Below are 63,558 nucleotides of genomic sequence, written 5' to 3'. Positions count from 1 at the left end.
TACATTACACCACCCCTGTCTGGAAAATGCCCGCTATTTTAAAACTCCATACCCACAGTCTGTAATGCAGGCTTCCCATCAAATATTTGTATTCTCCAAGATCAAGCTGAGATAACCCCAATGACATCACAAGGGATTATTTTCTCAGACAAACTTCTCCAGAGCCACAGAAGACATAATACAACTCTTTTCACAGGCTGAGTACTACTCTCCATAATGAGTAACTGATTGATGTATACAATCATTGAGGTTTCTCTTTAACTGTTTACAAATCACTTATTATTTATTAAAGAATTTAATTAAAGCAATTAATATCTTTTGAGATCCCAGGTTGTAGAAAATCCATTTGGCTGGTGTAAATTCTCCTCCAGCATTGCTTTGTCTTTTTAGCTAGCACTTTAATTCATTAGGAGGAAACAGAGCATCCGCACATAACATTTACATCCGCAGACTTGACAGCTAATTAAAAGGTGAGAAACCCATTGCCCTTTATTAATGACTTGATAACATTTAGGCTTGATGGCGTATTAGAAAGTATGTCATTAATTAGGTATTAATAGAATGTAATATTGAGTAAGTTTGCAGATTTGTGGTTGCATATAATAAAGAGAATAAAACTATAATAAAGAGAATGACATAAATTCTTTGCTATTTACATATCAAACAGATTCTTTTTGTGGCCTTTGTTAAAAGGTTTCTTAATGCAAACGTGAACAACAGTGTACATAAGCAAGTATTAACATGTAATTAAGCACACACACGCGAACACACCATTAAAAACACACATATTCGCACTTGCACTACTGCAAACGCACACACACACACCGTAACTGTCACACATGGGGGGTTAATAGGCATTTAGCATCATGGACTGTTGCAGGTCCTGACTCCCCCTTCCCTAATAAGAGGCTTCTAACGGCCAATTACATCACACTTCAGCTGGAAGAGGCTGCTCCAGTCTAACCACTAATGTCGTGAAAAACTCATTGCAGACTACATAAGGAGATAGAGAAGTATAATAGGATATGATTCATGGCCTGTTCCTCTTCCATTCTGATGTCGTGGTCATCTATGAACTCTGAGATGCTTAATATATTCTTTCACCAGCACAGTTTCACAGGCAATCTATTTAGACATCTGATATCATACCTGTGTTCAGAACTGGGAGCACCACAAGTCAGCCATATCCTTTTATAGTCTTGACACCAGCTCATGACTATTGACATTTCTCAAAGATTTCCCCCGTCACTGCATATGCCAACATCTAATCCACTATAGAGTACATAACAGTAAATCTCAATGATTCCTTATCTTAACCTCATTGGTGAGTCAATATTGGCATCTGCTGGTGAAGATTATGTATTACACTTAGGGAGCACCTTCTGTGAACATCTATACAAGAACAATGATTCCTTCAATGAGTTTCACCACTTTTTTGCAATATAAAAAGGACTTTGCCACAAATCAAAATCATTAATACTTGGTGCCAGTATCAGGAAACTCATATATCTCAGATTTGTTGTTATCCTGACCAACAACAGATCAAGTGTTTTAATTAGATGTTTCTTTGGGAAATGAAACACAATCATAATCACATTTGTATCACATTTGAGCTTTCAGATACTCCCAGGTTTAATTCATTCAGGTGAACAAAAGGGGATTTCCAGTGACTGTTACACAGTGTTATTGTGTGCGTGTGCGTGAGTGTGTGTGCATGTGTATGTGTTGTGCCTGTTGCTCTTTCAGCACTATCAGTGCTGGCTTCCTCTTTGAAACTGTGTTGTCTCAATTTTCTGCAGCATAGTCTCTGATGTGGTTTGTGAGTCATACTGTGGTAAATATACACATTTGTGCATGCACATATGCATGCACACACACATAAAGACAGACTCACAGACACATGTATTCACATCTACACACACACTATTCATGGTCACTATAGTTAGTATTCCCTTTGCCTTCATGTTACACTTTGGTTGAGCAATACACAGTAAGCTCGCTGACATAAGCTGCTGGATTTTCTCAGATGAAAAACACACAGCTAAGCCTCAGCAACAGACTATTTGTTTTTGTTTTTTTTCACATCTTCACTTCACATCTTCACAGCCACACCAGACAGTAAAGTCAAAGCCCTCAAACTTTATTAAAAATATCACATTCTGCTGTATGGGGATATTCTGGGGGTCACCATGGCAACAGACGTTGCACAAACGTGCACACCTGCCTGCCAGTGTTTCCAACTTCTGCCTCTGAGTCAGTCGACAGTATCTAGGTGCTGTTTGCTAAATGTGGCAGGACGGAGAGGCGACGGTAGCAGTGCCTTTGTTCTCAGAGAGAGGAGCACACAGCTCTGTCAAGGTGTTAATTAGCCATTGTGAGACAAGAAAGTTGTTAGGATTGTGCTTGCTTCTGCTGTGAGATGCACAACCTTTTGTGTGAAACGGCTTTGTCTTGCCAGACTTTGTAAAGAATGCAACATAGTGAGTGACAGCTTCTTTGAAGGCACCAATACTTTATCAATACAACCGTCGCATTCAGTACTTACTGTTACAGTATATACCTGTTATGTCATTTAAACTTTCTGACAGCACCAAGCTCACTATACAATGCCATGTTGTGTTTCAGTTGTGTTTTGGCTTCCTCCTGATCTGGATATGTATAGTATGTTGTAATGATTACAACATTGAACAGTAATGTTTGATTGTGTTGTGCCACTCTACGGATGAGCTGTGAAAGTGTGCACTTGGAATCAGTTCTGGGTTAACATGATAGTTTGTGATGTCAGTTTTGCAAGTGTGTGCAGTGTTTCTCAGTGTCTAAATGAGATCTAGTGACTCATGTGGAGAAAACAGGCTGCTTGGACTGTGTGACTGACAGTATCGGTTTGACTCCTCATGCAGAGCCTTGCCACTGATATACAACAGTGAACTTAATATTTTCTTGTGGACATTAGTCATTGTCAGATAAAAAAAGCAAACCGCACAGTAAAATGGTTTGGGTGACCCTAAAGGCCAGCTACATTTTGTGTTTCCTGTCTGTGAAAATGTCAGATCATGTGTGTATGATATTATGCATTTTGTGAGTCAACACAGCAAAAACCACAGCATAGTCCATCGTAGGAAGGCGTTTACATTATACATATGTAACAAAACAGTGATTAAATCTGTGAATGCTACCGTAAAGCAATTTCATGAACATATTTGAATGTATTTATTGACATACTAATGAGAACTAATGAAAAGGTGCCAATATATCACACTTTTCAAATGGCTCTATTATATATGTCTCAGATTGTCTCCCTGGGGGTTGTGTGTACCATAGTTCATGTTTGGAAATAAAATAGCATTTGGATGTTTCTGTGTGCATGTGTGTGCGTGAATGTATGCATGAGTATGTGAGTCACGCACCACTATCCAGCCTCTTGGGCTTCGAGTTCTGATGCCCATCTTTCAGCTCCTCTACTGCACACTGAACCCAGTGAACCTTCTGCTGTTTACACTCTCCCCCTCCTCCTGCTCGCTGTCTCTATTTATCTCTCTCACACACTCTCATGCTCATCTATTCTCCCTCCATCTCGCTTACTTTTCTCTCTCCATGTCCCTCCAGCTCCCTACAGTACATCTCTCTTTCTCACGCACTCACGCTCTCTTGTGTTCTTAGTCTTTTCTCTCGCAATCCTTCCTCCGTCTCTCTTTATAACTGTGCCTCTGTGTATCTACCTCTGCAGATCAAGAGTTATTCAGACTCCAACAGTCTCTAAGTCTATAATATTCAGACAGACACTCAGGTTCTCTCTGTGTTAGGGTTGTCTCTTTTAGTGTGTAGATGTGCGGCCAGGTAAAGAGACAGACAGAAGGAGAGGAGGTGACAAAGGGAGGAGTGGATTGCAAATGGAAAGAAAAGGATGTTGGTGCTTTTCAGACATTCAAGCATTATACTTGAGATGAAGCTGAGGATGGAATCGCCATAGATATCATTCCTCATTCCCAACCTCCACCTCCTCCATATCCTCATCATCTCATCGCCATCACCATCACTGTCCTTCCAAACGCAAACACACTCATTCCATCAGGTTGCAGAAAGTCGAACAGCTGCTGCGTCTTCAGCCCTCTGCTGCCCACACCGAGCCCCTTCTGTCAGTTACAACTTTCTCCAACAGCAGACTGCGAACAATGTGGCTCTTTTATCTGTTTGTGTGCATGTCTGTGTCAGCAAATCTTTTTTTTCATGAATGAGGATATGTGTGTGTGGGCATAGTGTGCCTGGGATAGTAAGGGAGGAAGGTACAGGAGAGGGGGAGGGGGTGCCACTTGTATCAGCTCTTCCAGGAAGCACCATTTTGAGTCCCTGGTTGACGTAACTTAACCCCCACCCCCACCCCCACCCCCACCCCCAAAAAACAGCACGTCATCTTTGGCCCCTGAGCTTTAAATTGCTTTGCTTGCACTTCTCTGGTGCATTGTGGAACTGAAACACGCTATTAATAATCCTTGTTGAGTGTGAGTGAGTGTGCGTGTTGGACACAGCTTGAAAGTCCATTGAGCTGTGTAGAGGAGTTAAGTGGAATGTGCATTACATTGCATGCACCTCAGTGCGGCAGAGAGCAGTTCGTCTCTGTGCGTGTAAGTTTGCATGTGTATTTGAAAGTGTGTGAATGTGTGTGTGTGTGATGCTTACAGAGTGTGAGATTGCTATAATGGGAATTATGCACTCACCATAAGTCACAGGTTTCATTTCCATGCAACCACCCAACTATTTCACCACAAGCCTCACAAACTTCAATCATGTATGAAAACAACATGTTTGTCACTTTAAGAGCATGCCTGTTGCTTGGTCATAAACAATGCTTGTTTCTTGGTCTTAAATAATGCTAATCAACAGGATTGATTACATTTTTTTTTCACGCTGTCATGCCTTTTATCCTTGATGCAGAGCAGCCTTCCTGGCAGCGTTTCTTCACTTGGTGGCACACGTTGGGAACCCCAGGCCTGGTCATGGATAGCAAAGCTACACTGTAAACGGCTAATCGGGTATCAAACCAGCGGAGGAGAAAAAGCGCCTATACTCCGTGTCTCATTCATTATTCACAGCCAGCAAATGAAGTTGGTACAGTGGGAGCAATCAATTATAGATGAGAGAAGGTAGGAGGGAAAGAGAGAGAGAGAGAAGGGAATAGAGAGAGGTCTACCTTGCATGCAGCAGAGCTTTAGCATGTCGATGAACATCACAGTGACACTTGGCAGCCTGCATGCACAGAGCTATTCAGGTAATGGACTCTCGAGGTCCAGAATTCTGCGTAGAGAGCCTTAGGGAGAGAGAGTGTGTATGCACCTTTCACACCACACCAATAGCATTTATTTGATAATGACTCATTATGCTAACTTTGTAGTCCCATGGTTCACTTGTGTGTGCACTTGTGTTTTTCTATGGCTCACTGTGCTGACACAGTCATAGCGAAACTGCATTTGGTCTTTTCACAAATGTCGAGCAACAGTCATAACGTCCTCTCAGTAGGCTACAGCTTACTCCGAAACCAGGATATAAAATTGGTCCAGATGCAGCATTTTAGAATTAACACACACACAGTCTTCGATCTTTTCTGTGGTTGAGTCACATGGGCCTTTTGTCCAACCTGTTCACCTTTAGTAACTACAGTATATGTTACACGTAGGCCACACAGATTTTATGAGATAATTTAGTAGTGATTCTAGGAATTAATAATAACATAAGCATTTTTCATCGGCATTCTTGTTGCTGATTGTACATTTTTCAGTATATGCAATTATTATTGGTAGAAATTGTTCATTGTGCCATCTTATGTACTCTCTGATTGACTCTTTTGTTCCTTTCGATACCATAATCTTTCATATTCCGTGATTTTATCTTGTTGAAACAAAGAGTAAAGCAATAGTTTTGGTCACATATTCAATTTTTGGGACTTTCCTGGACAATCAAGCAGCCCGTTACCTCAAGTTGACGTTCGTCTTCTTCTGTGAGCCTTAGAGGGATTTTTTCAACTCCAACCTGTGGCACTTATACACCCATTTGCATTCATTGTGGGGCTGTCCCATACATGCACACACATGCACACACATACACACACACCACTGAAATTGACTTTCTGTGCTTTCTCTACAGCTGTCCACAGCTTTATATGCAGTGGTTTTCAATGAGCCTCTATTGTTATGATTGGAAAGCCTAACTGTGAATCTTTAAAGTGTTTGTTGGAATATTTGTATCAATCTCTCTGTCACCTCTCTGTTCGTTAAATGTCAGATATTGGCTTCTGGAAACTGCTCTATTTGTGCCGTCTGTATTTGGTGTTTGTGTGTTAGTGTGTGTGTGTGGGCAGAGAGGCTGTTTGATGTGAGTCAGATCCAAACCCAGGCTGGTTTCTCTCACATGTGTGTGGGACGCATCCAGATGGCTCCACAGGACTGCACAAATGTCACTCTGACAATGAGACTGTGCGTGCTTTTTACACACACACACGAACACACACATAGAGAGAGAAAAATATCATGTATAAATAAATTAATGGTCTGATTACGTTTGCAAACATGTTCATGTCCCATGTTCTTAAAGATCATTTGATCCATAGAGAAACGTCTTTATCTCCAAGGCAGATTATCAACTTCAGCAAGAAATGATGAATGCAATAATATTCATCTACTGACTGTGCTAAATGACATCTTCACCTCCGTCCCTCTCCAGTCCTCGGGGGTCATCGCAGGTCGTCACTGAGTTGCCATGGGAACAGGAGACACGAAGGAAAATTCTTCTGAGCACTAAACAGTGACACCTTATGCCGTCTTCGACAGACTTGGTTGAGTTGCACATACAAGTGTGAAAGCAGGAGTGAGAAGTTGTTGTTTATTTAATTTTCTTACGAGTCACAAGAGTGGCCTATCAACCCCAATCTTTCACACTCTCTCTTTCTGTCTTGCATTAAAAACCAATTTTCACACGTACCCTCATGGACATTTGCTCACACATATTTTCTTTGTCTGCATCATTCCACTCAGTAGTTCTCTCACACAATATATTCCTGTTATTTTGAACAGCAAGCACAGGTGCAACCTTGTCTGTGTGTGTTAGTAAGATAGTAGCTGTTATTCCAGCTCTCCAACTGTTGTGACCTAATGTAACTATTGCACCTACATTGTCAACCCTCCAACTGCTCAGTCAGCCTCATGAGGTTACTGCACCTGTTTGTCTAACATGCGCACAAACACACTTTATATATCAGCCCACAGTTGCAAATAATAATCCACTGACACCATTATGATCCAAGGCTCATGGCATGTGTGTGTTCAGTGTGTATGTGTGTATGTGTGTGTGGAGTGGGTGGCGTTGCTACTGTATCAAACATTGTCCACTTTGCTAGCAGCAAATTTCCTCTGTGGTGATCTGTTATAGTGACAGGGCAGCAAGTATTTTTAGCCAGAGAGAAAGGACAAATAATGAAGCAGGAAAGACAGAGGGAGACAACAAGGGGACGAGTAAGGGAGAGAGGGAGAGGAGGGGAGAGAGAGAAAGGAGAGAGAGAAATGGGGGGAGTGAAATCTGAGGGTAAACCAAAACCACCTGGATGTTGCTGACTTGCTGCTCTTCTGTTTAGAGCACAGTCTATATACATCACATTACACACACACTCACAGACCCACACATACCCCATGGTCATGCACACACACACACCTAGACACATGTATAAATACAGAGACACACTGATTTTGAGAGTTCAAATGCTGCCAAAAATGAAAGGATAATTCTGGTTTATTACAATTTGGATCATAATTTCTAATGGCTATGAGAACATTTTATTCACCAAAGTAATTGCCGAAATCTGTGAACATGGAAATATTGCTATGGCAAAGTATGATGTGACGAGAAAAACGAGTGGTCAGTCAATCAGTTAACAACTTCTTTTGGAGGTAAAACCGAAAGTGAACGTACCCAAAATGTAACAATCATACAATACACAGGAAAAGTGTGTCCAAGTATGGTAGGTCAAAGTTGAACCAGAAAGTTGGCCTGTAAACTGTGATAGATGCTTACAACTAGAGCTGAAATGATTAGTTGGTTAATCGATTAGTCGATCGCCAGAAGAATAATCAGCAACTATTTTAATAATCAATTAACTGTTTTAGTCATTTTTCAAGCAAAAGTAGTGAAAACATGCTACACATTCTCTGGCTGTGGGTTCTCCAGTGTGTGGACATACTGCTTTCTCTGTCATTAATGATAGTAAACTGAATATCTTTGAGTTTTGGACTGTTGGTCAGACAAAATGAGACATTTGGAGACATCCCTTTGGGCTTTGGGAAATTGTAATGGGTATTTTTCAGTATTTTTTGACATTTCATGAACTAAATGATTAATCAAAAAAATATTAAATTATAATGAAAATAATTGTTTCCTGCAGCCCAATTTAGAGACAGTTTGGGTAATAATTTCACCATTCATCTTCTTTTTCTCTTCCAAATAAGTTTGGCTAAATTGGGGGTTTGCTTAAAATCTGTTTGATCATCTGACTGCCCATGTCAGACTTCTTTTTAGCAATGTCGCTGCTTTCCCAGATCTCTGCAATTAACTTGGCGGGGACATTCAAGTTGTAGCTACTAAACTAGAATTATCCTTCAAGTTGGGAGTTAAGAACAGTGGAACAAGTGTCACAGCACTGACAAAGCATTTACTCAGAAGAACAAATGAGGAGTGAAATAATACAACTAAAAAGAAAAAGACTGAGATAGACTTCTTCTTTTTACTTCTCCTATTTCTCAATGGAAGTCTTACAAGAGTAAGACTTTGGTTTTTGGTTCCGTTGTCACAGCAGCGGGTAAAACAATATAAAGTGCTCAGAGTGGTGGTCGGGACATTGCAGTTTGCACACGCAAGTCGTGAGGCCTCTGTGTAGCACAATGTCCCCCCTCTCTCACTCTCTCTCTCTCTCTCTCTCTCTCTCTCTCTCTCTCTCTCTCTCTCTCTCTCTCTCTCTCTCTCTCTCTCTCTCTCTCTCTCACTCTTTTTCTCTCTCTCTCTCTCTCACTGGTTTGTTCCCTGAGTCAGCACTCTGCCTCAGCTCCAGTTTCTCTACCCCGGCCCGCCTCTGCCTGCCTGCCTGCAGGACACTATTAGGACATCAATGTGTGTGTGTGTGTGAGTGTCCATGTGAGCCCATGCTTGTGTGTGTGAGTGAGTGTGCGTGCCTTTGTGGGAGAGCTACTGTTGCATTTACATGGTCAGGTCCTTTCTCCATCTTATGCAATACGATATTTTTCACTTTGCGAGTAACCCTGGATATTTCTGTCTGCTCCACCGAATCAGCTATTGTACCAGTGCACCATAAAAGATGTACGTCTCCTCTCGCTCTTCCAAAACACTCCCATTGGGTTTTGCATGTTGTAGTGAGTGTGTGTGTGTATTCTGTGTGTGTGTGTGTGTGTGTGTGTGTGTGTGCGCGTGTGTGTGAGTGTGTGTGATCTGGTGGATACTACTAGTTCTGCTAACATGGCCCAAAAATAGCAAACTGGAGAGGTGTGAAGTAGAAAAGGAAAGGACATTTTAGTAGAGGAGTAACTGACACGGGCTGAGTCACTTTCACACACACATGGTGTACTCATCCAAACTCATACACATACATCCACACACATGTATGTACAGTGTATACAAAAGCACATAAACACACACACAGAGTTGTGAAATTGTCTCACATTGGCTTTGTCACTGCTGAGTGTGATTGGCTCTTTTTCTCACTTTGTGTGATTCCATTTGTCCACACAAATTACAGTCAAAGATTCCCCATCTTTGGCTTGAGGTACTGCCACTTACTCACTGTGCCTTCATAAACTCAGTTGCTTTTTTTTTCTCAATGGATTATAGTCTTCTATCAGCCTTTATAGTCTTGTAAGCTCTGTGGACCACCATAGAATCTGAAACTGTAATAAGGTGAGGTGCTGAATTTCCTCCAGGGTCAACAGGGTCAGGTTTCACCCAGAGAGACCCTGACACCCCTTCTGTGTATTATAAGCTTGTCAAGGTGTGTTTGACTGTGTGATGGCCTCTGATCAGTCTATTGGCATTTGTGCTCTGCCTGTTTACGCTCTTGAAAGTCCCTGATTGGTCACTTTGTTTTTCAAAACTCTACATCACACTATTCACATATGTACTCTTTGACTGTACATCATTGATTCTGACACACGTCATAAAATAATTGTTTTTGTTGATTTATTTAACATATAATGAATATTAAAAATTCTGATGGCATTGTGTATCAATTTCTTACGTTGGCAGCTACCAGATTTATGGGGCCTGCCTGTGGCCCTTTGCTGAATGTCATCCCTCCCTCTCTCTCCCACATTTCCTGTCTCTCTTCAGTTGTTCCTGTCAAATACAGGCAAAAAGCCCCCAAAAATTATCTTTAACTACCAGATTTGGTGGTCAGATTTTGTCCCGTCTAAATTTGTTGTGTATCTGTAAAGTGATTTGTCATTACTGCCTAGTGATGTTTTTTCCCACTTCTATTTACATCAGTGTTTATAGGATGTTGTAGTGTGAATACAGAAGTGAGAATGGGAGAGAGAGAAGGAGAGAGGAAATGATACTAAGATGTTCAGCCTGTGCAGTGCCTAATGATCACAAGAGCAAAAGATACATGCACGCATATGAACACACACACACACCATGTGATCTCTCGATAAGTGCTGTAGTCACACCCTCCCACTCTCTCTGGTTGTTTGATCACAATCTCCCTCCTTCTCCTGGGCTCTAGTCAAACAGAAACTTTCAAAAGATTATGCTTGCTCAACATGAAATCGGTGATGACCTTTTGTTGAAATAATTTTATAAGGTATTTTATTTAGATAATTTTTTTGGTACATTTAATGAAAATGTTCGGCTGACAGAACAAAAATGAATCTTCTTAAGAGTATACATATATCTTTACATCTGTTAAAATGTTTTGAAGTATCTATAGACATTTAAAGCTTATGACTCAAAATCTAAAGGTGGACGTAATAGCTTTCAGTAGCTCTGACTATTAATATGCTGAAAGAGAATATGATCTATGAAAGTTATAAGGCACTGATATAGCTGTAATCATGGCTCTGACACTTTTGTTTGGGGGATATGGATTATCTTTATTTTTAGAGTTACCCATCTGAGCCTGATGATGCCTGCCTAAACCCAAAAAATTATGAAATACAGTACAAATATGAGAAAATATAAGTGAACCATGTTACTTAGAGTTGGATTTAACTTTTTAGAGGCCCTTGGCAGAATTTTCTTTAGAGGCCCACTTTTACTAACTGATAGACTGCTCTTTCTTTCTTTGCCTTTTTCTATGTCATTTTTTCTGCTTGTGAGGGGCTGTTTTGGAAGGCTTCAGTATCCAGCTCTCCTGTGAATTGGTGATATTTATTTATGGTCAACAGCATGTAATACACCCAGAACTTAATTTATTATTTTTAACAAAAAATCGTTCTATGTACATATGAGTTTCTGGGCAACTGCTTCATGTGCCAAGCAATGTTTTATATACTTACTTACTTAATTTATTTATTCAATATTAGCCATGTCCAGAATTCCAAGGATACAATTGACACACAAACAGGACAATAAAACAAATGGAAGAATTATGCCAATTTTAATAGTAAAAAATGGATAATTGCTTGATCCACCAGGGAGGACTGTGATCACAGGCAAATAAAAAGTCTCGTTTCAATTTCAGCTCAGCAGGTGCAGGTCGTAGATTCCAACTCCCTTTGACGTTGTATTGTAGAGAGATCCCAGTCATGTAAGCTGCTCATGTGACCTGGCCTGGCCTGACACTCCCAGCTCTGGACCTGAGTCAAATGTTTTTCCCATGATGACAAAGGCAAAAAGATAGTGAAAGTACTCACCCAGGTCTAGTTTAAGGCATCAAAGTAAGAGTGCAGGTTAGTTCAGACAAGGTTGAATATGATTTAAGCCTAATAAACACTTTAATAATAATCTAATCTAATAGAAAACTTATCAAAAACGGCCAGTGTTTAACCTACATAGTTGTCTCAAAGAGATAAAGAAAACCTCACTTGAGGGTTTATGCCAGGTCATATGTGATGGGAACTGGGGCGTTCAGTACAGTAAAAAGAGCATATGACTTATTGTTACATTACACAGGACATTCCCATACCTCACAGTGGTTTCACAAAAAGATGTGTGAGTGGTCTTTTGTGGTTTCATGCTTGAAAGAAAGGCACATGATGCCACTGCACGCAGATCATGACCAAGTGATTAAGCTAAAAGAGAACATGACTTCTTATGACTGTGATGAAATCATCAATGTGTCACATTTGACCAGCTGGTATCACCTGCCGTAACATGTCAATACTTAGTGATTATGTTTAGCTCTCTGTGTGCTGTAGGTGAGAAACCTTTCTCATCATCCCTGTGGGCTGCGATTGGCTGATGGGCTAAGAGGCTGAGGTGTAGCAAATAGCACGAGCCGTGGGCTGGTCCATTCTGCAGCTCGAGGGAGGTTAATGAGTGAAGCCGCTGGGCTATCAGCCAAACATGAGCAGCAATTCTAAGGCTCCCACAATGAGCCTGACTGTATTACCACTGAGCTCTGTCTAATTATACACTCCCAGAGAGGGAGAGAGTCAGAGAGAGAGAGGGAGAGCATATTAGGCAGGGGAAAGAAAAAGTTATCAAGTGTCACTGTGTGTCAGAGAGACTTAGTAAGAGTGATGAGTGTAGATTGAAGTTGTAAGGGTGAGATAGGAGGTGTGTTTCAGTTAGAGCGAAGGGAAGCGAGAGGGAGGGGGTTGGAGAGATCAAGCAAGCTAGGGAGAGAGAAAGAGAGCGCACTCACAGGGAGAGAGAGAGAGAGAGAGCAAAGAGGCGTTTAGAGAGTGAGAAGGAGGAGAGGCAGGAATAGGATGAAGGGAGGGGAGGCTGAGCAGTAGAGAGGAGGAAGAGACTCCCAGTCTCAAAACTGGATATTCTTACGTGCCTGCTGCCGCCTGATCCAATGAGTAAACTCTCTGATACCTGCTACGCAAAGGCACCCGGCAAGGTATGTGACCACACCGCTTCCTCCTCTGACTGTGTGTGTGTGTGTGTGTGGGAGAGAGGGAGCGCAGGTGTGTTAGCAACTTTGAATGAAGGGATAAACAGACCGTGCTGTGTGTGTGTGTGTGTGTGTGTGTGTGTGTGTGTGTGTGTGTGTGTGTGTGTGTGTGTGTGTGTGTGTGTGAGGAAAAAGATTTAGGAGTTACTGTAGGTACATGTCATCCTGAGAGTGAGCTGGGTTAATTATAGGGAAAATATGTCTGTGTGAATGAGCGTGTGGTATACGCTCATGTAAGTCGGCACCTGTGTGTGGGGGTGTTTGTGCGCGTGGAAGAGAATAACAGAGAGAGTGTGAACAAGAGGGAGAGTGTGACTGATCCAGAGACAAGGAGCATGTGAGGAAGACAGAGACAGACAGAGAGAGAGAGAGAGAGGTGGAGGTTCATCACTCAGCCTGACCAGGACTTTCAGAATTAGAGCAGTGGGCTTAAATAGCCCTGGTCCAGAGATAGCCAGGGGCCCTGGAGGAGCCCGCTTAAACTGGGAGGGACGGATATGAGATTGGTGAGGGTGGGGTTAGTCAAGTCGGGGGAAAATTTGGAAAGAGATCGAATGAGGGAGGAGGAGAAGAGAGAAAATAGGTGGTGCAGATGTTGGGGGCAAGTCTGGGAAGGCTCTAATGCAATCAAAGGGAGGATGTGTAGGTGCAGGTGCATCAGGCCTCTGTAATCTAACTTCTTATTCAATCAGTGTACATGATACCTGAGAAAACAAGCACTGGAAGAACTTCAAATGTCATGTTTAATTTTTAATTACAACTTTATAACACTACTTGGTCAAGGACTTTAAATAAGTCTGTTTCTGCATCGTTGTGTTGGGAACACAGAGCTATGTTTGGGGTTCTGTTACTGACTCCACTCAAATCCTTCCTCATTTCTCGCCATTCTCGATGGGGAAATACTACGCCAGTGTGCATGATTATGATTTCTGTATGTCTATTTTTGCTACAGCAGGCGCTGTCCTTCTGCTGCAGTAATATCCCATATGCTGCATATAGGAGCATTTCACAGGTTCAAACAGTTCTCAGCTATAGATGTCTTTCAAGCGAGACGTACATCATTTGTCCCTGCTGACTTAATTCACTTATTTCAATTATGAGGACGATCCGCTGGCGTGTACAGGAAGTCTTATGTCACTGAAAAATTGCTTCTAGAAATGCTCGTTTTGAGGGGACAATTAAAAAGTGTGCCTCATAAGCTAAGAGCAATTTTTTCTTGTAGTTTCTAGTGTTGGATTTGTCGCTAACATGTTGAAGCAAGGACTCTGTGATGTATCAGTGAGAGTTTGTGCCACGGTGGGGCTCTAGCTGTTGTCAGGTGGCTTCAAAACCCAGATATCCTGTGTTTAATGTGTGTTTTATAGTAACTTACTAAGACAAAATCTGGAGCTTTATTTTATGATTATCTACGTACCAGAAAAGTGCCCTCATGAATGATGTAAAGATGACGAAGAGAAACTAAATGTAGGTATGTTTCGATATCTTTTGAGACACAGAATTACAACTTGTCTCTGTGGGCTTAATGAGAAATACAGCATGTTCACTCATCACATGTTTCTTGGAGTACTGTCACCCTGAAAAGCAGAAAAGGCCTCTTGTGGGAAAAGGTTGAGTGGCTGCTGGCCCTTTAAGAGGTCTATTTTTACAGGGGCACACTCATGCATGGAGCGAGGCACACAGAGGATGCAGTGGCACACGGAGACTCTATCTGCTCTGCCTCACTTCTGTGACTCCACACAACACATCCTTTAGGACCATAACCTTGTGACTGAGTGGCCGAGAGAGATTCATAGAACTTGTTCAGCCCATAGAGGAGCATGTGTTCTTTCAACGCAAGCTCAAACACGAAAATCATCCAAACTGGAAGTTACGAGGTTTGTGCCCGACAAGGAGAATCAGCCCTTTTCAAGTGGCTCTCTCTGAAGTCTAGAAGTGATAATGAGTGGGAGCTCGCAATAAAGACACCCTTATGCACACTGTACACAAATGTGCCAACATTCCCACATACTTGTTTTGATATGCAGATAGCTATGAAAGAAATCTGAAAACATTCATGCCCCCTTCTTACAAACACATAATACACTTTAGTTTACTAACACCCACACACTCCTCGAAAGAAACACAAAAATGAGCACATTTCGAAACATTTTTACACAAACACACATCTGTGCACTTAGAGGTGCACATAGTGCTATACACCCACGTAAAAAAAAAATTACTTATACATCCTCAATATCTGGACCTAAAATAATCTTCTCCTTATGCAATCTGCATGTTATATAATGCATGGCCTGTCATTATCACAGCGCTCCTTCACGCCCTGCTGTGCCTCTCCACCTACAGCACCACACAGACAGGCAGACACACACACGCACACCCTGCACCTTGTGTTGACAGTCATATACTCTACTCTAGCACTCTCACCCACGTTGAGTGTGTGCTCTCAAAGCCAGCCAGATGAGTGAGAGGGAAAGACAGAGAGGAAGGCCAAGAGTGGGTGAGGTGGGGGGACTGAAAGTGAAAGAGACAGAGAGGGAAAACTTAGAGAGTGAAGTGTACAATTATGCAGAGACTATATTTGCATGATTATATGCATCTGTGCATGTGTGTTGTGCATGTATGTGTGTTTTATGTTATATGTCTGCTCTGAGAAAATTCCCGTCTTTCACCCATTGAAACCCTTTGTGGACGCAGCAGTTTAGGGGGTATTTGAGGCTACATAACCCCACATAACCTTATTTATGTATTCATTTTCTTTACTAACCGAAGAGAGCAGGTTAACAGTCAGCAGTTCATTGCAGGATGTGTGATGGATGAACACTCTCACTGTCACTCACAGTCACGTCTATGGGAAAACACAGGCTTGCATATCATCCTCTCACAGAACGGAAAGGCAGTCAAATCCTGTCCTTCTTGCTGTTGGGCAACATTTCTAAAAACTGTGCTGCCCTAACATATGCTTGTACTGTACTTCATTTAATTAACAGTGCATATGAAACATCCATTTCAAATAATTCTAAAGTGAACTGACAAATCAAGCAATATGTGTATATCTGCTATGTGTCAACACAGGTATATAAGGCTCCATATCCATAATTAACTTGTCTCACTGCAAGTTATTTAGGAAACAGTTACAACTAAATGGTACTGCAAAAATTTTCCTGAGGTATATGCTGATTGTGAATTAGTTCTGTGTTTATGGCATTTTTGAATCAGTCAAGGGGACCTCCATGACCATTGTTCACAGATCAGCACTCTCACATTTGGAAGGGTATGAGAATTGGCTTGGGAGCTCAGCCGGGGAGCCAGGAGTGTGATGAAAAATCCCAAACAGAGGCAGGTGTTTGAATACAATTGACACCATGCCAGACTACTTTAAGGTGACAGACACACCTATCGGTCAGGGTGTGCCATGAGAGGAAGGTGCAGGAAGTGGTATTTCATAGGATGCATTTACATTCAGATCCACTTGCGTGTGAATTGTAGACATGTGTACAGTATGTGTGCATACGGTATGTTTTCTGATGCTTTTCTTCGCTTTGTGTTCGTACAGATCGTTTTCTTTGGCCCTGACTAACCCTTGTGTATGATCAAGCAGTATGTTCTCCTCCTCCTCCACACTTCATCTACAATAGGGGTCAATGACCTTTCAACCCTGCCACCCACCACTTACACCCACAGCCAGGCCTGCCTCTTTGCCTGCTGGAGCCCATACAAGTAAATCTGCTCCCTCGTACAGACAGACCCAATGTGCACAAACACAATATATTGTAGAATATCGGTTTGGTATCATTGTACAGAAAGTGTAACATCTGAGACATCCTGTAGCCTATAGCATCAATAGTGTCCTGAAAGCCTGTCCTGAAGTTGGATGTGTATTACCTTCCCTACCCTTGCAATGCTTCCCTATCCATTTGATTTCTGCCCAACATTAAAATCACTTGGCAAAATATCTTTCTCTAATTTAATTTGACGTCTTCTTTTGTAATTATTAGCAGAGATTGTCAAATAGCTGAGTGATTTGAGGTTCTCTCTCAAGTGGGACTGGGGCTCTCCCTATTTACATTTTGTAAATAATCATTAAACCCACTCAATCCTAATTCAATATAATTTGCAGCACCCTCTATAACAAACAGCAAAAGCCATGTGTTGAGTAAATGGCTGTGACCGTGTGTGGCTGGGCAGCAGATTTGGTGTGGGAGGGGTTGTAGAGCAATAGCAATAATGGCAGTGTATAGCAATGTTGCCTTGAATACTAGCAGTGATAAAGGTACTGCAGACAGTATCTATGAAGCCAGTCTAGACAGTCTCTCTGAAAATGAATGGCACTTGAGCTACCAATGGGAGACCTGGCCATGCTTTCTCCATGGAGATGCCATTGCTATGCTTACAGCTTGCTGACATTTTGCTGCTAAACTAAAAAACCAACAGTAACCCAGTTTGACTGGCAGTTGCCAGGGGACAGTGCCAAAGACAACAAATCTTTGGAATGAAAAGTAATCCCCCTCCTCTTTCACACACACACACACACTCTTGTCCTTGCTCTTTCAAGCTGTTTCTACCCCATCAGACTTTGTCTCGCTCGCTGAGTCTCTCTCTCTTTCTCCTCTCCTCCACCCTCAACCCCCCTTGTAAGCTACTGATCTCATAGCGTGAGAGTACTACTCGCATCAAGGGCTCTGAGTTGGGCTAATCATGTCACAAACTAGTGAGAGGGACAGCTACCTGTGAGTCAGTGAAGCTGAGCATGTAAAAAGTTGGAAAACTAATTTAGAAAAACAAACAAACAAGTGAGCTGCAAGAATGGAAATACAAAAGCATGACTGTGCATCAGTAGAATGTGACATCACTGCAGTTGCATAAGAATTGCTGTCACCTAACCAATAGTGGCACATTTGATGTTTGTTTCATGTTTTTTTATGTCTTTGTGATGAATATGATGCCTAAAATTGAAACCAAAGTCATATCTTTGTGGTTGAAAGTATAGCTGGTACAGATGCCTCATAAGAGGCATATTATCAGATTGAGGCAATGGAAAAGAGCAAAGATGAAACTCCCATCAGTAGACACTTAAATGTCAATGAATGACAACAACACCTGCCTTAGAAAATGTCAGCCACAAGGTTTGCAGAATACCTGTTAACAGTTCCACTTGTTCCCTGCTGACCTCTGCGTGCATACTTGTATGTGCAGTATATGTCTGTGTGTATTTGCATACAGAGAGAGAGACAAAGGAACACTGTGGGAGTCTGCCATGGTCAGAGGAAGAGGAAAATGAGTTGGAGGAATTTTTGCTTCTGCTGACTGGCTGACCTGCATGTAATTAGTCAAGTCATATTTTTAACTGATATTGCGTAAAAGCCAGCTTAAGGAGCCATAGCTGCCCTATTTATACCCTAGGGGCTAATGGCCTGTACCACTACACAGGGGGATTTCCTCTCAGAACTATACTAAGCCTGCCTTAGGCCGTACCTGTTAAGATTCACAGGGATTAACCCAGCAATACATTACAGGCACCACCCTCTACTCTGCATCATTCATAGTCTCTTCCTATCAGCTCTGTTCTTGCAATATTTACAACTCTTGCTTTTTAGAAGTTGGTATATCCTGTTTATTTTGCTGCACACACTGCTTATCTTATTCGTAATCAAAAATAGCAGATATTTCCATTCATTTTTGCCACAGGAAGGTGTCACGAGTGAGCACATTTGCATAAAGAATCAATCTTTGAATGACTCTTTGCGTGCATGTTTACCTTTCTGTGTACATGCAGCATACTCTGTGTGTTTGTGTGTGTGTGTGTGTGGGTGTTAATAGTAACTCCTGAGCCATAAGCCCATCCTCATTGTGGTTGAGCCTGCTGCGGGCAGGGCTGCTGGCTCATCCTGTTGAAGAATGGGTCAGGGCCCCAAAGCCTGACCTGGCCTCTTGCCCAATAAGCTATTGCCCGTATCACCCTGCCCTTTTATCAGCTTAGCCCGGCTCCACACAAGACTAGTAGTACTCCCCTTCCCTCACCCCTTCCCTCCATCACTCCAACTCTCTCTCTCTCTCTCTCTCTCTCTCTCTCTCTCTCTCTCTATCTATCTATCTATCTATCTATCTATCTGATGTGTCCTCTACCTCCCCTCCCCTTCTCCTCTACTCTCCCCTCTGTTCAGATCTGTTACATTCAGCAACAAATTTCTGCTGCATCAGACGTCCATCATAGATCCCCCGCTCTGCCTGAAACGTGATCAGACATCCCATACAAAGTTACGCATGGGGGGCAATGCAAAATGGCGTTTTGATTTAAAAAAAGGACCAGAAGCTAAGGTGAAACATGTTCTGTGTTCAGTAGAATGAATAGTGAATCCACTCTCTAAAGTCTCACTTGTGGGACCCCTTTTGCTACTTTATACTTCCACCACTATGATTTTTTGAGTGTAGTCTGACTAATCTGACCTTTCTTGTCTAGGCCTGACCCTGTGTTCAGTTTTTCTAATTCATTTTGGCTCAATTCTTGAATTATTTTTTTTAAAACAATAAGTTCAAATCTGTGAACAATTAGTTTGATTTGAATGTCTTATTCATTCAAGCAAATTGCACGTTTTGGCACGTACAGTTGTCTACAATTTGCACAATAACTGCTTGCACATGGCTTGCTGATCAAAACCGATGAGTTGATTCTCAGTGAAATTGTAATACTCTGCACAACTTCTAAACATTCTTTCATTGTTTGAGCATGCAAAATAATCCATTCAATTATCAAAATCTGTCAGACATACATATATATTCCATAAATATCTATGACATGGAATGTTTGTGATATCCGCTAAATTGGCAAATGACCTGCCAAGGGGACAGTATATGAATTTACATGAAAGATAAAAGGTGAATTTTCTGTTTACAGTATGTAACACATTACTACACAAATAAATGTACTGTACACATACAAATGTGCATATCCTTTTTCTGTGTACTACAGTATTGTACAGTATTGACTTTTTTCAATAAACTTTTACCTACTGCTGAAATCTGAATCTAAAAAGCTCAGTGCAATACACAATAGCATTCAGCTAGACAAAACTGACATTCTTGTATAGTACAGTAAGCAGTCAGTGTCAGCAAAAAGTAGAACAACAGATTTTTGTATATAAGAAACATTTCCAGGGTTGAAAAAAAACATTAATCTACTTTCATTTTGGTGGCATTGGCCAATTTACTGACACAATAACTGGGTTTTGAAGCTTGAATGTTTCATTAAATGTTTTGGGTGAGTTACTACCTTTTGCAGACATGCAATAGAGTTGTGATGTCCCATGAAACAGTTGTGACAATTACACTTACAGTTTAGAAAATGTTAAGACCGTTTCAAATAAGCAAATGAGCCAAAGCGATTGAGAGAACTCTATGTGTGTGTGTGTTTGTGATGGACAGATTAAATAGTTCAAAGCCAGAGAGAGAGACAGACAGAAGCAGCAAGCACGAGAGGGAGAAAGAGTGCGCCAAATGTCTCAGTGGTGCCATAAATGATTGACAGCACAGAATGACTGCACTGTGTGTTTGCTCATGTTGATGTTTGCCTGTGTGTGTGTGTGTGTGTGTGTGTTCAATATGTTAAATATCAATGTATGCATGCATAAGTAAAGCATAACAGTCATTTCTATGTCTCCATATTGTGGTAAACACCCTTTGATGAACCCGGTCCTTGCTCAATTTCCTCCTCTTTCACTATGACTGGACTATTATGTCTAAATTTATAACACAGACCAGTGTTATGATTTATGTAGAATTATATTTAAGATATATTGTACAATTATATCTATGAGTGCTAAATGCTGATTATGGGGCATAGGTGTCAATGATATTTTAAAAAAGTAATTATTTTATTTTGCATCACATTTTATTTATTTCCTTTTAATATTTGAATACACAATGTATGATTTCGCTTGCTTGCGACCTTGAGTTTTAATCATATTACTCAAAAATGTATTATTTATGTGGGAAGTTATCTTGTATAATCATTGTTGGACAGTTTAATTAAAATTACCAAGTCAACTCTCGACACCTTATGATCACAGAAACATGTTTATTATAGAAGCAACTTTATTTTTACATTTTGCCAATTGTACAATCAAATTAGTTAAAGTTTTTAAATCTTTAAAAAAAGAATTAAAGTAAAATGAGTTTCCTGTTAGTAAACTAGCTTTCATAAATGAGTAAGAAGCCTGCAATTATTGGCCTATTGATCCTTTTAATTGAATATGAATTAATGCAATTATGAACAGATGGATTTTTCTTCATTTCATATAATATTTATGATTGTTTTCTAATTTACTTAGCCTAACAGTTAGATATTGTTGTTACTTTTGTTTGCTGAGACTGAATATTTATTAAATTTACAATGTGACCCTACAATCCAAAACAAATCTCACATTATTGTATTGTTTAAACTTAATCCAAAATGTTCCAAAATTTAAAAATATGTATCTTTATCTTAATCTTCTATTAATTGTGACTTGTAATGAACCCACACAAGTACAACAAAAGCCAGAGGAGACAGCGCTCGTGCCCACACAACCTCAGTGCATATCATCTTCAAACAGCATTCTCTTTGAAAAATAAAAGTAATCTTCTCCTAAATGTCAGAGAAGACTTTCTTGGCAATTGTTGCTTCACTTTGAGAATGTTTCAATGTGGCCTTCAAGCTGATGTGTCTGTACACACCTACAAGTCTGATTAGCTTTCCATTCCATTGAGGTTGAGAAGTTAGACACAAGGTTAACCTCTAAATTACTGTTGGTGGATTCACAAGTCTACATTTTGCTCTGTGTTAGGAAGGTTGGATGAATTGCTCTCAGAAATATGAAAGAACATAAAGATTGCTTTTTACAGTTAACCACCAATAATGATTTGATTGCTTCATTAAATCCTATTTCCCTCCAATTTACGTTCTCGCTCCTGTATTGCATTTCTGCGCTGGTAATTAACATAACCTTGTTTGAATTGAGGTTTGGCCCTGTTTCTTTGACGAGGAGCAGACGGAGTTATTTGCATAGTGTTGCATTTTCAATCTTGGGCCTGTTTGTTATTTTGTAAAAGGTTTTTATACTGACAGGTTTCTGATTTCTTGCTGTGAATGAACTACACTGCTCTCACCAATTCAGTCCTAATAAGCCATACCAGCCATACCAACACACTTCACTTGCACTGACTGAATCACTGAAGCAAATCATTCAACGCTCTCCTGCAGTGCTCCTGTTAGCGTATGAGCCTGTGTGAGTGTGTGTGTGTGTGTGTGTGCATATGAAGTTAAATCAAATGTATTCATAAAAGCTCTTTTAACAACAGGTACGTCACAAAGTGCTTTGATGAGAACAAAGGACAAAATTCAGATGAAAACTACAGATAAACAAAAAGAACACGTATGGCGTGAGTGTGTGTGTGTACGTGTGTGTGTTTGTGTGTGTGTGTGCTTGATGGATGTGAGGTTTAGTTTTGAGTCAGAGGCAGCAGCAAAAGCCTAAGTTTGAGAGTGTGTGTAGGATGAGCCTCCTACCACCCTCCCTGTCTCTCATCAACTGTCTCTCTGCCTCCCGTCCATCCTTCCCTCTCTTTTATGTGCCAACAGGTCTTCTGAAAATCAGAAATATAGATTCATGATTTAGAACTAACTGACTGATTAATGACTTTTCATGTTAAAAATACATTTGACTGTTGAAACTTATGTGGAAAGGATCACATCAGACAGTACAAAGGCAGCATCTAGTCAGCATATACCGTCCAATATATAATCTGTGCTGCATCCTTGACTGTTTGTGTGTATACGTTTGTGTGCGCATATATGTGTGTGTATGCATGTTTGTATCCCTCACAGTGATTAAAGCAAGTGGGCGGCAGCAGCAACTGGTCTGCCTGTGTGGCTCTGCATAGCAGACATGTTTCTCACTGCTAGATATTACTCATTTCCTCAGCCCTTTGCACACACAAGCACACACACACTCTCTTGACACACACACACACACACACACACACACACACACACTCACATACACAACAGACACAGAGACAGATAGCAGGCTCTCAGTTCTTTCCCTCAGTTTGGTGGGCTCGCTGGTGTTATTTCATGCGTACAGAGATCAGAGGCAGTGTGTAGCTGGAGGCTGCTGTTATCTGCGGGTGTTGTAACTGGCAGTGGGGCTGTGGAGGAGCAGTGTAGCACAGTGAGGAGCTGAGGAGTGGGTTGACCCTCTGGGAGGACTGGAATATGAATGACTGCCGACACTGGGACGTCTACTCAGCCCGCACTAAGGTCAGTCTCACATCACAACACAACAACTACCAACTCCATCAACCTGTCTGCCTGCTCCCACATTCTCTAACTGCTCTTTTGGATTAAAAGAGCTGTTGTTGACTGCTTTTCTAGTGCAATTAGCACTACTGGATTATCAATCGATGTTTCATTGATAGCAAAATATGCAAAACTAGAGTGTAATATTCTTTAGTATTTTTTTGAGGTTTGCAGTCATTAGTATAGAGGTATGCTTGACAGAAATGCATGTAGAGAAAAGGCGGGATGAGGTGGAGCTGTGCAAATAGATATGTAAAATTTGACAATTACTTAAGAGCAAGTTGAAGAATGTAAGCACTTTGCATTTTAATAAACAAACCGTTTCAGACTGTTTTTTTTATTTTTATCAGTATTAAGGAAAAAATGAAATGAAGTTTTTAGATAAATTGCATTTATGCTTACATAGCAAGACAAAAGTCTTTCAAGTATTTCATTGGAAGGAATGTGTCATATCATTATGCCCATGATCTGTCGGTTTTGATGTATTTAAATGCTACGACCACAGTAGCTCCAGTTAAACTCGAGTTCTGTGTGCATGTCTGCACAGTGTAGGAGTATTCTGTTAGAAGACGTTTCTTTGCAAACTCCTCCACATGCACAATTGTGTTCTTTGTTTTCTTGTACTTTTTTGGCAAGTTTATATTAAGTCTTTTTTGACAACCTTTTTCATAAGAGCTGTCGAAATGACATGGGTTTCAGAGTCATTTGAGGACAAAAACTGAAACCAGATTTTTTTCAATTTAAGAAATCTGGATTCTACTTTAGCTTTTACATGTGGGATTTGTTCAAGTATTGTTGTTGCTTCTTTTCTTTTTTTAATTGTTAAAAAATATTTTTCATAATGGAAACATTTGTAGGTTTTTCTTTCTATTTAGTCATAAATTGCTTAACTGTACAAATACTGATGCTATGTTACTCTTATGATATTAACAGTTGTCACATTTAATAGATTGATAAGATAATCAATTTGAAAAAAATGTATCATTCTAGAAAAATTATTGATAGAAAACTATAAATAAAGACATGTATGGATTACATAATGAATGATTTCCAATTGTTGCTGCCGTCTGAAGGCCAAGAATATAAATTTTCATGAAGCCCATAGCTCAATGGGTTTTTTCAGCCCACAGAATGCCACAATATCTTTCAGCTGAACTGAAAATACATCACTTAAATTGTACAGCAGCATTTTTATTGACCTAATAGTTGTCCATCATGAACATTTCCCACGTTCTGCGCCATCACACCCGTCCTGTCAGTGTGTGGGACAATGAATCCCCCTCCTCTCACCGCCCAGTTTTCAGTTTTCCACTCAGATGCACAAACAGCTTGCTCCACTCTAACACTTATTCTGTTTTTGGACCAAGTCACTTGATGAGCAACAGTTTACCCGCCTCTCCATGGAGTATCCCCATCTAACCTCTATAACCGACTGGATGTGTGAGTTGCCATGGTGACAGTGGGGTGGATGGTGAGACGGCAGGGAGTTAGTAGGCTGTTGAGACAGACATGCGGGTGAGTGCGGAGCTGAGTGGCAGCATGGTGCTGTGGTGTTGTGGCGGCAGCGGGAGCAGCGATGGTGGTGGCGGTGGTGGTGGTGGAGGGAACAGCTGGGCTGGCGGCGCGGCAACCATCACTTCAAAAGAGCTCATTTAAAACGTTTGGAGAAGCATTAGTAGAGCTCCCCCGCACTTCTCACTGAATGAAACAAGGCTGCAAAATCTCTGACACATTCGAGGACTCAAACACAAACACAAACACACACGCACACAAAGACCTAAACAAATAAACACATTCACACATTGCTTCCAGAAAGAAAAGTTACACATGCACACAAACATGGCATATATGCATGCACACATACACAAACAGTCACACACATTTCCCCACAACCCTGCTGTGCCACATAATTAATATGCAAAGACACATATCCTGTATCCACAACAACTGGTGGTAATATCAACAGTGTTTCTGTCAGTGTTTGGGTGGGTGGTGACCAGCTTTGCTTATCACTGGGGGAGTAAGTACAGCCGCCTGAGGGAGTATTTGTGTGTCTGTTGCTGTCCGTGTGTATGTCTGAAAGAGAAGGGGTGGGGGGTGCTAGTAGTAAGCTTATAGAATATAGAGAACACCCGGGGGTGTCGTGGGGGTGGTTCATGAAAGTGGTACAAAAACACATCAACATATTCCAATCATCCCCTGAGAGTCAGAGATGAAAACTCTCCTGCTGTGAGTGCTCTATGTGTGTGTGTGTGTGTGTTTTACACACATACTGCACTGCCTCTAAACTTCATTGGCTGCAAAATGTATTTTTAGCCCACATGTGGGAGTAATGTGTTTGAATGAAACGAGTAAGTTGGGTAGTTTCAGTCCCACCGCAGTGCACATAGGTAATGACTAATTAGCGACAGCTATCAGAAAGCTAAGGGTTTCTAACCTTTTTAAAGTAGTTTATATGAGGGAGTCTCTGGCTGATTTCTCTCCATCTGTCTGATGCAGCTAAATGTTTGTTTGCATACCTAACCAGACAGACTGTCCTTTTTCTATGTTCACTCTTAATCTCCCTTACTTCTGTCTCTGTCCTCTCCCTCTTTTTTACCTACCATATCTCTTTTTCTGTCCTCTTTCATCCTCTCCCTAGGTGAGTGGTGCTTCAGTACAAAAGAATCAACAGTGATCTGACAGTGATGCTGTGTAGCAGCCTTCCCCTCTGTCTGCGCCCCTCGTTCTCCCGTGAGGCCCATGTGACCTAGCCTACACCCACACACAGGGGGCCCCCACTGCCGCTGGAGCCCACCCATGAATCCCAGCCCCGACCGCGGCAAAGAGTGCCTCCCTCCAAAGAAGAGGGAGTCTCGGCAAGGATCAACAGAACACCACGTCCCCCTGGATGAGTTTAAACCCCCTGTGCCGCTCCGGAGTCGGTCCAGTGCAGGGGGAGGGGAGGGAAGCAGGGAGGCCAGCGACAGGGACCGAGCTCAGATTAACCCAAACCTCCATCTCCTACATACTCCTCCACCCCTTCCTGCTCCAGCACCAGGCCTCCCCTTGCCCCTACCATGGCACCTGAGCTACTCTCCCTCTGTCTCTCTCCCCCTTTTCCCAGGTCAGGTCGGTGAGAGGAGGGGCTCAGGGTCTCCTGCCTGGAGAGATGATCCTCTCTCCACAGCCCTGCCCCACCACTCCAGGTGGCTTAGAGGGGAAGGGCCCCTCTCCTTGCCACCTTCCCCATCTTCCTCCTCCACTTCCTCCTTTAAGACTCCCTTCCCAGCCGATTCTAGAGAAATGTGGTCCTACATTAACAGCGGGCGGCGGGACAATAGCTCCTCTCTCTTCACCCCGTCGTACTTGTTTAGCCACCACTCTCTCTACACTCAAGATCCAAGCTTAGTTGAAGCCAGACACAGGTACCTGGGCAAGAGGCCGAACGGCCTGGATGGGCCAGGCAGCAGGACTGCCTCAACCTCCAGGCCTCTGCTCACAGGAGAATATGGGAACGATAGCAGCAGAATCAGGCTGGACGTCAACCCACACAGCTCCCATACCAACGGTGGACGGAGACATCAGGAGGATCTAACATCCCGTGTCCATTCTGGAGGGCCATTTTTGTCAGACTCTCAAGCTCAGGAGGGCCCTGAGCCACATTCCTCACTGCAGGACAGACATCCGCATGGGATAGTTAAGACCAGCTCCAATTTACTTTCTCCCAGTCCCCATCCCCTGGGACCAGTCCCCAGGGCAGGTAGAGGGGGACTATTGGACCCCCTAGGGGCCACACCAGCTGAAGCCCAGATCTACTACTCCTTGGGATCAGTGTGCCACCCCAGCCCTCAGGCCCAGGCCTGCCCATTCTACAGCCCCTCAGGAACACCTCTGTACAACCTACACAGGGAGCCAGGCCCCAGGCAGCACAATCTAAGGAACTCACCTCACTCACCCCTGGGTCTGCCTAACAGCCATGACAGGACACAAAGAGACCGGGAAAGAGACCGGGACAGAGACCAAGAAAGAGACAAAGTCCTACAAAGGGACAGGGAGCGAGGTAAAGACAAAGAGAGGCACCTACAACATGACAAAGACCAAGAAAGAGACAGTGAGCGCGAGAGGCGACGGGACAGAGAAAGAGACAGAGGGAGAGAGTTATCTCCTTCCCATCTTCACACCTCATCCCCGGGCCTTCACCCATCTCCCCCTGCGCTCCTACCTCACTTCACCAAGGGTTCTCTGATTGAGTTGGCCAGTGGGCGGTTAAAGCGGGTGGAGGAGCTGCGGACCGAGGACTTCATGAGGAGTGCAGATACCTCTCCAGAGTTCCACCTCAGCACCTGCACTGTGCTGCTGATTTCCCCCAGCAGTACACAAGGCTTCAGCCACCTGCAGGTCCACCTCACAGACCGCAACACTCAGGTCAGCTTTCTCTTTAGATATATGCTTCAGCTTACACTCTACACTACAGCATTATCAGAAATAATTTAAGGAATAACTGCATGACAAGATGAGTGTGGATGCAAATCAGTCACAGTTGAGGCTATAGTTGCCTTGATCTTCTCAGATGAAAACAGGCCAGATCAGTGTAATTCCTTACACATATTATTACACACCAAAGTGAGATTGTGGTGATAATAAGTGGCAGACATGAAAGACCTCTTGGTTGAGTGTATAACAATGTTGTGGTTTTGTGTAGGAGTTACTGAAGGTCTTGGTGGAGTATCCGTTCTTTGTGCAGGACCGAGGCTGGTCTTCTTGCTGTCCCCAGAGAACCACACAGCTGTATGGCCTACCCTGCCGCCAGCTCGTGGAGGGGGACGTCTGTCTGGCTCTCACCCCCACACCCACCCAAACCCACCGGACACACACGCGTACCGGCTCCAGGGCCCATCGCATGCAACTCCCCTCCAGGGCTGCAGGAGAGTCCAGCAGCTCGCACAGGGAGGAGATGCCACCTCCACCTCCTCCTCCCCCTCTTCCTCACCACCCACCTCCTACCACGCTGACCCCTCCACGTGCTTTGGCTGCAGTCCCTCCCACTCAGGAGCAGCCGCGTCCACGCAAACGGCGCTGGTCTGCCCCGGACACAATTCCCCCACCTGGAACTGATGAAAGCCTCCTGGATTTACCTCATGGCTCCAAGCTAATGAAGTGGCAGTAGAAACTTGGAAATGCATACGTAAACATGCATACTTACACACACACATAAGCACATACACACCCTCCTTGTCTCTGTTGCACCCACCAAGACAAACAATGGAGAGACCTCAAGGCAGGGTTGCAGGGAAGGAATAAAAAACAATAGAAAACACACTTTACGGGTGTCCACACTGCTGCCCAAAATATTAACCTAGTCCAACTTAGGCTAGCCCTTGTTGCACCCCTTCTTTCCTTTCCTTTCCTCAACCTTACTTAGTACAGCCCTGAAAGGAGCAGCAGCTGAGTATCTCTGGATGGCTCCTTACAGACACACTGAAGACATTTAGTAAGACAATCAAGCACTTGTCTGTGTTCACTCTGTTTTTGTAATGGTTGTCCCACACACCTACTTACTGACAGTGTTTTCTGCAGGGTATCAATTTTCAATCAGTGTTATGAAAGTAAACACTATTGAAGAAGTGCAGATATATATGAACAAAAGTTGACTATATATATTACATTACAGATGTTATATACAGTAAATATGCTAAACAGATTTAATGCAATCTCTCTGTCAATTTCGCAATGCATTTTTTTTTCTTGCTGAGCCGATGCCTACGTGTCGGCCTGGGCAGGCAAGGTGAATGTATGAGAAACTCTTCGCCTTTTTTATTCTCATCACTGGGAGTCATTTCAAACAATTGTTCGTCAAGGCATTACCCTCCAATATGTTCTTAACATTATCTCTGAGAAAGGGAGAACACTAATGAAAACTGCGTAACAGACAATCCCACCCACACAGACAGGTCTGTGCCACATCGCCTCGACACTCATGGTGTTTTTCCATTAAAAACTGAATGATGGAAAGAGTAAAAGTGCAGTATGGCTGAAGAGTAATGGTGCTAATAACACGTTGGAACATGATGCTTTGTGAATACTCTTGACCCCTGTGTACTGTACGCTTCTGTTCCCATCTCATTTTTTACGTACTGTATATGTTTTAAGGCAGGGAAAATGATGAAAGTATTTTAAACTCAGATACGGGTATCTCCTCTGATTCAGCACACTCTCTCACTTTAGTTTTTGTGTTTGTTTTTTTATTTTATTTTATTTTCAAAAAGAGAACCTTACCTGTTGATTTTTTCTTTTTAAATGTTATAGCTACAAAAATGTATATTTTTAAAAATTGTGAATCTGTTATATGATGTTCGCTAGAAATAAAGGAAAAAAAGCTTTATAGATTTAATGAAAGGTGTCAATTTATTCTCTACATGTGTTGTAAAGTACTATACTCTTAAATTATCATTTAATACATATGCTGAATATGGGGTTAACAAAAAATGCAGGCTTTTTTTTTACATTAACAGTATGTTATCAGCATGTTTTATTGGGTTAAACAAGATGTTTGCTTTAACAGCAGGTGATAGCTCTTGCCAGTCTAGCTGCATGGTGGACGTGAAAAAAATCAATATATGGTAAAAATAAAGGAAATTACTTTGACTTTTCCTTTATGCATTGCAAATACTAGGTCTACGATGCACCACCTCCATCATTTCTCCATCATATATACTTATCCAGTGATGACACTCTGTATTTTTCTGCTCTGCTCTTAGGATGTCTTTCATGATGATGACAGGGAAGGAATAAAGCTTCAATAATCCACTTGTATATTGTTCATGGCTACCCTGGTGCAGGGTAGCTTTTCCTGTCTTCCTACATCTTCTCACCCTCTGTGTTGGAGGTGAGAGTTGGACGTACCTCCTCAGTCTCTCCCAAGTTGAACCTCTGTAGAAGTTCCACTGCAAACAAGGGCACCACCTGGCCAGCAGGACACAGTGTAGTACACAATCAGCATGCTTATGAGGACCTCTACTGGTGGTTGAAAATACTACTGCAGGGAGCATTCACAGGAATTATCAGGTTCTGCTTGTATTGTTGATCAAAGAGTTTACATACTTTTCAACATGTCATAAAAAGTCCAATAATAATAAGTAATAAGTAAGTCCAAGCTGATGGTGTTTGGCATTTGAGAAATTTACATGGTGGATCAAACCTGTCAGTAAATTAATATAATCAGTAAATTATACTGACACCTGTTCACATCACTCTAGTCTGAGTGTAACTCTGCTTTCCCTCACTTAATAGAAACATTAAAAGAAAAGACACACATATAAATGACAAAAACCTGCAGATATGAGAGAGAGTGAAACATTCTTTTGGTTGCCTCATACGTGCATCCTTTTGTCCAGGTGCCAAGTCCAAAAAAACTGTAATTGTGATTTCATCCTCCCAAGAAGGACAGAGGAATATGTACCTGATGAAGAGCCAATTTGGGCTCAGAATGCTGTACATTTTCTAATATGATAAAATAGAAATTTTAAAGGGAGCGTTCAACAATGTTGAGACAACAGTGTTGTCCTTTATTTTCAGGGCATATATAAAATCAGAAACTGAAATATGACATTGTATCTACAACCACAATCTACACATATGCATCCAGGGTAAATGTGCCATAAAGAACACTGAATAAAAGTGTCATAAAAAATAGGTGAGCAATTCTTAGCACCTTTTCCACCCACCTGCGCCATGATCAGCTTCTTGGTTTTAGGTACGTTGGGGTCTGGATATTCCTCTCCGAAACAGAGCTCAATTTCATAAGAAGGTGTAGGTCCCTTCCCCTGTAAACACCTCTGGAGCCCTGCACGCAAACATTTTATATTGGAAAATGCAGATTTGACATATAAACATATTGCCTCTTTGCATAGAGCAATGATGTGACATTTGTCATTATTTTTTCTCCCAAGTATTCCAAACAATCTGTCTCTCTATGAAGTCTCATATTCTGTTCCAGCTAGATTAATGACTAACTGGTAGGTAATGAATTCAATCTGCTTTTTAGTCGCTGTTATTGTGTTTTTTTTATTTTGTTAAAGTATGCATGCACTGCCTTACCATTGAGAAATGTGGGTATATCAAGCAGTTTGAAGGTCTTTTCTCGCTCCAGTTTGTTGGGTCGGTCAGTGTGTTGGGCCATGGGGCCACTCCAGTATACCCTGCCTTGACAGAACCGCTTGATGAACACCCCATCTGGGGCCACCCATAATAGCACACCCCTCTCCAGATGACAAAGAAGTCGGTTCATTGCTTCAGCTATGCATGACGGCAGGGACACAGAGCCTGGGGAAGGCAAGGAGAGCTGCTGGGCAGTGCAGGGCCCGTAGATCCGTTCGTTTCCCAAGGGGACACAGCCCTGCAGGATGAAGCACCCATCTGGGCTCCTGGTGGTTACTTTCATCACCCTCTGGCCGTGGTACAACAATATCACCTGCATACGAAGGTCTGAACACACAAAATGCAACTTGTGTTCCAGGTCATACAGTGCAAAGGCCAGTGATGTGTTCACTTGGTTTTGTTCTTGTGCATAATCCCATAAGTGTTCTTACCTGATATAGTAAGTGTAGGGCTGAGGAAGGGTAAGGGAGCAGGGCTGTGATTTTGAGGTTTATTTCCTGTGAACTCACAATACATGTGCTCCCTCAGCAGATCCTCTAAAGCAGAATAGAGACATTATTCAATCACTACTTTCTCAATACTGTATGGATACTGGGACCCCACAGGGGGCTACAAGATTAGATTTTTGCTGTTGATTTAAAAAAAAATCAACAGCTTCTATTTGAGCAAATCAAATGGCGTCCATAAATATTTGTTCATTGGATCCATGTAAGCCCCAGGTATGTCTGCCCATGTGGACCAAAGATTGAGCAAAGATGGGATACAAGTGGCTCTTGAAAGCAAAAATTCCCAAGCCCCGCCCCACATGGTACACTTACAGGTACTTAAACTTATGATTGGGCCAAGGCCAACTACAAGTAGGGGTCCTTATTGGAAGAAACAGGGCCTACTTTGACTACAACAACTTTTTTATTTATTTCCTCTACAACGATATCCCATTCACACAGTAGGAGTTTCTATTAGGTGACAAGACATATGTTCCCTTGTCAAATTCTAACCCAAAAATACTCTGAAGCCAGAAGCACAGCAGCCAGGGATTTAACCCCCATAGAAGGCGAGTGGTAGGGGAGCACTTTTTCTCCACCACCTAGGCACCTACAACCAGCCTAAGAACTAATCTGCCAGTATCCAAGCTAACCAAGAAATCCAACTAAGCTGAAAGGTTCAAACAAAAAACAACCAACAAACAAGACTGAGTCTACAGCATGCTCTGTGAGGCTGTCAATAGGCACAGCTGTGCTTTGAGCTAAATGCTAATGTCAGCATGCTAACATACGTATAGCTTCATGTCATTAGTTTTGCAGGTATTCTGTCATAAACCAAAGTACTGGAAAAATAAAATTTTTTATGAAAAATCAGGGTGTCACCAAAGTTATTACAATTAATCCTGAGGGGGACATGAAAGAGTGCAGCAAATTTCACGGCATCCCATCCAGTACTTGTTGAGACATTTCACTCAAAACCAGAAATGTGAACCTCATGGTGGCGCTAGAGGAAAAGTCAGAGGATCACCAAAGCGATTAGGATTCGTCATCTGGACACCATGGGCATCTGTACAAAACTGAATGGCAATCCATCTAATTGTTGTTGAGGTATTTCAGTCTAGACCACAGTGGTGGACCGACAAACTGACACTGCAATTCCTAGAGACATGCCACTAGCATGGCTAAAAAAATATTTAAATTTTCACGCTAGCTAATGCTAACCCATAAAATATAGCCACACTCACATGGTAATCAACAATATTCCTCTTGGGATCCACTTTTTACCGATGCACACCCAAGTTACTGATGCTGACATTATTTTTCCTATAGCTGTCATTCCTATTATTACTAATTTATTAATATTAACACTACAATTACTATTCTACTATTTATTTAAAAAAATGTATTAATTAAAAAAAATTCTACGTGGTCTTATGGTGGGATTTGTTGGGTCTCTGTAATTAATATTATAAAGAGTACGGTCTAGACCTGCTCTATAGCAAAGTGCTATGAGATAACATCTGTTATGAATTGGCGCTATATAAATAAAATTGAATTGAATTGAATAGATATAGCCACACTCACATGGTAATCAACAATATTCCTCTTGGGATCCACTTTTTACCGATGCACACCCAAATTGGTGTCTGCATTTGCCCAATCATTATCTCACATACTGTGAGGGGACACAAAAAAGCGCCAACGTTGGGCTTAATGAGAATATCTTACACTTGTAGCTGACTTTATCCCATTTAGCAACCCATATGAGACTTACACATTTACTTAGGTAAATAGACAAATGTTATCATGCTGTGGCTTAGTGGTAGAGCAGGTTGTCCCCCACCCCGCATGTCAAAGTGTCCTTGGGCAAGATACTGAACCCTGAGGGCTGTGCCTTCGGGGTGTGAATGATTAATTTGTTTCTTTGTACTGATGAGCAGTTCTGCCATCTGTGTGTGAATGCGATATGTTAAGCGCTTTGAGTTGTCGGAAGACTAGAAAGGCGCTATACAAGTACAGTCCATTTACCATCTATTTGGATTGCACACATGGATATTTGGATTTGGATTTCTTTGACCATTTTTGATGACTTGATCATTTGAGTTTACTATTCTTTGCTTTGAGGGTTTCAGGTAGACTCTGCTTAAATATTGGTGGTGGTTGTAAAGCAGAATGGTTGAAGATTACTGCTGAATCCATAGAGGAGGATTGCCTTTCTGACATCTATGGGGATGATCCTCCATAACCATTCTATAGAACAGTACCAGTTTGTGTGTGTAGCCCTTACCAGTCAATGGTTTTTCTTCTTCTTCTTTACATGCTTGAAATGATTCATTTTGATAATGAAGCTACAGAAACAGAAACCAAAATTAGGTAAAGTTCAGTGATAGAGTTTCTCAATTTATAGCTTATTGGCTCTATGTTTTTTTAGAATACCTGTCTGTCCAGAAAACCGGGGCTCTTTGGAGACCTCTTAGCCTGGATGATCACTTGATCCTTTGTCTGGGGAGACTCTGAGGAGCAACAAGTGGGAACAAAAATGAGAACAAATGAAAGATTCAGATAGTATCAAGTTAGAAAGACACCCAAAAGAGTCCAGTTAATACAACAAATGAGTTTTTTATATTGTCGAAAAGCTGATGGAAGCTGATGAAAAGGTAAAAAACTTTAAAACCTTTGCTCATTATGTAAATACAGCATTTCATTCCTTGTTTGTTTGCTTTGATTGACCTTTTTCCTCTCCTATGGGGTGCAATTTTTTGAGGAGTATAAAGAGAACACCACTGCTCAAAGGCTCAGATATAATCAATAAGACGATGTGAAAGGAACATTTTCTTGATTTTCACCTGCTGGCCTGGCTGGCACGGCTGGCACATTGTCTTGCTGGATAAGGTAGACTTTATAGGGTTCAGTGATGTCCAGCTGGTTGCGTTCAGGGACCTCCTGGAAGTCTGTGCTCTTGTTGAGAGCACAGCGGAGACGGGTCTTCCACATGGTGGGGTCAGCTTTATCCCTCCCCTCCCTGTACTTGCCCTTGTACACAGCCCAGGCCTGAATGTGAAGATTGAAATATTAGATGCTTATACGTAAATAAATAAACATGATTTAATGAAAAACTGTTTGGTTAAACTACTGGTTAAACACATATACACCTATTTCAACAGGGAATTTATCACTGAAATATATGTTGTTCTGTTATTAATTAACTAAATCCATCCAAAGCATTGACAAAGCAGAAAACTAAATGCACACAGAAGAAGAAAATAATTTCATTTAAAATTTAAAATGTCACCAATCTGTCTTGAAATTGTGAGTTTATTGAACTATTATTGAATAATTTCTTCAGATTGTTCATTACATGCACTAACATACAAAAAGCATGGGGGTTGAAATGGATACCTCTCTTCAGGTTAGCATTGTTCCACATCTGTTTCATAAGTTCTGAAATGGTTCTGATTGTGATGACTTGAAATTTAGGATATATTGAAACTAACAACCTTATCATTTACGTTACTTAATGATAAAATACCTATACTAAATACCTTTAAGTGAATGAAACCAGCAGAGCTTGAATAAACAGAATAATATTTTGATTCACTGATACATTCATTCACTCAAGCTTGCCTGCCTCCTAGTGACTGTTAAGAAGCACTGAAGTATCAACACTCTAAACTCTAGAAATACTAAATATAAACAGAAAAGTGATACTTTATTATTTATTTCACTTTATTTTCTCAGTGAAATAAGTAAAGAAACGTTCTCTTGACAGTGTTCCCCACGGGTTATAAATGTATTATTCTTGGACCAGTATTCAACACTTAATGCAACACTGCCTTGCAACAGAGCATTGCAAGGACGAGGTAACGTCTTATTATAAAAGTGTTGGTTTTATTTTTTAAATCTATGACTGCACTTGAACGCATCATTCCAGAGACTTCTCAAAGTAAACCACAATTCAACTATATTTTCAGACTTTTGAATGAGGGTAAAATAACAATAATAATAATAATGATAATGAATACAAAATCAATATTTTTGGATGCAGGCAAATCTATTTTGTTTGGATACCCAATTAAATTGTATAAATACGTGGGAAACACTGTTGTCTCTTGGCTATTTGAAACCAATGACACCTTTGCAACGTGATAACTGATCAGGATTCAAAGGAATGTTTAGTAGCACAGAGCTTCGCAGTAGTAGCCTACAAAGCATTCTTTGTAAATATTTTAAAATAGTTAGGCAATTAATGTTGCATCTGTGTGCGAGATTAAAAGGAGAAAAATACTTCTGATTAGCAAGACAACGAACAGGCTGGACTATGCTATAGTTTACTTACTGGCCTAATTACAAACCGAAGTTAGTAGCTCAACATGGTACAATGTGCAAAGGTCTTATCTTTTATTTATGGACTTGTTATAAGCCTCAAATAAATAAATAGGGTTTTTATCCAACTGACTTCACAGTCTACACCTGGATTCATTTCTTCCTCATAATACATTCTAAACATGCTAAAATTACATTTGAGCATAACTTTCAACTGAATTCACAAGAATCCACATGATATGTTTTAGAGTATGAAACAGACTCAAAGTGTTGACCTTGAAGAGAGCTGCATCCGCCGTCTGTTTGTAGTCCTTCTTAGCTGCGTGCTTCCACGGGATCCTGAACATAGTTTTGTCCTCATCTTCCCAGCACAGTCCTTCATATTTCCCACTCTCTATCTGAGCTATCAGCCACTCTTTCATGTGCATCTTAGCTCCTTCTTCCATCTTCAACACAAACTGTGTCTTAACGAGAACAAAACTTGTCAGAGATAAGCTACATGTGAAAAGTGGCTCGAACAGTTTAATCACGTCCCCACCTTGCAAACGGAAAAACTATATATCAAAATTTTATTCTGATGCTGCTCAAGCTTCTAAAATGATTTTAATCACAATGCAGTAGCCAGATAATATAATGAAGTGTATAAAAGTTCTAGACAAAAACACCTCGCCGTAAACATAAATGCAGAAGTCCTTAACTAAAAATTAAGTGACCTCGTAGGAGCGAAAGCGAAAGTTTTGAGCTCATTTGATACTTTCGGTTTCCCCCTAGTTGCTGAGTTGCAGCGAAAGTTCAGGCATTTCCAAGTAAGGTGTATGAGGGAGGGTGGTAAACGAGCAAGTCACTTACAAATCATTAAAAGACTGTCTTTATGTGAAAAGAATTCCTAAATATATAGTTGTGCTGCAAATGCCATGCTTTTGTTTGCATTAAAGTAAATTTTTCGTGGTTAGAAGGCAAAATAAAGCAGGACTTACTAATCACAAAGACGAGACTAGATATTCCTTATAATGCTGGAGAAGACTAAATCAATAAAAGCAGAGAAAGGGAATGATTGTTTAAAGGCAGCAAACTTTTATAGTCCACACAACTGCTAAATGAAATGATGCTGTGTTTTCTTAAGTGGTGAATTCCCCTGTCATTTGCCCCCACTGGAATCAGCACGTGGGCAACTGGACAACACCAGCAAGCATTAATCACACATACCAGGATGAAGCACACGCATGCAAATATACGTATAAGAGTAATATCGAAAGGTTCATAAGAAAATGAAAGTAGTGGGTGTACGGGATTTTTTCTCATGGGCTCCTCCTCCTCTTCCTCACAGGGAGTATGATGCTGACTGAAGATAGCCATTTCTTCAGATCTGTCTGCCCCCTCATGATACTGAGGGGGCAGACAGTAAAAATTAAAAGTTTAGATCGATAAAAAAAAAGGGCTCACAGCGTGATATAACGACGTGAAACAAACACACTGCATAGTTTTCCCCAGCAGAGGGCAGTGCACATCTGTTTCACTGCCTATTCCCACACAAAGTGATCGTCGTTTATTTCATCAACTGTGTTATATGTTATAATATGTTATATAAAATGAACATGCTGTATGGAGAAGGATGCACATCCCCCGTGTTAGTAAAATCCAGCGCCCATTTGCATTCAAGTGGCATTAGTTGGTGTTAACTGCACCAAATGACCAAAAGAACAGTGGCCAGGCAAAATACATCCCTGATAAAATCCAATACAGCAGTCTTGTGATACATACTTTGAAACATGCAACTTTTAAAGGTTATATGCAATTTCTTTCAGTATGCCATATTTTTGCTCCTCTGTATAAGTGAATCAAGTGAGAAAAATCTTAAAAATATCTTTATTTTTTTATATTTTTTTAGCTTTATAATAGACAACAAATACAGAACCACCCTCACAAGCTACCAGTATTTTCCCACAATCCACTACAATCTATGCGCAGTATGCAGTTCTTACTATATATTGTTAATGTTAAATACTATGCAAGCCCTTATTTCTATAGCAAATTTCATTACACATAAACTCAATGTGCTTTACGCTGAAATGCATGTGCAAACATCCACCCACCCAAAGACAGACAAAAAACCCACATCCACCCCACAGACATAAACCACAGACAGACACACACACACACACACACACACAACTGATCGTAAGCCTGAGAAAACAGAAATGTTTTCAGTTTGCTTTTGAATGAGGAAAAACTTCTCAGACAGATCTCAGGTCAGCAGGTAAAGGATGTAGCTACAATCCAAGCAAATATTTGTGTGGGAACGTGCAAGAAAGTGCAATGCCAGCATGTGTCCTCCTTCAGTTTGGCAATTTAATTCTGCTTTTCATCCAGATTAAACAACACATCTCAAGGTGTTTTTGTTGCTTTTCTCCCAGTTTATTGTTGTACCAGTTCAGCAGTAAAACATGGTTGAAAACATCGGAGCACACTGTAGAACATCTTAGCCAGCTCTCAATAAATAGACCTTTTAAATATGACAGATTGTATTACAGCAGAGGAATATAAACCTGAAAATGTCTAGCACACAGAACACGATGCTTCGTACAAAGCTCCCTCTCTCTCTCTGACAGTTCAGCTGCTATAAAAATGTGCGTCAGGTATATGTAACAGCTTCGACTGATGAAATATGTAGACGTTTCCACAGGTCCAAGTTGTCATAAATTGCCTCTCACCATCAGTGTGTAGCACACGTGTACACAGGAGGCGCATCGAGTTTGAACTCAACACTCATGTCAAAGTAGTTTTCTGTCAACTTTGTTTTCATTTCCTCTGAGTCTGTGTGTACTATCGTGTGAAAGAAAACAGGCAGCATTACATACAGGAGAAAAAAAAAAACCCAAAGTGACATTCCAGGAAATAAATACACTTCTTGCTTTGTTTGAAAAAAATTATTTACACAGTATTGTACAAGAAATTCAGAACATCCATCCGGGTCTCTTGGTCATAAAAATATATAATATAATAAAATCTACAGTAAAAGAATGAACTACAATAACAATTATTGAAATAAACAAAAGATTGTTGACTGTGAATGAATATACAGTACAATCACTGCTTTTAATGTCTTGTATACACAGTAGAAAGCACAAACGTGTGTGTGTGTGTGTGTGTGTGTGTGTGTGTGTGTGTGTGTGTGTGTGCGTGCACTTTGATTGATATTCCTGTTCAGCCACTCAACATCGTGTTTACTTCAGGACAACCTTGAAAATGTAACGAGAGTTTCTTCCACACTTGAACTCTCAGAATGTTCATAAAATATGTGTGTGTGTGTGTGTACTATATTTAGTCATCCATTCTCAACGTTTCAATTGGTGCCCGACAGCAAGGAGAAACCCTCTCTGCTCATGTGTGTGTGCATATGTGTGTGTCTCTGTGTGAAGATGCTGACAGTCTAGTGGCAGCCACAAGCTCTGACCACCATGTTGCGGTATTTCTTGAGGATGACGTTGGAGCTGTCGTCAAAGTAGAGCACTGAGATGGCGTGGAGCTGCGTGGGGGCACAACAAGGCTTAGGAACCGTATCCGGGTTGATAAAATGAACCTGGGAAGAGTAGGGGGAATTCAAATGTTAAATTCATCATTACTTCATGAATGAATATTGCCAAAGGCTATAAAGGATGTATCACACAGGGTCATACACTAAGTCGAAGTACGGTGGGAAAAAAAAAATCTTTATCCTGTGTCAAATAATTGAGTTTACTCTAAAATACAATCCACAACTGTTTTTGATCATTAAATTCAGTAGTTCCAATAGCGGCTACACTGTCTTGACAGTTGATGAGATGATTAGACTCTTAACATGACTGCTGGGTTTTTGTTCCCTGCTTTCATGGTTACTCACAAGGGTTTGCACAATGGCATGGTTTGTGGCGTTCATGTAGGAGTTCAGTGGGAAGGCACACTCTCCCTCGCAATAGTACGCCGCATATCCTTCTGGAGCAATGATCCAGTCCTGAGAGTGGGGAGGCACACAGAGAGAAATTTAGGTTGGAGGATTGGGAAAATGGTATAGTGTGCTGAGAACGGAAACACGGGGAGAAAGTGTGAGAGTAGGTTGAAGGAGCAGAGAGGCCATGTAGCCAGTTGAGTCACGCTGAGTATGCCTCAGTATCAGCACACTCATGATGTGGAATTTGAGATAGATCTGGCCAAAGTTATAGCTACATATGTATAGATGTGGCTAGGATTTGCCGGTGCAGACTTGGGCCAACTTGGGCTAGGCAAGTTTGGTTTTAGAAATAGCTATTAGCAGTTAATGTTTTCAATGTACCCATGAACGTACAGACAACTATCATTGGATTACTTTGATACTGAAAACACTTAAAAATGTGATTCTCACATTTCTGGTGTGAGGTTCTGGAGTTATAAGGAGCACCTTTTTTTCCCCTATGATGTCTAAGCAGATGTATAGACGTTTATTTGTGATGGACATGGGAAATAATGATATGCTCAGAAAGTGTAAGTCACACTGAATCTAAAAAAATATTTGTATCATGTCTGAGACGACTCAGAGAAGTATGATTTTTGTTGCAAATTGTGGCAATCGGGCGATAAGGGTTTTATAGTACCATAATTGCCTCCATGAGCTGTGTGTCACAAACACTGCTGCTACTGTTGACCGTGTTGGTGAGTGGGCCAGATCGGCGGTTGGTTAATATGTTTTCTGTAATGTAATGGCAGTCTAACAAAACAATTACAAATGCTATGTAACAGCTTAATAATGCACTAATCCTACTTTCTTGATAGGGACCTGATACTAATGATAGATAATGTTGTATTTGCACCTTTACTAAAAAGCACAGCCCTATTACTGCCTTATCTTTGATTCTATTGAGTATTTTAGTGAATATTATAATTGCACATTGTCAGCTGTTAATCAAAATATAAATGTACAGCTGCAACTAAACTCAATTAATTGATTTATTGTTTGGTCTATTAAATGTCCGAAAATAGTGAAAAATTCCCATAACTATTTTTCAGCCCAAGTTGAAATATTTAAATTTGTCAGACCAAACAGTCCCAAACCCAAAATATATCCAATTTACAAAAAATATTCATAATATTATTTTATATTCAATATAATATTCAATATTCATTTGAGAAGCTGGAACCAGTGCCATTTTTACTTGAAAAATACTGAAATGATTAATAGATGAACAAAATTTTTGCTAATTAATTGTCTGTCATTAGACTAATCGATTGATTGACTGACTATATCAGTTTTATATAAATGTCATATTAATTTTTCCAAAAAACAGGCAGAATGGTTTGATGTATTCTATTCAGTCCTGAGTAATGTCTGCAGATCTTCCTCCCAGGTCCACATGGCCCGATCACGCTATATAGTCAGAGGGTTAGGGCAGCCTGTATGTAGCTTGAAAGGCAAAACCCAAGGCAAAAAAATCTTAAGCTTATTGCTCTGAGCATACAGTTACAAATGAAAATGAACCAAAGAGTGCATCTTGTGTGGCAGCTGGACAGTAAGAGGACACAGTTCAGAGAGATTTCAGTTAGTACATCAAGCAGAACCTATAAACGTGTGGTGGACTTGTCCCCTGTGGAAAATTACACCCTTGGGCTCAAGTATTATGTGGACTGATTCTAGTGTGTCACTTATCAGGATGCTGGGATTAAACCAGCAACCAGGAGTGTCCGAGTTAGGCTTCTGTTGGGCCAAGCAATTTTGGCTACCTGGGAGAGGAATGCTTTCCGTACCTGCCACCCCAAGTCTCTGAAACTGACGTAGAGCTCATGCTTCTTACACGCCTGCTTCTGATCAGTACTGCTATTTTCTGAGGAAGAATACAGACAGACAGACAGAGAAAGACAGATAGTTGATACTTCAATACATGTGCTATTATCCCATTCAGCTACAAGAGGAACTATTTACTGTAGTCAGACCCCAAATTAGGCAGAGATGATAAAGAACAGACCTAAACACAGCCAGTATCCTCATTCAAAACATTAACATTTAAACAATGGCTGAAGGAAATCACCTCCAGATACAGCGGCAGTTTGGTAATTGTTTCAAATGAATGGGCCACCCTGCTTAGAGGTCACTCTACTGGGCTTTGACTTTCCACTGGATGAAACAGATGTGTACACAGACTAGGCTCGCCCCTTTTTTCATAACTGAGGTCTTAATTTATTCTCTCTCTTTCCACTTCACTCATTTCAACATTTCTTTTCCCCTTTACCCAATATGTGTGCTGAAAAAAGAATAGTCTGTTTTCTATCTCATGGTATCTCTCTTCTTCTGGTGACCTCTGGGGCTCTGTGGTACATTAGTTCCTGAGAGTGGTTCACATTGGAAATGATCATGAGCGACTGGTTCTCATCATCCAGTTAAAGACCACTGCTATCCAAAGTTCCAAACAGGCCCATTTGGCCCATGTGTTGTGGCCCCGGTTGCCCCACAGCACACCACAGATGTGTTCTGCCATAAAAGCCTGTGCTGCCTTACCTCCATGCAGGGAACTTGGCCCCAACTGCTCTGTAATGCTTGTGTAAATAAACAAAGACAGCAGAGGGATATTTGAAGCTCAGGCATTACAGTCTAATGTTTCAGCGCTTCACATAAACACAGCCCTCTCACACCTCTAAAACAAAGGCCCTGAGTATGCATTGCATGTTTCGCCATGCAAGAATCACATCAATTCCAATGCCATGCTTTTGCTGGTTCCGAATATATTGTATATTTGTGGATGCTTGTGAGTGTTAGCATGTCAATACTGTAAGTGTTGGCCCTTACGTACTATAAAAATATAGAGGATTCTCATATGGACCAAACAGTCATCTGTGCCCAATTCCATGGATTCCTCACATAGCCAACAAAAGCGATTAAACCAGGGGTCGGCTCAACACAACAGCATAAATCAGTGCTGACTGTATATGCAACACGCACACTTTGCGCTTTTACCTGCAACATTGGCCACTCTGAGTGCCTCTTGGCTCTTTGCCCCTTTGGAGCGGTTGGGGTTACGCTGTTTGGCCCCCCCTGGCGCTGAGCGGATGCTTCGCAGGTGCACCTCAGTGGCTTTGAAGAAGGCCACCATGAAGGGCTGTTTATTCTGAGGCCCACTGCGCCCAATCAGCCCTGCCACACGAGGATTGATACTCTCTCCTGTAGGGGGAGACAGAGAGAACAGTACAACAGGTGCTGCCATCACAGAAATCTAGATTTTATTAATATAGGGTGACGTATAAGGAGAAAGGAAATGCTTTTGAAATCAAATAAATGTGTGCCCACTTGGTGTGCCTGTGTTTATTTTGTGTGTGTGTGGTCCTCTCTTTCTTCGCTGAAACCACTTTTGTCGTGTCTGTAATGCGGCATTCAGTTTTACAAATGAGAGATTTTCCTCAGTGAATTCCTTTCCCTTTTTCTCATCCCTTCTCAACCTCTGAAATGCCAAGAACAAACGTAGCACTGAACATCAAAGCCTCTCTACTTGTGTTTGTGTTCGTGTATGTGTGGGTGTGTTCGTGCATGTGCACTCCAGCAGTGTCTATCTAGTTCTCACTCAGAAGAATGTGTGTCGGATAACCTGTCTGATGGTAAATCAAGGCTTCTGGTCGCCGCTGGCGACGGGATGTCCCGTGAGCCTGTCTGTACATGCTCACCCATTACCCTTCATACCCAATCCAACACACAAACACACACTCATGGTTACAGGCTCTCCAGCACTCCCCTCCCATAACATGAAAGCAATACACTGTCTGTTTTCCTCAACTAACATGTAACATCCTGCCATCCTGTGAGAGATAATATTCTCAAACACACTCTCGTACTTCACACTGTTTGTTGATAAAGGTTTCCACTGACTAACATCCAAGCCCTGTGATGACAAACTCCTGCTGAGATGTTATCCTTAGGATAACGCAGTGTATTTTCTGTATGCCTTCTAATGATGCTGAGGGTATGACGGATGAAGATGGGGATGAATGACTGATGATGAATGATGAGGAGCAGGGTTTGATTTATCTCTGCTGTGTATACACAAAGAATGAATCAACTGATTCTTTGGCCTTTAAGAGAACAGCCATGATGTAGGCTTATGCATGTTATATTATAATGCAGACCTTCATGTTTGTTGGGCATCCAAAAATATTAACTTCACATTACAGTGATTCACTGTATATATAGCTAATTTCGTCTGTTTGAAGACTATGTTAATGTGATGGTTGTGAGGTTTTACACCACAGTGTTCCATGTTTTCTACATGGTTTATCTCAAGAATGGAGGCAACAAATTACATTTACTTCTGTTGCTGTTTTCATCAACGTAGTGTTGATAGCTACATTTTAAATCATGTATAAATGCTATCAGCTACACAAATCTACTATTACTTTTTACACTTTACACTTTTACACCTCACAATCTAGCTTGAACTCAATATACTTAGGAATATTTACTCTGAGAACATTTCAAGGTATACCTAGTGGTAACTGGTGGATAACTTGTAACTACTTAAACTGAATTTACTTACAATACTTTAATTCTAATTCAAATAGTTACCATTTACCACTATGTGTTGTATTGCACAACAACCCAATACAACAACCCTGAAATAAACCATATCTTTGTGAATCTTACAGTTCTTGTTTACAATGTCAGAGGATGGTTGATCTCTATGGTCATTTATCTGGTTTCTCATCACCTCATCTTTGTACCTTTGTTCTTGTTCTTTTCGAATGTATTTTCTTCATCTTCAGCTGTCTGTCTATCTCTGTGCAAAACACGTCACACCAGTAACATGGCCACCTGTGACTTCCTACGTGCCGAGTAATACACTGATCTGAGTGACACTCACCATTTGTGCTCTCCAGGGCCAGCTGTAAACCCAGGTTCCTGCCAGGGTTCAGGACCCAGTGGTTACTGGTGGCTGTCACGTCAAACACCAACCAGCCCTCCTCTGCTGCCCAGATCACCCGTGAGTCCAGCAGAAACAGGTCCGACTCCCTGGAGAGGATACAGAAGATATTAAAAGTTAACACTTAAAGTCAGAGATGAACATAAGTCAACAGGGGTTATAGACACAATTACGAAAGATAAGTTGAAACCGTGTGACAGAGTGTAAAGCTAAGTGATCGAAGCGCAAAGCAAAGTAATGGAGTGGAGAGAGGGAGTCAGAAGAGTGAAACAAAGAGAGAGAGAGATGGAGCAAGAAAGAGAGTGAGGGAGCGCGGTGGGGTGGGCTCCAGATGGTGAGGCCCAAGGGAACACTTCATTTTCTTAATTGACAATAATGGCTTTATAAACGACCGGTCCTTTCACACACTGCACACAGTCCATCACTGGCTGGAATTTTGTAGGAGAGCCAGAAAGCCAAAGAGAGAGAGAGGGAGAGAAAAAAACACAGCTGCGAAAGAGGAAAAAACTGTGTGAAAAGTAGCGAGTGAAATAGTGCATATCCAAGTCAGTCCTATTGTCCAACACTGAACTCTGGATGTTCTACTCTTTCACCATTGGAGACTAAAATCCCTTGTTCTTCATGTGGCCATTCATGTATCCCGACCTATTTCCTGACTGGGCAGATAATGTGTCACAGAGCTCTGGTTCATTCATGTACCCAGGCCCGTCTCTGGCAAAGGAATAAATGACTGTGTTGTTCCCTCTGGACAACAGAAACCTTTAGGAGGGTCGAGGAGAGCAGGACACGGGCCATTCCCGAGTTACATACACCTTCTGGATGCCCCAGATTAGCCACACGGAGAAGGTGGGGCTCAGATCTGCTCTGATTAGAGAAGCTTCCAGATAAGGACTGCAATTTATGCTTATTTTCATTAGTGATAAATATGTTGATTTTTTAAAAATGTAATAATTAATTAATTAATTAATTAATTAATTAATGGTCCAGTCTATAAACTAAAAGAAAATAATTTAAAAGGTCTATAACAAAGTCCCAGATCCCAAGGTGATGTCATTAATTACGAACATCAGTCCAAACCCCAAAGATAGATAATTAATAACTAACTTATAGAACTTTTTCACAAGGACATTTTGACATGTCACAGCAGGAAAAGCACAGGCGTAAATACTGAAATTAACGATGGATGTATTGCATTTAGCTGCTTTTGTTTCGGGGTCCTGGTATTGTGTATCCTGGCACACTGTCATGGCTTACTGGGAGGGACACTTGAATACAACAGAGCCATTGTTAATGTTATTAGTAACACCTGTGCTTTTCCTACTATGACAAGTCAACATGTCTGCTGTGAAAAATGTCTATGAAAACAGAGAAAAGCAGCATTTCCTCGCATTTAAGAAAATGGAACAAGCGAATGTCATTTCTTCCGTGCTAGCGGCTTTGTGAGGCTGAACTGGGGTATGGCAGTGCTTTAAGATAAATGTTAACATCAGCATGCTCACAATGACAATGCTTATGGTGATGTTTAGGTATAATGTTTACCATGTTCACCATCTTAGTTTAGCGTGTTAGCATGCTAACATTTGCTTAATAGCACTGAACAGAAAGTACAGCTGAGGCTGATGGGAATGTCATTAGTTTTGCAGGTATTTGGTTATAAACCAAGTATTGGACAAATTTAAATTCTGCCCTGATGACGGCACTAGATGAAACAGTTAAGGGATCACAATCACTTTGGTGACATTTTACTCAGTTGTTGACATTTTACTAAAAAACAAAAATGTCAATCTCATGGTGGAGCAAGAGGAAAAACCAGAGGATCACCAAAGTCATTAGGCTTTATCCTTTGGGAACCTGTACAAAATTTCATAGCAATCCATCCAATACTAACTGACATTGACAATGTCTAGAGCCACACTGCTAACATGGCTACGATCAACTAATCATTTCACCTCTATTCCAGACAGAGTCATTGCTCAGTAACATGAAAAAATTCTGCTATTTTTGACGCACAAACACATAACTATATACCTACACTCACCTATCAGAGTGTTCTTCCAACACCTGGTAGACGCTGATGCGGAAGGTCTCATTATCGTAACGTTCGTGGATGAAGTCTTTATATATCCGAAACTCAGCAGCAGTGACCGCTTCGCCCTCTGGGATCCGTGATAGGTCGAATCTGAACTCTCGGTGATGCCGCCGCACTGGTAGGAATTCTTTATCATGCTCCACTGCAAAAAAATTAAAATTAAACGTGAAAATTAAACAAAAAATGTATGATCAGACAGGTCGTATATTTGCAAAGAATGTTGCTTCTTTTCACATGAGCTCTTTTGTATCCCCCCTTTACCAGCAGGAATACAAAATGTGTGCAGGGAGACACAGAGGGATAATGTGGCTTCATATGAAACTAAACATTTTTTCGCGTGGTATTGAGTTGCATCTTACTGAGAAACAAAACGTACGAACAAATGACTTTTCCTCTCAGATTTTCTAGAATTTATTCTTCCTCCACAGGCCATCAACCTCAGTTGTTAGCAAGGGGCTGACATAGCTTGTCAGACTCTGGGTCAGTCCCAGATTAAAAACATCTATAGATATGAGGTACACATGTTGGCTTATGATTGAAACATTTATGAGGACTAGCAATAGGAGCAATGCATCTGACGCACACTGAGCCAATGATAGAGAGATGCAGGCAGACTCTGGCAGCTTTATGAGCCCCTTTCTTCTCCCTCTCTTCCTCTCATAGCCCCAGAGAGTCATCCAGTCTGCCCTTCATCTGGTTCTCATGAGTTGGAGCTCCATGTTTGGTGTACCCCATCCCCATCCCCTCCTCTCTCTCATCCCCACATCCTAGCTTTCCAACCCCCCCTGCACCCCCAAGACGTGGCCCCCTTACCCTGCTCCTCTCATGTCCCAGCAGGACATCCCAGGGGTCAGGGCCTTGTCTCTCATCATCTCCTGGCTCTCCTTCCACCTCCCTCTTCATCAACTGTCAGTCAGACCCCCCATATGTACACGCATCCATACATATACAAACAGATACATAATCACACACACAAACACACTAAATGATTTCTAACCTTGCAAAAACCATGAAAACAATCCATTATCTAACTAGACCCTGGTGACATTTCGACCTATGTAGTTTAATGCTAGCTGCTTAAACACTTGATTTATTTATTAATTAATAGATTGAAAATTAATAGACAACAATTTCAATTAATAATTTATTCATCTTAAAGTCATTTATATGCAAAAAATAAATTAAAAAGCCAAACCTCCTCTGGTTCTCAAACATAGAGATTCCCTCCCTCCCTTATTTATATAGAGCTTATAAAAACCAGAGATACAAAGTGCAAATTGTAAATTGAATATCTTTGGGTTTAGGGGTATTGGCCAGACAAAACAAGCAATTTAAAGATGTCCCCCTGGGCTTTATGGAAATTGTGATGGCCATGTTTTACAATTCCCTCCCGCAACATTTATATATCCAAAGGATTAACTGATTACATGAAAGAAGACTAAGCGTCTACAGCCACGCTAGTGGCTCTGTGAGGCTGTCCACAGTGGTGCTTTGAGCTAAATGCTATCATCAGCATGCTAGCATGCATAGAATTAAAATGCTAACATGTTGATGTTTATCAGGTATAATATTTGCCATGTTTACCATCATAGTTTAGCATGTGAGCTGCTAACATCTGCTAATTAGCGCTAAAAACAAAGTACAGCTGAGGCTAATGGGAATGGCATTAGTTTTCAAGGTATTTGGTCATAAACGAAAGCATTGGACAAACTGAAATTTTGGGATCACCAAAATCATTAGGATTTATCCACTGGAGACCATGCATGTCTGTACAAAATTTCAAGGCAATCCATCTGATAGTTGTTGACATACTTCAGTCTGGACCAAAGTGGTGGACTGACTGACAACAGACTGACAGAGCCATCCCAAGAGCCACGGCGCTAGTGTGGCTAAAAAATAATTAACAATCTATTAATCAATAATGAAAATTTTTTTTACAGTCCTAATACAGTTAGATATCAACCACATACCCAGTCATACCACATACCCATGTCAGTAATATAAGTGTGCAATGATGTAAATGTTATGCATGTTTCACTACACAGCAAGTGCGGTGTTATTTCTTTCACGGCACACCTGCCTCTTTGTCTACCCCAGTACTATTTCCCCTCTTCCCTCTTATGTAGTTTTCCCAGTGGACTCTCTCCCCTACATCCCCTTTCATTTATGTCTCTATTAAACCCAGTTGCTGAAGGACATTATACAAAGGCAGCACTGTGAGATGATTGGCCAGAGCAGGAGTAAAAGAAAGGATCTAATTACTCTTCAGTGAGGGACAGCTCTGCTCTCTGTTGGCCATTACATGGCCTAGCTTTAGGCTCCCATTGTCCTCCATCTGCTATGGGCACACACTGGACTGGTTTGAAAAGCTGTTCAATTCCTCCGGAAAAAAATGGAGTTCAAGGTTATGTGGACTTCACTGTAGACCATCATCAATTCAACATCACTTCCACCAACACCCCAACTTATTCATTACGTCTATTCATCTTACCAGTCCACTCTTTGTCCACACTTGCACCAATCCTGCACTTTGGACCACTCCATCAGTCAGGGCTTTCATCAAGCCCCCACACTCTAAATCAGCTTTTTACAACATTACACTGAGTGTTGACAATACATACATTTTACTGCTGAAAAGGTCTTGTCAACATTGTGATATAACCACATGATGTTATCGTTTTACAAAGTTCATTTGTACGAAATTATTGATTCAAACAAGTTATAGTTTAAACTAACAAAATTAGTTAGAATTGTTGAAAATTAGTTACTGAGTTAGAAAGTTGTTTTGTTAGAATAAAGAGTTTTCTCTGATGTAATGCATAATAGTACAATAGATAGGTTATTTTATATATGATTTTTCATATATTTCTAGTATTTTTCATATGTATCAATATTAGAAAACTGTTCTTAGGCATTTCATGATACTGATTTCAACTATATTGCCTAGCATTAATGCAAACACACGCCATCAAGAGGACATGTTCGCTATTTAAAAGAGGAATATAAAAAAGGGCTACCATTTTCATTTTATTATCCATCCAGGGAACAATTACTTCATATTTTTGGTACCCTCTCACATATTCTCATTTTGCCTTCATACTTCTCTGCTCCAGGGCCTGATATTCTTCTACCACACCAGGGACCTCTCCCTCCTCCTGTAGTCCAGTGCAGGTGCACTCCCTCTGGGGAGAAAGCCAGACCTGTTCTTTAGCCCCCGGAGCAGCCGCCCGCCCCTTCACTGTAAAAGCTCTTTATCTTTGGTTGTGAGAACAGCTGGATGCTGCTGTGTAACTCCCACACTAACAATTTATCTCGCATCACTTTCCATTTCCACTCCTCGATGCATGAATTTCATCTGTTTGAGAGAAAATGAGAGCAGCCTCCAGAGTGTAGCTTTAGCCTCTGTCATGATTCTGCCTTTGTCTCGCTCTGTTTCTTTCTCTTACAGGCCATTATAGCAGTATGGCAGTCATTAGATGAGGGGAAGAGGCACAGTCAAAGCCAAGCGGGTGCATTTATGACTTCCTCTGGGAGGAAGTGAGTAGCCATCGCCCCACCTGTGTTGCAAACACACACACACACCACAAACATGGCGAACACACCCTCTCATGCCATATGAGCCTTTTATTCTGAGTAGCCGGCGTCCGGACTGTTTGCTGCTCCTCACACACACACTCGCATGCACACAAACAACTATCACAAAGTATTTCCTGTGAAACGAACGGTCTTGTGCGTCACAGAACGGTAACACAATCATTATGGGTTTCTGTAATCCATAATTAGAGATGCAACACTGCACACATCCAAAGAGACAAACACACACAAGCACACGAACATATACACATTGAGCTGCTTTTATCATTTGGTCTGACATCTGATTTGCTTTTTATACAAACTGCTGATGATGCACAGTTATTCCACATCATTTGACTTATGCAGGCCACACATGTGATGATGGCTTCTCCATTCTCCAAACCTACCGTGCACCTGGCAACCAGAGGGTTACTACCGTATGAACACTGTGTTAGCATCTTTCAAGATTTATGCTTCCCCGCGGGGCATACAGCTTGCTTATCATGTTCTCCACTACTGAGACTCTGTGCCTGCTAACAGCCAAAACCTCAGATCTTTTTCCAGAACATAATCAACAGTGATTTGAGGTTCACTAATCTAGAGCCACGCAGTGATTTCTGACTTTAATTTAATTTAAATTTATTCTTATAATATAAATAGTATGTTCTTTCTAAAAAGTTTGAAATCTGTACCTTGTTTTGTCTATAGTAAACCTTTGACTGTCTTTAAAGGACAAGTCAAATTAAAAAGACCAATGAACTGATCCTACTAACAAGTATTGTCTGTGTAGCCAAAACCTGATCAAACGTATTCCTCTTGCCAAAAACCTTTAAAAAACATATCAGTGAGCCACACTGTTGCACTGGGTGACATGTTCCTTTATTACCATCAACATGGGAACTGTAGTTTAATGTGAGTTGATCCCACATACATCGTCCTGCTGTTGTAAATAATCGTTAGCGCACCAAATCCGCAGTAGAAAATAGTTCCCAACAAATACACTATTTACTCCTTTTTTGAGTAACATTTGCTAAAACCTATAGTTGCCAGTTGTTTTAGGATATTATTTTGCCTTTTTAAACTAATTTTACCCGTTTTTAAAGGTCTTCAATAGGAGCAAATGGGCTTGAGGCCACTGACAAGCTGGGGGAAACAGAAACTATTCAGAGATGAACTAATGCACTGTTGGTTTTGGTTTTCATCATGGGATTTGTTGACAATAACAAAAATATAGAATATCACCAGCCTAATCCTCTAACTCCTTTTTCTATCTTCTTGCATGTCCCTGTCTTTCTTCTCTTCCCTCTTCTCTCTCTTCTCCCTTCTCTCCCCCTTCCCTGCTGGGCCTGTAGACCTAAGACACTTCTCCGACACCTCAGGCTCCTGAGCAGCAGCGGACAAATCTGACGGCTCGCATTAGCCCAAGTGTCTGTTCAGCACCCTCACACCCCTCAGTCCCGCCTTGCACGCTTCCGCTGCTCTGCGGGGGGGGCGACTCACCCCTGGCACCACTCTCACTTCTTTCAACTTCCTCTCCTCTCATCCTACCTTCAATTCTCTAGAGATAACTGTGCCAACCATTATCTGCACCTCATTCTGCATCCCTGTAGAGCCCATTAACTCTAACAGCACACCTGATTTCCCAAACCAGAAACTAGAAACGCAATAAGTCAAATCAAGGTCAGATCATTTCATGATGAGAATCTGGAGGTCAATAAAGGGGACTGTAACACTAGTCATGCAAATGTGATTGATGCACCATAACGATGTGTCTCTTTCTTTCTCCAAGAATGTTTAAAGTACACTACTAGGAACAAGTAAGTCATAGTTTCCGTAAGCTAAAAGGAGAGAGAGGAAGAAAAACTAAGAGCAAGGAAGTGCAAGGAAGGGGCAGATTTCCTAAGATGTTTATCCTATAAAGAGTAAAGAGGGTTTGATCGCTTGGGTACCGGGTGACTACCCACAGTTGGGCGATTACCACGTTAGGAAACATCCTGCCCACTGGTGACTACTGATGACATCAGCCTGTGTGATGTATTTGTACTGCTGTAGGGCAGCAGTGGCTCCCTGGGAAAGGGTCAGCGGAGTTTCATGCTATAATTTACTCACACTTAATAATCATTAACTCACTGCAGCATATGTGTGCGCGCGTGCACGATCACGTACACATGCCTTTGAGCCTGTTTGCAAGTAGAAGCAGTAACCACAGGAAGAAGAGTCTTTACATTTAAGACTTGTGGTCAAACCAAACTTTTCTGCGCTCTCTAGCCTGAAGGCCACCGAGAGGTCCTGAGATTATACTCACAGCAGCTTTGCTGACCTCTGTCTCTCCCTCTCACTGCAGCCATCAAACATGTTTGCCCTCTGCACCCGTAAACTGTAGTACTGGGTTCCACATCATGCTTCGCTGGGCATCATGGACCAGAGATTTATACTGGATATGAAACAGCCTGGAACTCACAGGAACTGACTGTAAAGCCTCTCTTTGGCGCTCTACCTCTGTCCTTTACAAAGCACCCGTGCAGCAGCTGTGTTGAAAGTTCAGTTCATCCAAACTACAAAATCACATATTTTCTCATTTACCTCTACTGGTATCTTACCGTCAGAGTTTGGGGTCCGGAGGAGAGCCTTCATAAGGCTATATGAACTGCAATAAACTTGAGCTTCTGTGCTTTGATTACCCGCTATGAAACAACATTACGCTCTTCCATTTTATAATGCCTAGTCGTACTTTTAGTGAAAGTAGAAGCAGTGAATCGCTAACGCATTACTCTACACAGACAGTAATATTGTAAAGTAACCTATTACTTTGAAATTAAAGTAACTAGTAATATGTAATATATTACATTTGGAAAGTAACTTGTCCAACACTGCTTGCCATGCAGATAGTTTTGGTTTTAAGGAATAGTTTGACATTTCTGGAAATATGCTTACTCGCTTTCTGGCGGAGAGTTAGATGAGAAGATCGACATTATATCATCTAACGATGGGAAACAGCTAGCCTGGCTCTGTCCAAAGATAACAAAATCTGCCTACCAGCACCTCTAAAGCTCAGTAATTATCGTGTTATATCTCATTTGTTTAATCTGTACAAAAACCAAAGGGTAAAAACAACAATTCACAGGGGTTTATGTGCCGGACTAGTTCTTATCTGAGAGCTCATGTCCGACAACCAGCAGAGCCTCCAATAAGTTAGTGCTCCCAGCCAACCCCCCGTAACATAACCTCTCATAAAACCCCCAAAAGGTCGTTTTCACACTTCGTTTTTTTGTATGAATTAAACAAATGAGATATATCGTGTTAATTAGTGAACTTTAGAGGCTGGCAGGTGGATTTTGTTACCAGTCTTTGTGCTAAACTAAGTTAGCTGGCTGTAGTTTCATATTCCACAGACAGACATGAGAGTAATCAATCTTCTCGTTTAACTCTAGGCAAGAAAGCAAATAAGCATATTTCCCAAAATGGCAAACTATTCCTTTAATTTGCAATGGTTTTGAGAGATCCATCTCTGAGATTTCCTCGGCTACCCAATACAATAGAGGTGAATGGAATTTTGTTTGTGGTGCTCACAACACTGAAAAATTACATTTGAAAAAATTCAATATCTCTTTCCAGAATCAGTGTTTCTCGAGATAATACACACTGTCAGGTACAATTTCTTCTTACACCATTAGTGGTAAGTTAGAAAATATATAATTTTCTATTTTTTTATTTATAATTTGGATGAACTTCTCCTTTACTATAAGCCAAAGTGGTGATTCTGAAGAGCCCACACTACAGTGACTGAAGGGCCTGCAGGACAAATTGAGTCATCTCGGAAATTGGAACTTAGACATCATCATTATCCCTCAGAGGTCTGTCAAGAGAGATTGTACATTAGTGAAAGGCAACAGTGACAACAAAGAAACCACATCCTAAATCTTCAACCTTCATTGTTCTGTGGCATGATATGTTGAGAGACAGGGATGAAGGGGTGTGGAGAGTTCTGTGCCAAGCAGTGAGAGATCTCTCTGTGCTAATACCACTGTAACCATCTGCACTTCCTCTTAACTGCAGGATAAAACAACTCAGAGACATGGAACCACAGCCATTCAGTTTCCCCCACTCACTCTTCCCCTCATCCCCTTGCTTTTATGTTCTTTAATTTTGTGGCCGCAGGGGCCACACCCTCCTCGACCAGCCAAGCCGCCTCTTATTATAGACCTCAGGAAAATTCACATACAATACGCACATTGGCACAAAGAGACACACAGATGTGTCTACACGGTGTCTACATAAAACTTTATAATTTCCTCCTGCATCCCAGAGCGGCATCTTACGCACACATGACGGGCACATTGGTACCCTGATTTTAACAGCTCGTTGTTTATTTTGTTTAATTACAGCCCATTGTTTTTTAAAATAAACAAAATAGCTGTGGAGGAAACACAAGGGAAACACAGCTGCACGCTTGCCTAAATAAATAGAAACCTGACACATGCAGTTCATATTTTCAATGCTGCACAGGCGCAAAATTTCATCACTTGCGTACAGTTGTTGGTTGGTTTTTACAAGCTTTGATTTGGCTGTTGGATCCTGGTGAGGAATCTGGTCAGTATTATGGGCTTCCGCTAACGCAATCTTCCGCTAGGAGAACTAACACACATCACACAGTGCAGCTGGTGACTGGGCAGGGTAGGTGGCTCTAAAATAGTGTTTTACTATGCACAAACACACATAACTGCCCTAACACGAATGCTCTAAAGCACATTATGTTCCCACAAGGAAAAGGAATAAAGAAAGAAATGCACTCGGTTTAAAGAAATGCACGGCATCCATTCGTGATCCACCTTCCCCCTCTCCTCTTCACTTGGATTTTCTTTCCTTTCCTCTCCCCTTTCCTCTTCTCTCTTCTTCTTCTTCTCTCATCTCCTTCCCCCTCTCCCCTCCGCCCTCTCAGTGCCCCAGTACCGAGCAAAGACTGCTGTATTTGTTTTTGCAGCAGCGGAGCTATTGGTCCCAGGATCTCTGGTTGTGCTCTGGCCCACATCTGCTCTCACAGCTTCGCTGCTTGGTACCCGCCGTCATAGAAGTGCAGGGGAGTCTTATGTGCTGCCGGTCACTGATAAGGCAAGGCCAAAGTAACCCAGATAAAAGAGAAGTGGCTAAACGGGTGTAAATATAATTCCTTCTGTTATCCCTGCACTTTTTATAATCTCACTATCAATTATTCCTCTGTCTATATGCATTTTGCAAAGGTCACATAATATGTGTGTTTACCACAAAACTGAAGCAGCATTTGGAGAGATAGAAAAAAAAAAAAAGTCAGAGCAGGAGAGTGAAATTATTAGAAAAACTAAAATGAGCCCAACATTCCTGGCAATGAAAGAGCTCCGTCCATCATTGTAGCAGAGCTAGAACTCCTGCTGCTTAGTACATCTGGGCCTTTTGACCACTCGCCACATTGTCAAGTCCCACCCGCAGAGTGTTTCATCATCTCTCCCAGCAAGTGCCTTAACCTGGCCAAGAGCGCAGAGGTTCTGCTGTACATCCAAATGTCATGGACTCCTGGGTTCAACAGGTGAATCTGAGAGATAATAAACGAAAAAAAAAAACATGATTTTCCTGGATCTTTGCAGCTGTAGACTTTGTTAAGCTGCCTGAAGCTTTTAGAGAGGAGAGATTCTTTGTCTCCATTTGTGGTATTTATTTACACACCAGACCTCGACATAGTACATCAAATTGTGGAGAACATTAAGAGAAATTACCTGACAGGAAAGGCAGGGCTATCTGTACCAACTGCTACATTCCTCTGCTTCTGCTCACTCCCTCTCCAGCAGAAGGCAATAAAACATGCACTCAATAACACTAATTAGATCCAGAAAACATTCCTTTTGGGCAAAAAAAAAAGTGTATGTATTTCTCTCCACACATATGCATGCGTGTACATACACATGCATGTGCTTTAAGTCCACTGGGAGTGTATACAGAAGCGATTACATAAATCGAGGGAGAAAGGCGCACTAACATTGTTAAGGACAGGCTGGATGAACAGAGGAATGACTGGCCTTCAACACATACTTGTGTTTTAATTTTCTGGTCTTCATGTGATGAGAAGCCTCCTCAAACACATTTGGGGAAGCAGCTTCTGGTGTGAGATGGACAAATCCATCAAATTACAACAACTCAATGATGGACAAAAAGTACGAGTGTGTGTGTTTATGACAGAGAGAAGGAGTGAGAAATGAAGTAGAGAGAAAAGGAAAGCTGTGTTTTGGGTTCAGAGAAAGTGTGTGTGTATGTGTGTGTGTGTGTATGTGAGAGAGAGAGGTGGGGAGTGGAAAAACACACAAAAGAACTTGAGAAAGTGTTGAAATGTTTTATGTCTGGAAGCACGGGAGGTTTAAACCTCTGGAGGTGAGGGCCAGAGCAGGAGGTTGGAGACTAAACACCACACAACACCACTGGGGCCATATGATAACTAACTAATTCAAACTAGGAGGCCAGTGCTGATAATCAATACTGTTGGTTCAGGAGGGTAGGGAGCGATATTTGGTATCAGGTCCTGCGAGTGGGACATATTGGAGACAGGGCCAGGGACATGATGGCGGAGGTCGAGATGGGATGACTTGCTGGACTCAGAAAAGATAAAGTTTCTCTGCACAGCTGCTTTGGCCTGCAGACAAAGGGAAACATCTGTATTAACCTCAGCACCATGGGCAGCCCACTGTGGAGAGGAATGCAAGGAGCAATAGAGAGAAGGGTGGAGAGGGAATGAACGGGAGATAGGAATATGTTTTGTTTTTTTTAAAAGCGAGATATTGGAGCTATTCATTTGAAATAACAAGTGTGGACCCCTCTGCTTCTCTGCTAATAGTTATAAAACTAGATCTACGTGCCTCTAGCATGACTGTAGTGTGACACAACTGCTTCCGAGACCTGTGAGTATGTGAGCCAGTGACACAATGCTGTCTGAAAGCCAAAGCCTCTAATAAATCCAAACTAATTTACCAGTTAGACATTTCTTCCCCTCTCTGCTCTCCATTACCTTCCTATTAACATGTTCTATAAAGCAGAGGGAGCTGGCAGACAACTGTGTGGCAGCTCCTATGGGAGCAGACAGAGGGCCATGAATGGTGGAGGGCCAGGTGGTGCCCTGTCAGGTCACCAAGGTAACGCAGAGGATAATTACCTGCTAGTGCACTGACTCACTCAGCCAAGTCTGTATGATACCAGTGGAGCTTTGTTTGCTTACTACATTTCAACTCTGTTTAGTGAAATGTATTACATCTGGTGCAGATTAACAGCAGCAAAACACTGAGCAATTAAATGCACCCTGGTAGCGCATTTTTTTCAATGGCTTCAATATTTGTTCACTTTTTAGAAGCTTTTACTTTACAACAGCACCCCCTCTGAGTGTCCAGACATAGAGGCTGACTTACATCATCACTGTTACACAGGCAGGGACCTATCAGCCAGGGTTTAGTTACTGAAAAGGCTACAGAATGAACAAGCACCATTTAAAAGAACATCTACAAAGAACATCAATATCTACACAAACATATAAAAGGAAGTTCTTCACAGCAGACATATTGACTCAGTAGGAAAAGCACAGGTGTATAACATTGTGTTATACTGTGTTATATATAAAGTGTCCCAGTAAGCCATGACAGTGTGACAGTGGCCGTTATTATCATGATATTAATAACGATATTTTACGATACTCATATATATCATTGTATGGCAAATGTATGGATAATCACTTACAAAATAATTAAATATATGTTCAAAGCAATAAACTGTGTCACTGTTACGCATTACACAAGATAAAACTCCTTATATGTGTAAAAGATAAAAAATTCAACAACTAATTTTGTAAGTTTTGAATTAATGCTGACTGCTTTGAATTATTTAAGGATAAGTCTGGCGAAATTCTATATATTTCATTTTTGTCAACAAATCATTTGAAAAATGAAAACATTTTTTTTCAGGATCTAATCTCTTCATCCCTTTAATCCCTTTTAAGGATTTACCTCTTCAGTAAGAACAAATGGGCTTGAGACTGAATGCCAAAGACAGGGTAGGGAAGTTGTAAAGTATTAAGAGACGAACAATATAATAATATAAATACTATACATAATATGTATATTGATGGTTTTGGACATTTTGTGGGATTTGTTGACAATTAAAAAAAACACAGAATAACATCAGTCTTATCATTTAACTTAGCATAATAACATGATAAGACCAAATTATCACAATATGAATCCGCTGAACATAGATGAACCATAATATTAAATTATTGGCTAGCCTTAATGTACACACACACACGCACACACACACGCACTCACGCACGCACGCACGCGCGGATTATAGAGTTGCCTCTTTTCCACACGCTCACCTAAGGCTACGTTAATCCACACAAGATTGCATGAGAACAGAGAAAATAAGGAAACTATGACTAACATGCCTCATGATAACATTTTACAGTAAAACCCCTCCTCCCACACAAACACAGGTGATGATGTTGCTACTGTTTAAGGCATCCAGGGTGCAAATAGCAGACGTCCAAGTCACAGCCCTTTTCTGTGGTCTGGGAAGTGTAAATGGACATTTAAGGTTGGGTATTATGAGTATGTGTGCGTGTGTCTGGATGGCTGTGTATGACCAGCATGTGTTAGAGTTTAACATGAACTGAACTGAACTGTAGCTCAGCACAGGCCAAAGTAGCGACCAAAAGCCCTGGAAGCTGTGGTTTGTTAAGAAGGAAATGCCTTAATTCACAGTGGCTGAGGACTAATGCTGCCAAAGACCACTGGGACTAAATTAAATAATTATTACAAAAAGGAGGTGTGTATGTATGAGTATATACAGTATGTGTGTATAGACAGACAGATTAGACAGAAAGACAGATAAAATTTGTATAAATGTTGGCAAGTAATATGTTAAAATGCACCTTTTATTATTTTCTTTTTGTACCTTTTCATAAATCTTTTCTGTTGCCACCTTGAGAGACAGGGGAATGTGTGAGTTGCATTAACTTGCTGGCATGTTATCATGGCATGTCCGGCACACACCCAGTGCCTGGGTGACCTGTGTTTCGTGTAGCAGTGTACATTCTGAATGTATGCTGTAACCCATTTACACAGCTGGGCTTTTAAACTGAAGTGACTCAGTGAGAGGACGTCCCTGGCCTGGTGTCTGTCCCAAAGCCCACACCCACCCTAGCTGGCTGCACTGGAGTCTGCAACACTCACACAAGCTGACAACAAAGTGTATCAGCTCCCCTGAGTGGCAATCAGGAAGGAAGAGGAAGCGCTATTAAAAAAATGTTTTTAATATTAAGACATTGGGTGGCTTTGTGCACTGAGATATGTTCTTTGACTTAGATGGGTAGTTTATATTCTATCACTGTAGCTCTATGGTGTAAATCAGATACATTCTGGTCATAGCATTTAGCCTTAAGTAAAAATACAAAGCAGTGCATGAAAACAGGCCTCTCAGGAAGCAGTAACCAGTATACAAAGTCTGACTAATGTACCTTGGCACGGTAGTTATAGAGACATGCAGAGTTTTGAGGGACAGTTTTTAAATAAAAACCACACTCATTTTGCTCTCAGACAACCTAAATAAGAAAACAAACCCACAATGAGCAAATGTGGAAAGGAAGGAATTTGGAGACGAAATAGTCAATCCATTTGATAGCCATCACTTACTTCTCCGTGTACCTCTGTCTCTCATATGAAGGGTAATGAAATATATTATATGCTGTTTTGAGTCAAGCCCCCTGGACACATATTTGATGGTATTGCATTACTCAGGAAGAAACCTAACAATGAACTCTACTGACAAATGCAACACGTGGCAGATAGCGCACACAATGCGATGACAAACGGCCACTTTATATCCAAATGAGTACATATATGGAAACACTGAACATGTGCCATGAGGAAGACTCAACCTGGGCAAATGCCATCAGTAATTACATTAGCCACAAGACAAGGAAGGCAGTGTGACTTTCTTTCCATGGTCCTCTAATATATTAAATAAAAATGTTCTCTCTACTCGATGTGACCCATCTTTGTTTAGATTTTCTGTCTGCTTTAAGCATCATCCTTGCAAAAGAAATTGACCGAGTCCCAACCATCTCTTGTCTTTCTTTCTCTCTCAAAAGCTCCCCTCTTTCTTGTCAGCTTACTGCAGCCTCGGCCCTTGACTTTGCCAGGCCCTTAACTTTGCGAGTCTCTGTGGTCAAATCCATCTGTGTCACAGCCTGTCAAAAATAGTCACAATGCAGCAGCTCCCAGAGTAATTACACAGTGCAGTGGAGGAACCAGTGTCACCTCCCTCTCTATTGCCAAGACGCTCCAACAATGATCTTTCCAGGATTGAACATAAACTTCCAAGTCCTCGCAGAATTTCACTCAAATTCTGGTGACTTGCAACTGCTCAGAATTTCTGTCTTGCGTCAAATGATGGTAAAGGTTAATACACTAAAATAAAACACAGCTACCCACCTGGAAAATAAGTTGTTGAGCAAATTGAATTATAACGACGTGTTTATCTATCCACAAATCTGACACCACCTGCTAATGTTGTGATTATTTGCGCTTAACAACCTCTGACTGTTGCTGACAGCGATAAAATAGTCCAAGACTGTTTGATTTCAATAAACATTCTGATTAAATAAGCACAGTGGTCCAGGGAACAACATTCAACAGCCAAGAACTAAATAAAACTATTCTATGGGAGTGAAGTCCATCCTATAACATAATGACTCATTGTGTGACCAACTCAAATAACTAAACTTGACTAAAGTTTGGATCATCATTGACTGGCATTATGTTGTGGTCTAAAGTGTCTATAGGGATGTCTCCAGATTAGAGTGAAGGGAGGACCCAGTGCACTTTGAACCCAGTCTGCTGTTGACTTACTCATTCTTTAGATAACACATGGTTGACATATTAGCTGCTGGCTGGTCCATCCTCGAGCACCTGAACATTAGCTGGTTGCACAGCTGTTTAACAGTGACAGGACGCTGGAATGTGACACTCCTGGTATTAGCTGGATAACTGCACCAAGTAGTGCGTAAACATGGTTATTGTGCTGGTCTCCTGTGTACACATGCAGGTGTAACATCAGAAAAACACATGCACTGCTCCTTAATTCTTCTATTCTACTATTACCTATGACTCATAGATATCCTTTGACTGAAATACTCCTGACCTCATTGCAACAAGTGGAGAGCAACACCTACAGTAATCAAATCTCCATGCTGCCCTGACAGTGAATTATAGCATATACAGGTCTACAGATGATCAATTGACAACAGCTACAGAAACATCAAACAAAAAATATGTGAAAAGAGTGGTGTGTCCCCATAAAAATCATTTATATTTCTGTTTTATCATACTATACTGTATGATACTTTTTATTTCTAAAATATTATTATTAAAATATTATGCTTGACAGAACTGAGACTGACTGGACTGAGTAGTGATGCACAATAGTGACTTTAGTGGCCTTAATCTTTGCCATCATTACAACATGTCTATGACTATCTAGGGGCTTGTTTTGCTGCTGGACTCTTGTAACACTGTATTTTCAATAGTTTTTGGTCATACATCAAATGATAAAAGAATAAGGGGCCTACCTAAATTGACAAAGCTCATGACCATGTCTGCATCGTTCAAGAAGTTGTTGTCTTGCAGGCTGGCTATCGGGGGCCCCTGGGTGGTGAAGACGGGCTTGTAGGGGTAGGAGTATCTGTCCTCGTCCCCCTCTGTGGACATGGCGTTATACAAGTCCAACATAAACATCGGGGCAGCGTTGTGCTTTCCGTGGAGGTGGGGTCGCGGCCGGTGCGGCAGCCCCAGGATCGACAGGATTTCCCGCTGCATCTCTCTGCGCTCCTGGCTCTTCAGCCGACGGTGGATGAAACTGGAGTGAAACTCGTTGTCCAAAGTAAAGTTCGTAAAGGCGGTATCCGCCAAGACGCAGTAGCTCCAAACCAAGAGCAACGCGGGAGTACGTCTGTCCAAAATCGGTGCCATGGCTACTCGCCGTGCGTAATTGCGCCCAGTTCTGTTCGCCGAATCTCTGGAAAATGGATATTGAACTTTTAGAAACAGGCAGCCTGTGTTCAATATCCAGTCAAGTACGGACCCTCATGTTGAGGGAAGTGCTCCCAAATTAAACATCAGCTTAACTTCAAAGTCCTTTTATTGATTCGTTTTCTGGGCAGATTGTGTTCGCGCGGACCTCTGTCCTCATCCACAACCTGTGGCCAACAGCTACCAACTGTAGCGCAGCCTGCAACTGCAGAGTGGAGGCTGCGAGCAGACACGAACAAGTTCTGAGGAGGCGCTGCGTGCTGGGAGGAGCAGGAGAGAGAGGGAGAGAGAGAGAGGGAGAGAGAGAGGGTATGATGTGGTTTTCTAATGGAGATAGAGTGAAGTTGGCCTTTGTTACCATTTGGAGAAGGGCTTGAGGCTACATGTGCAAATACAAAACGGATTAGGACGGGATTTGTATCGTGATGTTTCAGTTTATGACAAAGCACATTTCGTCATTCCTTTCCCACAATTCCTAGTGCCTGCATGCTTGTGTGGATTCAA

The 63,558-nt window shown here is 41.4% G+C and overlaps 3 protein-coding genes across 6 annotated transcripts; 1 reads left to right on the top strand and 2 right to left on the bottom strand.

Moving 5' to 3' along the window:
• Positions 1–11,838: 11,838 nt before the first annotated feature.
• Positions 11,839–29,810, top strand: zmp:0000000926 (ataxin-1-like). 3 transcript variants are annotated; one of them, XM_044212521.1, is made up of 3 exons: positions 11,839–13,057; positions 26,556–27,851; positions 28,129–29,810. In XM_044212521.1, exons 1-3 carry the CDS (start codon positions 13,013–13,015, stop codon positions 28,591–28,593), a joined length of 1,806 nt encoding a protein of 601 aa, XP_044068456.1. In that variant the 5' UTR covers positions 11,839–13,012; the 3' UTR covers positions 28,594–29,810. The 3 variants fall into 3 exon arrangements, with proteins under 3 accessions (XP_044068456.1, XP_044068454.1, XP_044068455.1); XM_044212519.1 differs by having other exon boundaries at positions 26,086–27,851; XM_044212520.1 differs by lacking the exon at positions 11,839–13,057 and adding an exon at positions 19,418–23,405 and having other exon boundaries at positions 26,086–27,851.
• Positions 29,800–37,134, bottom strand: irf10 (interferon regulatory factor 10). 2 transcript variants are annotated; one of them, XM_044212536.1, is made up of 8 exons: positions 36,667–37,134; positions 34,915–35,119; positions 34,505–34,581; positions 34,356–34,416; positions 32,015–32,119; positions 31,524–31,910; positions 31,138–31,269; positions 29,800–30,389 (listed from the first exon to the last, which is right to left on the bottom strand). In XM_044212536.1, exons 1-8 carry the CDS (start codon positions 36,835–36,837, stop codon positions 30,334–30,336), a joined length of 1,194 nt encoding a protein of 397 aa, XP_044068471.1. In that variant the 5' UTR covers positions 36,838–37,134; the 3' UTR covers positions 29,800–30,333. The 2 variants fall into 2 exon arrangements, with proteins under 2 accessions (XP_044068471.1, XP_044068470.1); XM_044212535.1 differs by having other exon boundaries at positions 31,151–31,269; positions 36,667–37,132.
• Positions 37,135–38,784: 1,650 nt separating this feature from the next.
• bmp7b (bone morphogenetic protein 7b) lies at positions 38,785–63,253 on the bottom strand. The gene is made up of 7 exons (XM_044212528.1): positions 62,595–63,253; positions 47,339–47,531; positions 45,241–45,389; positions 43,350–43,553; positions 42,146–42,222; positions 40,272–40,382; positions 38,785–39,971 (listed from the first exon to the last, which is right to left on the bottom strand). Exons 1-7 carry the CDS (start codon positions 62,992–62,994, stop codon positions 39,822–39,824), a joined length of 1,284 nt encoding a protein of 427 aa, XP_044068463.1. The 5' UTR covers positions 62,995–63,253; the 3' UTR covers positions 38,785–39,821.
• Positions 63,254–63,558: the final 305 nt, after the last annotated feature.

Source organism: Siniperca chuatsi, linkage group LG10 (genome assembly GCF_020085105.1).
Source record: "Siniperca chuatsi isolate FFG_IHB_CAS linkage group LG10, ASM2008510v1, whole genome shotgun sequence".
NCBI lineage: Eukaryota > Metazoa > Chordata > Actinopteri > Centrarchiformes > Sinipercidae > Siniperca > Siniperca chuatsi.
Note: the sequence above shows the minus strand (reverse complement) of the source record. Positions and strands in the feature narration are given on the sequence as shown.

Bases quoted from the DNA above. Each gene is read 5' to 3' on its own strand.
- bmp7b (XM_044212528.1), bottom strand. From the start codon at position 62,994: ATGGCACCGATTTTGGACAGACGTACTCCCGCGTTGCTCTTGGTTTGG. The intron at 47,532-62,594 runs GTAGGCCCCTTA...ATTTTTTTGCAG, and splicing joins CATGAGCTTTGTCAATTTAG to TGGAGCATGATAAAGAATTC. The intron at 40,383-42,145 runs GTACGGAAAGCA...CCCCACTCTCAG, and splicing joins TCAGAGACTTGGGGTGGCAG to GACTGGATCATTGCTCCAGA.
- zmp:0000000926 (XM_044212519.1), top strand. From the start codon at position 26,244: ATGAATCCCAGCCCCGACCGCGGCAAAGAGTGCCTCCCTCCAAAGAAG. The intron at 27,852-28,128 runs GTCAGCTTTCTC...GGTTTTGTGTAG, and splicing joins TCACAGACCGCAACACTCAG to GAGTTACTGAAGGTCTTGGT.
- irf10 (XM_044212535.1), bottom strand. From the start codon at position 36,837: ATGGAAGAAGGAGCTAAGATGCACATGAAAGAGTGGCTGATAGCTCAG. The intron at 31,270-31,523 runs GTAAGGCAGTGC...GTTTGCGTGCAG, and splicing joins TATACCCACATTTCTCAATG to GGCTCCAGAGGTGTTTACAG. The intron at 30,390-31,150 runs GTGGGTGGAAAA...CCTGCTGGCCAG, and splicing joins AGAAGCTGATCATGGCGCAG to GTGGTGCCCTTGTTTGCAGT.